Source organism: Plectropomus leopardus, chromosome 4, assembly GCF_008729295.1.
Source record: "Plectropomus leopardus isolate mb chromosome 4, YSFRI_Pleo_2.0, whole genome shotgun sequence".
NCBI classification, from domain to species: domain Eukaryota; kingdom Metazoa; phylum Chordata; class Actinopteri; order Perciformes; family Serranidae; genus Plectropomus; species Plectropomus leopardus.
Window position 1 is genome coordinate 13,437,407 of NC_056466.1, and position 61,444 is coordinate 13,498,850.

The window sequence follows — 61,444 nt, forward strand, 5'->3', positions numbered from 1 at the left end:
AGCAGCTTATCTTAAGTAAGGCTGAGAAGTGGTAACAATGTGCAAACACAATCATATGAAACATTTTTACCCTGCTTTTATTATATTTTTTTATTCAGAAAAAAGGCAAAAATATATATAGTATTGATATGAGGAACATTTGACTTAAATCATATATTTAGAACTAATGCGATTCGATTTAGTAAAGACTGTTTTGGTTTGGATTTTTGATGTATAAGCATGAAGTTATTAAAGACAATAGGAAACAAAAGCAAAATAGAAAAAATAGAAAACCAATAGAAAAATAGAAAGCAAAACCAAGGGTTGTTACTCAGTTCTTTAATTTGATATGATTACTTTTAATATCTTTGTGACCATCTAGCCTACTGAAAGACTGATTGTTTTTTGTTTGTTTAAACTTTAAAAAGTTAGTGTCCGAACCACTTTAAAATTTTCAGTTGACTGAATTTAACAGGTATGGCTGAATCTTTACAAAGTTACCTCAACTTGTCTTCTCAAATTCAATCAGCTAAAAATTGGCAAGTTGAGCTAATGTTGTCATGATTCAGCCTGTCAAATTCAGTCAACTTAAGATTTTAAGGCACCCCGGACACTAACTTTTTTTTTACGTTAAAACAAATAGTTTCACTTTACAGTGTGCTTATTCAAACATTTTTGACATAATTTTTCTACTTTTTTGGCGTGTTTTGTTGTTTCCTAACTAAATCCAATAACACACTGTCATCACTCAAGCTTGCTCACTTTGTCAAATCAGTTGTTTGTTTGTCTGAACGTTTGTTTTAGTCAGCATATTAAAATCCTTGGTCCATTTCCCCTTCTCTATATGAAACAGGGGAACAGGCTGCAATCTGCTTCGATGGAGGAAACAAACTTAGAGAAAGACACAGGAAATGTTGAAGAAAGAGGAAACACCCTTTTTATTCAGACAACAAGATGTTAGTTTTTAGCCTTTAGCGAGGAGCATTATTTTTCAAAATTCTAACTTACATTTTCTTGGTATGCACTTCAACCATTGTCAATGGAATAACTAGTACACTCTCATGTATTCAAAGACAAATGAGGGAAAAAAGTTGCATAAAAAGTTGGTCCAGAAGTTGCTGATTTTGTCAGATCATGTGCACAAAGAGAGAGCAGAGATGATCACTCTGTCCTCTGATCAAACATTTATTTCTTTGAATAAATGTTAATTACATGGATTACCTTTTGAATAAATCCAACACAGCACATATAGCTCTTATGATATCGCTCACAGTGTGGATTCTGCAAGTCCACATCCACAAACAAAAAAGAGACAAATAAACAAAGAGGCACTAAACAAGCACTAAACACTTCAAGTTGGAAAGTTTTGTTGGATTTTTTTCCAAGTGAATGAAAATGATATTTACGAAGTAGAGGAAATTAAAGGGTAAGAGAGGTATCCATCCATTTAAATAAACAGTAATTTAGAGCCCCTTTAATTCACCCAGTTGGATGTGAAACGTGCTGTTAGCTTTATACATGCTAAAATTGATGTTTATTTAAATGAAGTCTGGGAGAACAAAGAAAGGCGATTTTGAGTATTTTCCTGCTTATGCAAAAAAAGGCATCTTACTCTTTAACTAAGAGGTATCTCTTTAACGTCAGACACTTATAATAATAATAATATTAATAATGTGAACATGTCAGTTGCAAAAACACACTTTTAGTAGATGTAGAGTGATGATGCGCTAATGCCCTGAGTGGTTACATTGCAGCCTGTTTTGCTGCAGTCGGCTGCAGTGCTTTCACCCAATACAAGACCAATTTCAAAAATTGTTCTTTTCATTAGTCATTTAGACACAAAAACATGGTAACATAGAGTGTAGGATGAAAAATCCCGAACCCAGTCTTTAAGTAGAACTTTAAAGGGATAGTTCAACATTTTTTGTTGCTCATTTTCTTGCCAAGAGTTAGACAGGAAGATTAATGCCATTCTCATGCCTGTACAGGAAACAAAGCCGACAGACGGTTAGTTACCTAACCCCAGCTTAGCATAAACACTGGACTCCAGGAAGGAGTTTTGCTATTAAAAAAATACTGCAAGCATGCACATGGCCACAAGGTCCCCTATATTTCTTATTATCAATATCATCCACTAATTCTTCTACTAACTAAGGAAAGTAGCCTCCAAAAAGGGGTTGAAATAGATACAGCAAAGGGCAAAAAGATAAATGTTAAGTTTGAGTCGGTAGGAAGCAGACAAAGATAGACATGAAGAAGGAGGGGCAGGATAATAAATATATAGCTTCCTGCCTTACTTTTGGCCTGAAGAACAAAAAATGATGCATGATAATTACATTATTGTCCAGGCCCTTTGCTGTGTTTCATCCGGTGGTCATACAGTGAGGACATGAATGGGAGGTGAGCGATAACCCTCTGACCCGACCTGTGCACACATGGAGGTTATTTTAGAGGTCCAGGAAAAGGATGAGAAACCGACGCCTTGATGCAGCCATTCTATGACGTGCAGCTATTAATACTTCTTTCAATCTGGTGCAAACAACAGCTCTGAACCTTTAATAGCACATTTTACCCACTCACTACATGGCGTGATTTATTAGTTAAATAATGTTATTGGCATCTCTCTTTGGTGATATTATTCAGAAATGTCAATTGTCACGTTTTAGTTTATAATTTAAACACAGGTTAATACTGTACAAGCCTACTGTCCATTCTTAAAGCATGCAGTAAGGTTACTTTTGACACGTCATATCACGGCGTAGCGTAGGTGGTGGTTGTCTGTCTCAGTGTGTCAGCCCAGTGACAGTCTGGTGACCTGTCCAGGGTGCACCTCGCCGCTCACCCAATTTCACCTTGGATAGGCTCTAAGCTGGCACAAATTTTATAGCGTTATCATTTTAGTACTGCAGTTGGCCCGGGAGCCACTGGTGCAGTGAGAGTTCTCCTGTTGAGTTGTGGTGATATAATTTAAGGTTTGCTGTGGCACTGGTAGTAATTTGGGTGTTTTTGTTGGGTGTCTATTGGGGAGAAGGTGTTTTAGCCTGGAAAGACCATCCTGATGATGTAAGCCCAACACTTTGTTTCTCTCTCTGTATCAATGTGGAATTGCTGTCACCCCAAACACTTGGTGGGAGACATGTTCCTCATTAACAACAATCCCAATGAGGTTTTTGCGATACCTGGGTATTATCAGCATATTTTGCCATTTCTCATTCAGCATTCACCTTCCTCTGGACTGCAGAATACCGGTAGGCAGCGTTCTTGTTGTCTGTCCGAAGCATTGTGAACAACGACCAGCATGGCCGTGATCCCCAGCTTTGAAGCCTCTTGTATCGGATCCTCCATCAGCCAAACAATGAACACTGTATTTGTACCGGGGAACATCTTTCTCATCACCAACAGAGCCAGCTGATAAATCAAGCTTTTGCCAAATCCAGTCAGAGACACATCAAAAAAATGTCTTATCCTTTGAGAAAGTCCACATGTACATTATCTTGCTCTTGCTCAGTTGTTGTTATTGACTCTATTTCTGCAATAGCACTTGTTGCTTCAAGAGCCGCCGTTACTGTTTTGCAAGCTGCAGCCTGCATGTCATATCATCAGCTATAAAGTAGTCCCTGATTGGCTGCTTACGTTAACTACAGTGCAGATCCCAGATTGGCCCAAATGGATTGTCTGATATAGAGAAGAGAAACAAAATGTTGTGCTCACATCATCAGGAGGGTCTTACTGGGCTAAAGGGGTTTATCTTGTAGTTTGGTTTACTCACAAATAGTTTATTTCCAGTGCATCCGCCTGCTGATTAGTGCACCGTGCTCCTTCAGCAAGACACTTTAACTTTTAACTTGTTTTAATAATCTTGCCCCATAAAGGCCTGTTATTGCACTTTGACCCACACTGACTGTTGGCTTTGTTATTGAAGTTCATCTGTTGTTATATAAGCGTTTGGTCAGGTGTTGCACAAAAAGAAGTGCTGCCTCTCATGGTCATGAAAAACCTGAAAAAAACATGGCATTGGTTAAAGTTACTGAAAGTTTTGGAAAAGTCATGGAACTTTTTTGTGTGTAATGAAATTGTCACAGTAATCGTCCATTGATAACCTTCCATGTAATGTAACATAACAGAAAATGTTTTTTCTGTTAGTGTAATGTGGCTCTAACATGCCTCAGTCTGTGTCAGCTGTTATTATTACATACGTTTCTTAATTTTTTCCTTGCATTGTGTCTTTCCATGCATTTATACCAGCAAGTTAAAATTACAATTACGGGCAAGAAGGGCAAGAAAAAAAAAATATAATGGGTCCTTAAAAGGTCATGGAAAATTTTTGAAATTTTGCTCATAAAAATGTGCGGGAACCCTGTACAATAAATTTGCAAGAATTATCCCTTTTGCAAACTATGGCAACAGCTGTGCATTGCGGGCAGCAGCACTCCTCCATACTTTGCTCCATGTGAGGTCAGCAAACCCAGTCTTGTTTCCATCTCGCCTGTGTTTGTCACTGGATACGTTGCCTCGTCACAGGCGACTCTGCTATATGTGTCTCACTGGGAGAGCTGGGGGGAGTTATGTGACCGTGGACCTCTCTTGTTACAAAACATACTCGGCAGCTGCACAACCTTGCTGATTCTAAATGTCACATAGACTGCGGGAGATGCTGACTCTCACACATACATACAGGATGTTCTTCTAATATTCAAACCAGGATGGCAGTCCAACACTGAACACTGTCTTGTTCGTGGCTGATCTGTAACTAAAACCAGCAGGAGTTGATTTTTAGTGGAAAGAATGTGGACTCCTATGGGCCTCTTTGTCAAAGTTAGTCAGTAACCACAATAATCTTGTTAAAGTGATAAGAAACATTGACATGTTGCATTGCTAGAAGCTCGTTGAAAATAAGTAAATACAGCTAAACAGATTAAAAGCATGTATTGTGTGCAGCATCACTGGAATGATTCTACCATTGTTCTGATTCTACCACAGTTAAATGCCGTCAGTTAAGGTTAGCTGAGACCCGCCAGATGGCCATTGGGTTAAAATGATTTGGTTGTTTTTGCAAAATAGCTGATAGTCAATCAGGTCATCAATGAGCCACCAGTGGTAAAGCAGGAACAGCTTATAACTGATCAGCTGCTGCAAACATGACTGCAGAGTTCTAGCCTGAAGAAATTCTCTGTTAAAACAATATAATCCAGTGATGGGCTTATCCCTATACCTGGGAAACCTCAGGAAAATATAATTAAAAAGATCTAAAGCTGTAAACTTGCAGAAGACTTAGATGCCAAAAACGTGAGCATTTCAGACTTCAGGGTAGGTCTATAGGTTACCGCAAAAAAAAAAAAAAAAATTAAAAAATGTATGCCCAGTGATAGCAAACTGTCCAGGGTGCACCTCCACCCTTTTGCCCAGTGTCAGCTTGATTAGGCTCCAGCAGCTCCCCCACAGCTGTGAATAAATCAGAGGTTAGGGATAATGAATTAAATAATGTCATGCCATAAATTTGCAATGCAAGTTTATTTTTTAAAACCCATTTAAAGCAGCAGTGGGTAAGATTTAGGGGAATTTAGTGGCATCTGGTGGTGAGGATTGCAGCTGATTGCAACCAGCTTTAACTTCTCCCAGTATTCCTTCAGTGTTTATTGTTCAAGAGGTTTTTAGTGGGAGCTGAATTATCCTCAGGCCAGGTGACTACGATTCAGCACATCACAGATGGGCCATTAGCGAGGCACCTGTGTGCTTATTTATTTTCTCTGATAATGTGTGCTCATCTTGTTTCTGATCCAGATGTTTAAGGAGGTTTATACAAGGAGCCAAATAATACACAGAGGTATCATCCTCTCCAAAATAAAAAAAAAACCAAATGATATAAACTCCCTCTCGGCACTCCACCAGCTTGGTCTGCATTTCGGATATCCCAGCATGCTTTTTACAGCAAATCCAGTAAACCGGTAAAAACGCTTAAAAAATAAGCTTCACCTTGAGAAAGTGTTGTTCCAATGCTGCTCGTCTCGTAGGGGCTGCCAATTATGATAGCCAATACAAAAACACAAAAGGCAAATGGCCCTGTCCAGAGCCAGTGTTTAGTTTGTCTGTTCTGGGCTACTGTAAAAGCATGGCAGTGTAAAATGGAAAATTATAAATAAAGAAAACAGACTTATTATAATATAATATATTTGGTTTCTGCAAATATGTCCCCCTAAATCATATACACTAGACCTCTAAAACACAAGTGCAATTCAAAGCAAATATAAGTCAATAACCTGAAAATATGATCCAAAACACAATAAACTGAAAGAAAAGATACATCTGTAGTCCAATGATTTAAAGTTGAGCACCGTTCCAGTGCAGCTAAAAGTTGCAGAAATAAGTCTCAAAAGTTGAGCACTGAATGAATGTTTTGCTGTGATCATTTAAACAACTTTAAAGATGGTGCAGACTTGATATTTTCGGAAATTCAAGTATCTTGTTTAGAAACAAAAGACTCTCATAATGTTCCCTTTTAATTTTCTCCCATTATACAAGTCCCAGCCTGTGCGAGGTGTGGTGTGTTCAACATGCAAAAGCAGACCAGAAACCTGAAACATTGGGAGTTTTTGTAGAAAAGCAGGGACATTTCAAAATCAATCCTTCATCACTCAGCAGGTCAGTGAAGTGTAGTAATGTGCTCTGTTTTCTTTGCCTGATTAACAGCTCTAGCGGCAGTGTCCTGACTGAGCTACACTGTTTCAGTGCTATTTTGGAAAGACACAAAGTCCAGTACCTGTAACTTAATCATGACATCTGTAGTACAGTGAATGCTAAGGAGTAGATATCATTTTCAAGATGCTCCTAACATGCCCTCTACAGACCAGCTTAATTTAGCCCACAAGGCATGAAACCCCCTACAGCCTAAAAATAGAAATAATAATAATAAAAATAGACAATAAACATGAAAAACGTAAAATGTATGGAACTTATTGAAGAACATTATATAAAAATTAGTCTATTGGCATGCAGAGAACAAAATGTTTATAACAAATTTTAAATAGTAATAAATAGCTATGAATAGTTTCTTTAATTTTTTTTTTTTTACTGCCAAAAGCCATGCTTTACCAAGTGCTTAAAAACTGTCATTTTATGGTAAAAGATGTAATGATGTGAAGATATTAAGTTCACAATTTATATGAAATAAAAACAGGATGAATATTCACTGTTGATAATATCATATATTTTATATTATATATTTGCTGAAAAAAAATATCAGTGTAATTTTTCACCATTTTTGAGAGGTTTTTGTTTTTCAGTACTGTACTGGTAAGTATCCAGAATAAATATGTGGAAATAATACTTGTGGTGGTAATAGTACTAGTTCCATATCGATATATAATTATTATAACAGTAAATGATATGTAATATCGACTTTTTTATGGTTCTATTAAAAGGCACTCGCGCACACGCACACACACACACACACACACACCCACACACACACACACAAAGGCCTCATATAGCACCCCTGCTGTTAAGTTACATTTCTTAAGTGTCATCTGTTTGACATATTGTGTATATTTTACGTGTCTTTACATTGTCCTACTTTGCAATTCGAAGCAAATTCTTAAAATGTAATGCATGATGATTGCCACTAGAGGGTAGCAAATGGTGCCAAACTGTAGCTTTGCATTATTGCAAGTCAAACATCACACATTGACCCCTCAGGCGTCTCTCTCATGTTGAAACAGTGCACACAGTACAGTAAGTCTGTGACATATTTCTCTGGCCAACTTCTGGAAATAAAACAACCCAGCAGCTGATAAAACATTTGAAGAAACAACAGGATATTGTCACTAAAATATATAATGGTGTATAATCTTCTCTATTGATTTGTATTACATTAACTGCACTATGCTTATTTGATTGTGTCACAGTGCTTTTAGCATAAGTGCTCCCTACTTTGAACACAGTCATGCTGCTTTTGAGACTGAGTGCACTTTCATCTTAGTCTTCTTCCCATACGGACACATAAATCAGTCCCAACTGAACAAGATATCCTAAACCACTGTCCAGAAAAATTACTTTCCATAATGTCTAAAACTTCAATTTTTGCAGTATTCCTCCATCTCTGGTGTTATTTATATTTCAAGACATTTTAGCGGTCATTGTACTAATCAACTCTGTGATTAGATGCATATTAGTTTGTTATACTGGCAGAATTGTGTGTTGTTTTCTAAAATCCTGGACACAATATATGACTTAATAGACAGCCTAACAGGTTTGGCAGCATTCACAGAGTCATATCATGCTATTATTTGGACTGAAATCTTTGATAACGCATGTTTTTGAAAATCTAATATTGCTCTTTAAGCAAGTGTGAAAAGAAGGACTATTATGGTCTGTATTCAGTATGTTTGATCCCAATGGGAGACAGCTATTGTAAGCTATCATTACTTGTTCTGATGAAGCAACTGTCATTTTCGAGGTGCGAGATAACAGAAAACGTCACATTTTATTTTTGTCATCACTCTGCTTCTTTTGACCCTATTTTCTGTAATTGAATTAAATTACAGTATTTGCCTGACAGAGAACAGTTCTTACTTTGACCCATGTGGGACAGTTTGTCATCATGTCACCACGACTCTCATTTTGTGTCATTTTATGATGCTTTTGCGGTGCTGAAAACACAACAGCCTATTGTGAGCCGCATGATAAAGACATAGTGGTAAATGACACAAGACAGTGTATGTGCAGAAGTGGACATAATGGCCATCAACAGACTGAAGGAAGTGTAACACGGTGATAATAAACCTCCTCTCTCCAATTCTTCTGAAATAATCCCTCCATTCAGTCAGTACCAAGCAGCAGCCTCCTCCTGCCATCCCATGGAAGGGAAGGAGGACCAGTGCCAGTCTTGTACCTAGTCTGCAATCCCTCAATGGGCCATTGTGGATGCTGCCATCCTTCCCCCCCGGCCAACCCCCGGCAGCCCATTCAGGAGTGTCACATGGCACTCCCACTCTGCGCCCATCTCACAAAGCAGCCCTGTCATTCGCACCTCATTGACATGCGCTCGTAGTGATGCGCATTGGGGAATAGTCGTGCTCCTCCTTTACTTTCAAAGGAAATGAAGTGCCGGGCTGGGTGGCCAAAGCGTGGCTTCCTGGATACGGTATTCATATTTCTTAGGAGGAAGTGCTGAAACGTGTATGTGCGTGTGCTCGTGTGTTCTTGGGAACTGCCAGTGAGGTTTTGAAAATGTGTCATACCAACCTCCCACATACCAGTTACCCTGAAAAAATTGTGACAACTCTTGGTTTTATGCTTCAGTGTGAAGCATGACTGATTGAAAGTTACTTTGGAAGAAGTCATGAGTCAGTGCCAGGCTTTGACGAGGTAAGACTGCAAAGGATAAGTGAAACTGGTCAGGGATGACGTAAAGAAATCCTGACTTCTATATCACCACCCACATCTAATTCAGTCTGATTACCAGGCTATAGAAATTGATGATATTAATTAGATGTGATGTGGCCACTCCAGATAACAAGGGTTCCTCCGGCATTACACTCAGACGCAGTATTCGGATCAGTACTTTTAGAGAATGACGTGCAGGTCCAGACAAGTGCTTGCAGCTCAGCTTCCTGCCAGTTAGTGATAATCTTGTTACCCATGAGCTGATAAATAATGTTCAGCTTGCAAACAGAAGAGTTTACATCAGTTAGGTTGAGAATTTTATAGTCTTCCAAAGCTGACATAAATGCTCATGCTTAGGTGCTCAATCATTTTTTTACTCAATGGACAAATATTAATCTGTTACAAATAACCGAGAAACTGTACCCGAGGCTTAAGGACCCCCGGTGATCCTCTGCAGCCCAGTCAACAGAAGAAAATGTTGGCACTGTACATTTCTGCAAACCACGGATACATTACATTTCCATGTTTAACATCAACATTTCTAAAGTGACAATTGTCTAAACTGACTTTGTCATCTAGAGGTGGAGGGGATGGCAACACATTCTCATCAAAATTCATCACATCACTGCTTTTTCAGTGGAGTTTTGAGTCTACTTATTATGTTAAGGTGTCCTTCTGTGTCTGCTGTTTCAGTCTTGGATTTCACCACTACAATGTCAACAAATGTCCATGGTTGGATGATGCTGTATGTGGTTAAATAGTAAAAAAAAAAAGTATTTCCAAAACCTACCAACATGAAAACGAGCAAAATGCGGGGATGTTATAGCATTGCAATACACGTCTGAGATTACAAACGAATTAGTGGGTTCAGAAAAACATTGAAAAGCTTTTCCAAAGATCAAAACTGACTCCAGTCTGACTCGATTGATGATTTTAGATTCGACTTATCAAAATCAAGACTTACAACTCAACTTGGTTTTAAACACCAAAAACTTGTGAATTCACTTGGACTTGAGCCTTTTGAATTGAAGATACTTGATTCACTCAGGATCCCCAGCGGTGGTCAACAAAAAACGAATAGCAGAATGCAAAACATAAGGGTCAAAAATACAAATGAGAACACATTACATCAGATCAGGTGCCACATTCCAAGTTGCACTAAGAACAGTAAAAACATAATACAAAATTAAAAAAAAAAACAAAAAAAAAACATTTGTGTTTTTTTCTAATTTGAATATCTGCATTTATTTTACTGAATAACACATGAAATGTTCAGGACTCAAAACTTAAAGTCTATGACTTGGGAATTGACTCAGGACTTCCATTTCCTTCACTTGGAACATGACTTGGGACAAAGACTTAAGTCTCACTTGTGACATGTAAAACAATGACTTGGTCCGATCTCTACTCATACAAAATAGGCTGCATGAAACTGTCACCCAAACCAGAGAACAGATAAGTGTGCAAAAATACTGTAGTATTAGAATTTCACTGAGTTTAAATTGCCTTTTGAAAATTTTACATTGTTGCATATTCCCATACAGACATTGCACATATGTCTGAGCAAATCCAAACTGCCTTCATGATGAAGTAATTTGAGAAAATTTGATGAGGAAAAATAGCCGTATAAATAGTCCTGACGTTCAAAAACTTAGAATGAGGCAACTTTCAGGTATTACTGTCATGCATGTTTGACTGTGTTTCCCCAGCTGTCTCCACCCCATACTGTAAGAGACAAGAGTCAATTAACATCACAATCACGTTCATTGAGAAAGATCAACAGTTAACTACAGCAGGCAGACGTGAATAAACTTGCTGCTATTTCAACAACAACCCTTAAAACTAAAGGTTCAATGTAGAACCTGTAGTGGTTCCTTATGAGGAAGTTACTTTTACCCTTTTGTGTTTGGTGCTTAAAGAAAACAAGTAAGTGTTATAAAATAAGATGGTTATTACCAGTGTTTGATTTTTTGGACCAGTTTTTATTATCATCACAACACTTTCATTTTACACTAAGGGTTTGTGTGGTGTAGGTCAAACTAATGGATGAATGGATAGTTAATAATAATTTGTATTAGAAACAACTATTTTGGGTTGGTCATTTATGTTAAAAGTTCAATAAATAAAAAAAAAAAAATGTCTGATTTCACTAACCAGCATCATATAAAACACTGATATGTTCCACTTCAACCAGCTACTACAGTAAGATGCTACATGCACATGAATGCATCAGTCTTAATGAGTTATATATAACTCTGAAAAGGACCACTCTGCACAATGAGTACTCTTGATACTGTAATATATTGCATGCAGACCTTTTGCTTGCAATGGGGTATACTTACACTGTGGCTTAAACATCATAGCATTTCACTACCAAATTAAAGCAAAATACACATTAAGTTATTACCTATTCAAACCAACAAAAACAGATTGGTTTTCTTATTTCATTACTTTCGCTAACTTTTTCATTTAAAAAGTTAAAATTTAAAAAAAAAAAAGTAATACAAGGTAGTAGTCATTAGTGATTAAAATGCCACAATATGTGTCCTAAAAAGTTATTAAATAGTTAATGTGTGCACTTGTATTGTGTAGCAATGCTGGCCTCACGAAATGGAACTCAGTAATCAAAATTTAGAAAACCACAATCCAAGATTTTGTAAACTTAAAAAAAAATTGTCTGAATGAAATTGTCTCTTCAGCTATTGAGTTTCTCAATAGGTTTTCCAGAGGATAATTCTACCCAGCCTCCCTTGTGGGGTGCTTCCCACCCTACCCCCACTGTTATACAGTTGATTTCTTGAATTTTGTACTCACTAATCAGGCTTTTAAACCTTTAATCTGGACCAACATCAGTTTTCTTGTAGTTTTCAGACACCTTTAGCAAGTAGGCCTATTTAAACCTTTGAAACAGGATTTCTTTCAAAAATATGGAAAAAGAATATCAGCAACTTGACATGAAATGTCCTGTGCATTGCAAAAAATAAATAAAAATAATTAAAAGGTGACAAAAAAAGATCTTAAACTTAGCAATAAACTAATAAATAGAAAATAGAAAATTATCAAATGACTTAGGAAAAAATAATATATAAAAAAAACTCAAATCCACTTATAGTTATTATAATTGAATGTTTGAAAATTAGATTTCGGAAATTATCATTATTGTTGATGTATTTCAGGTAATTTTTTGCAACTTTTACCAAATTCCTCGCAAAATGTTGGCTCATTTGTTAAGTTTGCAATAACCAATTTGCTCGGGTTTCAATGGGTTAAAAACCTGACGTTTCCTCCAGCTCTGTCCCTCGGCATCACCATTGAGGAACCAGTGCTGGTTCTGATTTGAACCCTTAATTTTAAGAATCTCTTGCAATCGGCTACGTGACCATGTGCGGCATCCCCTCCCTCCCCCCCCTCCCTCTCTCCCATGCAAGCATCACTCCCCTCGTACACGCTGTCCTCAAAACCTCCAGCGGCATTACCCGCATCGGTCTGTGTGTGCTGAGCTGACGGACTGGGAGGAGGTGGGATCTAACTACTGGTGGTAGTGGGCTTAGCCGTACAGATCACCAACCACGACTGCCATTGCCAACGACGGATTTTTGTGGAAAATCACTTCGAGAAAGTCCCTCGCGGGATCCCTCCCCTCCCTGACATACATCCAATCGTCTTTATTTATCGTCGTTTATTTTGCCTGTGCTGCCGCTTCCCACTCATTCCCAGCGAGGCTCCTGTTAACCACAGCCGCCACCAGCGTCACCATCTCCGGCGGGGGCTGTGTGATGAGGTCGCCCTGCAGCAGGGGTTTCGCCACGCTAAGATAAGGATCTTCGCTTTCACTTTTGGGTCAAGTTGTCGCCTTTTAAAGCCTTCTAGCACCCCGAGTGTGTCAAGAAATACACAGCAGAAGAGCACAGCTACTGCTGGAGCTGAGGGAAACGCTGGTGAGTGTCCTTTATTTTTAACCCCTTACTGCTAGCTGCTAACTGTTATAATATATCGAACTTGGTACCAGGCACTGATGCGGTCATATTACGAGTTCAAGTCAAGTCAAACGTGTTGTGTACTAACACGTTTACCACCGCGAGTTATCATTAAACACATCACAGACTTTGCAGAGGGGTGTGTGGATGTTTTTGAGTTGGCATAACGTTATTTAACAGTATCATTTTTAGGTGCTGGCTGTTCTGAGATAACGTAAAGCAATGCGTTTGTAGCTACAGTTAGCAGTTAACGCTGCTAGCTAGCGCGAGCCTACGCCCAGCTGTCCTGCAATAAACAATAGCCACGCCAAGATTTGGTTAACCCCAGCTGCAGCATTAAGATGCACCGACGTAGATGATGTCAGGTGAAATCATTAGGCTCTCATAACGCCCAATGACGAGGTAAAAGTCAGCTCAGTTTAATGATGTCCTGTCACCGACACAATTTTCGCTCATCATAACGCAATCATGACAGTGCTTTACAGTGTCGTGCACAGATAGAGAAGCCACCATTACATCTAAAATCACTTTAAGCCAAACAGTGATGACCCTTGTTGATAGCAAAGGAACAGTAGGGCTTTCTCTGTGTTTCCGTCAACACTGACAGCATTGTGTGGGCTGCAGCACGCATGATCTATAACACGCTTCTACTCAGTGGGTGTAGCTTGCAGCAGTGCAAGACATTTAATATGTGTATACACAGTGTGTCATGCACTTTTTGTGTGGTAAGAAAAATGCACATGGAGCAGAAAATGTGTGCTAATGATCTCCAGTCTGATAAATGTTTCACTGAAATGCAAGCAAGGTTGTTTATGCACTTTGTAGACCTTATAGAGGCAGAAATCATATTCATATACAGCAGTCATGTCCACAGTCTGATCCCCAGTCCAATTTTAAACGGTCCTTTGCTTGTCCCTCAAAATATACAATATGACAATATTGATTCATCAAGCAAGATCACTTGCATTTATTTTCATGGCAGGACAATCATGACACAGACATGCACAAATAGGAACTAGGTAGGTGAAAATAATTTGTTTTCATAAATAGACAGCAAAGAAGCAAACAAATGGAACCTAATGCCAGATTTTCCCTGCGAAGTAGCAGACATGCCCATGTTAAAAAAGTCGACAGCGAGCATTGCAGCTTTCAGGAATGGTGTAAAGTAGCATACTTTTTCATCTTAAGAGGAAACAGTTGCGTTTTTTTTTTTTAATGACTCATGATGCAAGAAGCGGCGGAATATATGGTAACTGCATACTATGTCGTACAGCTGTCGAGTAAGGGCCCATGTCCTTCCTAAAATCAGCCACATTAATAGCATCTTTTGACAGAATATGCATCAAATATTAAATCAAAATACTGAACAACTGTCATTCAATATGAGGGAAAAAAAGTAATGCCTGCATACTTACTCTATGCCACACAAGTTTAATGAAGACAACATCCTACTTCAGTCTTTGTCAGGTCAAAATGTTTGAAAAGATGAAACCACACCTATATGTACACATAAAGCGCATCAGTAGATTGACAAGCTCTGTGGTGGCTGGTGTGGTTAACCACCTGAACCACTCAGGGTGGTTAAACAATTGATTATCAGCAATTCAGTAAATACATAGAAGAAGAATATATTGAGAATATATTCAAATTCATCATCAGTCGACATCACCTGTGTTCAAATGTTTGTTACATTAAGGTTAAGGGAGAACAGAAGTAATCTCCACTTTACACTCATACACACAAAAACCTTAAAAAAACAGATCAAATTTATTAAACTTGTGTGGCATGGAGTGAGCATGCCGGCACTTCTTTTTTCCCTTATGGACGCTGTTTTTTGATAGCCTTGCACCATTGTGATGTGTATATAAATACCCTCTTTCATCAGAGGATGCAGAGTGTCATGTTCAGATTGTAAAGCTCTCAGATGCAAATGTGCAAATAGTACTTTTGTGAAGAGGAGTTATATTGACTGGTCTTTCCCTCCCTATAAAAGTATGTGGTGCATAGCGCACTGCACCCAAAGTTCAAATTTGTTAAACTTGCGCTGACCTCTGAGGGTGATAACATCGACGTCTCTGTACACATGACTTCACATCTCATAACTGAATCTGCAGTGTCAGTAAACTCCTTGAAAAAGCTCCTTCAAAAGCACCTAATACTGTTCATGAACCACGTAGCCATGATGGTGCTATAAAATGAGTACATGCATTTCTGTGTAGTGACTTCTTACTGCGAATGTAGCTATCAAACAATGTTACAATGACCCAAAATACTGAAATCTTTCGAGCAGCTATGGACAGAATATAAGAGGACAAAATCTTTCTGCCCGTCATCTTGAATTCAGGTTATTTGACCGGCTGCAGCCCTGCATCAATGGAGAGCACCAAAAGTTCAACTAAGTTGAATGTTCTGTGCACTGACCTCTGAGAGCGATACCATTATTGATGTCTCTGCACACATGACTGAACCTTCTGTCCAAAATGAAGAAACAGATATGTAGTTACTCTGAATTTTAAGTAAAGCAAACTTAATTTTTAAAAAACAGAAATTTCAATAAAAGGCTGTCCTTACAACACACAGAGACTTTAGATGAAAACAGTCACTTTAGGTGTAACAGCAATGTCCCAAAGACCATATCTGAGACAGTATAGGTGAAGATCAGTGAGGGTTTCGTTAGTGAGCACTGCACTCACCGATCTCGAGATGGAGTGGTTAAACATTGCTCTGCACAGCCCTGTGTTGAGTGACCACTAGCAGTGTCTGCTCTCAGATACCTTAGAGTTTTTTTAGCAGCCTTGAAGCATTTGTGTTTGGAGACTATCATGCATGTTAGGCACTTAAGCAAGGTAGGAAACAGAAAACAAATTTTAGTGACCTGAGCACTGCAGATCATGTTGCAGTGCTTTTAAGGATGTATTATTTTACAGTTGTAGGGCTGAGGAGAAAGAACTATGTGAACACGTTATAATACAGAGCACTTCATCATCGAGCTTTCATTACATTTTCCTGCCAAAGAAGCATCAGGAATCCGCTGATTTGCTAAGTATTACATGGGCCATCTATCCAGCAATATTAATAAACCAATTCATATCTCCATGTTACTTTCCTAGAAGCCAGTACAGATAACAGTTTCATTTTTCATTGAGACGGCATAAAGCAAACTGAAATTACATCAATATTAAAATAGCTTACCTTCCTACGAATAGCTTGCGCAACCCAATCCTGATGAGATTTACTGTAAGAGAACGAGTGGAGACCATGCCTCTTTTCATTAAGTCATACAGAGTGAGTTTTGTTCCAAGGGATCATGTAGGTGAAACACTGGGCTTCTGTAACAGCAAGGTGCTGGTCTCTTTCTCTGACATCACCGTTGTAAATGGTTGTTCTGTTATTTACAGGGCGTCTGTGAAGGGTCTTTAGATGGTCTGAGGAAAAAATGGAGGTCAGCTATGTGTGTGTTGACACATAGTATTACTAAATATAAAAATGCATTGCTGTTATTAAAAGGATGCTGTCGATAGCCGTTTTTTTAGAAGGGGTCGACTGATATTGGTTTTTCAGGGCTGATACCGATTATTATTAGTTAATGAGACCGATAACCGATATTTGGAACCAATGTGCATTTACAATGAAAATGAAAATCTTTCTGTCAGTTTTTAGAATTTTGAATATAACAAACTCCAAAACAGAACTTTGTTTAAATGCCTTTGGCAAATGTTTAATCAAAACCAAGATTGTCAGCATCATATACAGCAAATTCACAGCAACTTTTTTTTTTTTAATAAAGTCAAGTGAAATTTTAAGTAAAAAAATGAATAAATGAAATAACTCCCTGAGGTTCTACAATGTAAAAGTTCCATACTGACACTTTCTTTGCACTTTTTGGTAAATTTATCGGCGATCATTAAAATCAAATGCCCATGCAGATAATAGGCAAAATGCCAAATATCGTCCCCACCCAAAAATCAGCAAGGCTGAAAATCAGCCGACCCGTAGTTTTCAGACATAACAGTTGTGGGGACTCCCTGGGGAACTGCCTACTGGGGAACTTCCCCCCAAAACTACATAACTTTGAGGGTTTTTTTGTTTGTTTTTTTGCATCCACTCCGCTGATAGGAACACTTAAGTGACGTACTGTAAGATGGGGGGGGGGTTAGAGTTGTGGAAAAGCACCTCCAGTCTGAATAGGCCTTATGTGTTAACACTAGTTATGTCATTTCCCAGTTAAGAGGAACTTACTTGAGGCCACTGGAGGGCAGAGGTTAAAGAGGTACTGCTCACTTAAACCTAACTTTTGAGCTGTAAACCAAATGATATGACTGCACTGTGATGAAGCACATCCACACTGGCGCAAATATGGACATTTCTCACCAAATTTATAAAAATCGACATCAAATTTCTGTTAAAAAAAATGGAAATTCTCTTTAATACCCCTCCTTCCTTATCCCCTTCTCGCCCCTCCTCTCAGCTTCTTGCACACTTTTCAGCATTTTTTCAAAATTATGCAGTGGGTGGAGTTAGGCTCAGACCTGAGGGTGAGGTTACACTTTGAATAGTCAAATACCACATTGCATAACAAATTTGTCTGACTAATGTCTCCTGCAACACGTTTAGCAGGTCCAACTCGTTCCAAATATGCATTGTTTCAACAAGAATGAATGAATGCTTGGAGAACTGATTGCATATTGAATTTATATTCAGAACCTAAAATTAGAGAACACAGCAAGTCCACTGCAAAGGTTGCTTTATCTGCCTGTTTGTGGGAAACAGTTATGTTTGGGCCAAATGCAGGCACAGAGTCATGCAGAAAGCCTGCATCTGCGTTGGTTGTTGGTCAATAAGTGGCCCGCTCCTGTGTCATCACGACACAGAGCAGTTGGCAGCTAACCCTTTTGACATACTTTATTCATTTATTGTGTTACTCTACAGTTTCATCCACTTACCATAATCATAATCATTGTTGATCTTGGCCTCAAGCACAAGGCTCTTAGCCAACGCAAACATATTTTTTTAAATAGACCGACTAAAGGAATGCATTACTGAAATTGAGAGTAGGTTCATTAGTAGACATATAGCATCTGTGTCTGTGAGAAAATAAACATTTGAATATTTTAGATTTAGTCATTGTTTGTGGACTTGAAACTTTGATATGCTTTGTTTTGTCTCAGATTATTTGTTTATTTCCTGTAGGTCAGTAGTGAATAACCCCAAGAAATGGCATGACTTGCGTTGGGTTGTGGTTGTTTTTATGCTTCAGTATGACTTACTCACCCTCACATGACTACAGGTGTTATTTATAGTGCCTGTGACCCTGCACTTTGCAAACTAAGGGTCCTGTTTCTCTAAAGTAGGTAGCTGTGAAAAGAAATATCATAGGATTACGTTTGTTACAATTTAAATATCATCTTGTTCTGAGACACTGTTTTAAAAAGATAATTTCCAGTTGAAATAACACAATACTCTTGATTTAAAGATGTGCGTGTGTGTGTGGCTACGAGACAACCGTAGACAAAAATAAAAATTAATCAAAATAGGGGGAAGTGAGTAAAACTTTGTCGGTCAAATGCTGACAGCTAATGAGGTGACATGGGGCGCTGATAGTAAAAAAAAAAAAAAAAAAAACCCACCAGGCAAATGTGACACTGTATAGGGAGAGACAAGAGTGCTATGAGACAGCTGTGTGTGTCAGTTCCTCTTGTTTGTGTCAGCTTGTGTTACTATCGGAGTCCACTGAGGAATGATGGGCTGTAAGGGGAGGGTGAGAGAGCAAAAGAGCAAATAAAGGAAAGGTCATAAACTTTTTGATTTTGTTCCCATTTGAACGATTTTCTTTATCTTCTCTTCCAGTCAAGGTCCCAGAAGTATGTCAAGAGCTTTGTCATATTTACAGATACTTGCATTAGATTGTCATACACCGTTCTAGGGATTCATTACTTGCCACATGTATACAGATATTTGTTTACTTAATTTATTTATCATACAAATCTATAACTGTTAATCTCACAAATGAAAAGTATGTTTTTACTTTGAATACATATACATATATATTTTTTTGGAAGTTGGTTTCTTCATAGACTATCACGTGTTTTATTTCATTATTTGAATTGATAAATCCTTTAGATACAGCTTATCTTCGAGTGTTAGATTACGATCAGCTACTGTTAGTGGTTTAGCATAGACATAGAAGTTGTTCTAAATATATAATTTGTTTTGATTAGATTTATAAGTTACATTTTTTAACACCTGTAGTAAAGTCAACTTGTATGGAATGACCGGTTACTGATATGATTAACACTCATTTACACGTACTTTAGCATGTCAATGAGCATTTGTTGCTCTAGAGAGGGAGCTTTAACAGCAGTGGGGGATTTGGAGAAAGCAAAATATCAGATTATTTTTGATCAAATAACTAAATATTGTGATGATATTGAATGTTTGCTATTGATGCTTTTAGAAAAAAAACACATTTTTTTCCCAATGCATTTTGTTTTTTAAAAGATAATCATCGGCAATTGCTAATTTGGTAAAGGCAAACAATAGAGCAGTTTGAACAGTCTGGTAAATTCAGAAAAGTACTTTACTGTAATGCATTCTTTATAACTAGAAAAAGACAACACTTTTGATATTACTATATCCAAATTCTAAGACAATATCCACTCTCATATCACAATATTTATACATTGCCCAGACATATTTAAAATTAATATATTAAATATCATGATAGCATCTTCCATTTAGCCCATTATGTGCCTGCCAAGGTGTTTAAATGTAAGTGTTTGACAGTACATAGAGATGATTTAGACGTAAATTTAGTAATTGGAATTATATCAGCAGCTGGCATTAGGTTGACCTTGTCAGCTCCACTCAAGTCCTGTGCCTCCCACAACTCCATAACTGGAGTTATAGTTACAGTGACCTACTTACTGTAGAACTTGGTCCAGCTTAAGAAAAACACGCTTTTTGTAATGCATATTTCAGAGCTTGAAGTGGAAACACTAATGGCTACTTTCATAAGTAATGCGGTGCGTGATAATCAATATCGACATCTTCATTCTCTCTGGAAACTGCTTTAAACAGAGAAAGGAGTTTTTAGAGCTTTCTACAGTCCTCGCTGACGGCTGTATCCAAGGCCTGCATTTTGTATGCTTTGAAACTGATCTGTTTTTCCTCCTCTGGCTGAAAGGATGATTTAACAAGCCGCTCTTGTCATAAAACATTTCAACTAGAAGCAATTATGCCTTGATTGACGGTCAGACATGTAAATGGCCAGTGCCTCCATAACATCCCCCACTCAAACTGCTGAAAATCTGATGTGCAAGTTCAGTATCGTATGAATGTGGGCATTTCACTTCCCACAGCCGGCACATTTTGAAGAGCCCTCTTGCTCTGCCTCTGAGGCCCTGGTGTTTGTTGCTGCCCTTTGGCATATTAAGTTTCAGATGTGCAAATCTCATGGCCGGCTGTAGCTGCTAGTGGAAATTTCCACTTCTCATTCGGACAGCATCCCATGAATGTGATGTTGTGGGCTGATTACAAGAAACTACTGAACAGAGCTAAGGTTTTAAGGGTTGTTTTTAAAGGGAATTTGTCATTTAAAAAATATGATTTTAAAAAAGCACCAAAGATGCATATAGAAAAGCTATTTTGGAAATTAAAAGTACATTTAATGAATCTGTTTTGGTCAAGTATTTGGATACATTCTTCTTGAAAAAAAAAAAAACAATGGCAGTTTTACTGAGCAACCTCATGAAACATACTTTATCACATGACAAACAAATACTAAATGTCATGGGTCCAGATGTCATCATTTGTCCATGTGATGTGTGTAATCATGGTTCAGCCCCTATTGATTACAAGTAGAGTGCAGAGGAGGGCTGGAGTGGTTGACGGGTGGGTGACTTGTGTGTTCATTATGTTTGATTAGGCTCCACAGTCATCACATTGTACGATGAATTAGTTACATAATGGCTGAGCAAGGACAAAGGGAGGGTTCTTTGGTCAGATGTTCAAGAATGATCTTGGGTTGTCGGAAAACATCAGAGGTCAGAGGCTTAGTTTCGTCAGGACAGGTCTATATATGGTTGTCTCACATGGTTTTATAGGTCTTTAAAACATACTAGTTTCTCTTTGCTCTACGTATTTGAGTGCTCATCTTGAACGAGATTCTAATCCATGTATTTTGATGTCAATCTGTGGACTGGTATCTCATGCACTGTAATGTATTTTTTAGTTGTTTTAAGAAAGTCTGCATACTTGTTTGACATAGCAAAGGTCGACATGAAACTGTTATGTGACTCTTAATACGTGACGACTCGTTGGCCTATGGTGTAAAAGGTCCTCCAATAAGTGTTTTCACTTAGTGTGGATTAAATGCTCAGAAGACTTTGTGTAATAGTGAAACTATTTACCAGCCAAAAGGGAAAAGTGTAATACTGAGGTGTTGTCTTTCTTTCACTTAGTTAGGGAGTGATGTTATCCTCATGAAGCCAAGAGTTCCCGATCATGAGGGACAGCAGCTCAGTAAATGGTTTAATTCTATCGAGGCTTCGCTTGAAATGAAAACATATTGCCGCTGAAATTCCCCCGACCTAAACAGAATGTAGCTTGTATGTCTGACAGTTTCTCTGTCTCTGGTGGGGGACTGGCCTATATTAAGTTCATAGAGTGAGTGCCCCTGCATGCATTAATGAGAGTTTGGCTTGTTTACATAGTGAGGTAGTGGCATGTATTTTTGTTTCACTTTCTTCATTGCTTCCCGGTTATGCACATTTTCTGTGTCAGTTCACGCTTAATTCATTAGGGAAGAATATTTGTCTTTGTTATTCTACTGTGTCTGAGTTTTTACCACCAAATATGGAAAATATGGTTCAGTCCTAATACACAAACTACAAATTATTTAGTTATATAATCTCAGATAGTTAAAAATATGTGTTGTGAGTAAGATCTTTTTTTGCCACTCTGTCCCAACTGCTACTTTTGAGGAGCAGTCCTAAAAATGTTATATGTGTGTATGTGGGTGAACTGACTTACACAAACTCTAAACTTACTGGGGTTTTCACATTCTCCTTTTTTTTTCCACAAAACAAAACACATCAGTTTGTTAATTATGTTTTACTTTTGCAAACTACATTGTTTTTTTTAGGGTGTTTGTAAAAAATGTTTTGTTAAGTTTTGGTAGGATATTAGTTTGATACCCATATCAGCTTTTCATATCACAGAAGTTAAAACCATACATTTTTCTTTTCTGTTACATCACGACACAGGAAAAGTGCAAATATATGCGAGGAGTGATTTGCCCACTCACGCTCATATCCTATGACTGTGATGTGATGTGATGTGCTGTGCGTGGCCTTGTTGCTGGTTATGTAACAGGGTGAGGCCATGTGAAAGCGTCACTGAGTGAGAGAAGCAGATGGTGGTAGAAATGGTGGGATGAGGAGAGCAGATGCAAATCACATCTGCCCTTTCCAACCAGAAGACACTGTTTGTTGCCAAGCCGTCACATTTCGCAGTGCTGTTTGGTCTTTCGCAGGATTACCCTTTATGTGAGATGCTTTCACATTTGTATCTGGGATCACTTCTACTTCAGTCGGACATTGTGCAGCAGAGATAGCTCTGTCAGCACTGCCTCACTGTACATTCACATTTTTTGGTAGTTTCATACCCAGTGAAGCATGCAAGTTTGGCTTTGGTCCTGAGTGGGCCCTTCCGTTTCAAAGAGGGACGGGGGCAACAAGATATTTTTAGATGCACAGGAAGTTATTTATTAGCAGGAAGCATCGAGGAGGGAATTTCGGACTAAGAGCAAAGTCTGGACTATGGTTAGTTTTTCATGTCATGGCAGATGTCTGCATTTTTCTACAGCTTGATTGTAAGATTTGTTAAATTCACACATGATTGATAAAATAAATCAAAACCCAACATTTATTTACTCAGTAAGCTTCCAGAGGAACTTTAATGGTTCTTGGCATAAACTTCAAGTCTGTTTAACTCTACTTAAAATACACCGTTCTTCCTAAAGGTATTCCCTCATTAAGTGTTTGTTATCTGTACAGAGGCATGTTTACATATTGAGTTTCTCCACTCTACTCAGATTTGTCCTTAAATGTGTCATCTGTCTGTGTATGTAATTTTATCTAATGATTTCTGATTGTTTCCCAGCAGTTACTACAGGGAAGAAATACTTTCACCGTGTTTCTGAATGTTTGGCTGCATTTTCACTTCTAATCAAACTATGGCGAAAAATGTATGTCAAGGACTTTGTTTGCCACGATGATGATGAGGACGAGACATTGACGTGCTAAAAAAAAGGTCTTAATTTTGAAAAAGAAAAGGAAAAACAATGATGAAAGCTAGGTTTCATTTTCATTGACAAGACAAGACAAAAATGTCGTGGGCTATCAAACATCCGAAATCAGATGAGATGGGAAGAGAATGGTAAATGATTTTATGAAATGTATTAAAAACATGTTTTAAAAACAGGAAGCCGAGCACAGATGTGCTTGCATTTTTTTTTCTCATGCCTTTATGAGCGGTATGAGATTTTAAATAACGTTATTTTTCTGCTTTGAGGGAATCTGTTGCTCTTCAGACCCTCTACATGTGAAAGTTGGTGATTACAGCAAACACTTCAATGGGCCACTGCATCTTTATCAGAGTCAAACACTTGATACAGATCGAAAAAGTTTAATAATCCACAAAGAACAATCTCACATTGGATAATCAGAGAGGGAAGTACTCAACCCATAGACCACAACAATGATAGCACTCAATAAAAAAGAAAATGACACATTTTGAAACAACAATAAAATATATGTTGCCTGTCACAGGCTATAATAGTAATAAATCCTCTTAAATGAGAGATGGATCATAAATAACATGCTAGGCTCAGTTCTTTATTAAGTCTGTGTTTAATGTGTACATCCAAAAGGCTTTTCTTTTTGGTAATTTGTTGATCATATCACCTCTTCTGTGGAAGGGAGAGGTTTTTTTCACAATGCCCCAGAATTATGTGATGCAGGTAAGCCATGGTTTGCCTGAACATAATGTCTCACTGTTGCATAGTCCATGTTGTGAATGCAAATAGCATTCTTGCGTTCAGCAATCTGTAACTTAAGGTGATGTTTGATCTGACCTACATACACGAACCTGCATGGACATTTCAACATGTAAGGATACTTTTGCAGTTTAACAAACTGCAGTACTACCCATGTTCTACATTTCAACTGCTGATATAACTTCTCACTTGATGTCAGTTTCTGATATCCGTATTAGTCCAATTAGATTAGTGCAAATGAAAAAAAAGACTAAAAGTAAAAAAATTCCTAAAATGTTTTTATCAACTAAATTGTTTTGAGATGTTATCGACTCAGTATAAACTCTAACTACGAAGGAAAAAAATGACTAACATGTGACTAAAACTAATGAGCATTTTCTTATTTAGATTAAGATAAACTCTAAAATAGCTGCCAAAATAAACACAGTTTCTAACAAACCTCTGTGTCTGACTATGTTGTAGCCCTGAAGTGTTGTAGTCGTATGTGGGTTGTTTACTCTGAAGGTATTGGATTTCTAGATTGCTTGATCTAGCCAAGAGCCTCTAGGTCAGCGAATCTTGATACTTTCGGGGTGTCGCACATGGTAAAGGGGACAGCCTAAGAGCAGATGTATTTGCAGGAGGACCTTCATTGAGTCTAACTTGCATTGAATGCTGCTATCTCCTAAACTCAGACCAGCTGAATGACCCACATGTCTGTGCCATAGCTTTCCACAGCACTGTATAGATTTATGCTTCCTCATTGGGTCTCCTGGCAGTCCCGTTATAGCTCACTCAAGTTTATAGTTCTGTGTAAGAGTTAACTTGTTCATAGCAGCACCGCAACATAAGAATGATGTGTAATACAGTAACAGGCAATGCCATGCATCCATAATAATACTGTATACAAAATAATTTTGTTTATATGCTTTAATTCACTTTGTGATATAGAGCAATGATTGCGAATCATACAGCCTGTTATTTCTATTTATTGGCACAGGGTACTTTCAGGGTTTCCCACACATAGATTTATTTGTGGCGGGCCGCCACAATTAAAGAGTCTGCCGCCACAAATAGATCTTTGGAGCTGGACCATTTATTGGGAGCACACTTTGGGACAGAGACAGCACAGTGGAACATCAGGCGCAGGGAAAGTAAAACTTAACCGTTGATTCTGCTGCGTCTGAAACTTTGCTTTCACTTACATGTCTGGTGTTGAACCACAGCTTACTATTTATTGCTGATCTGTTAACAAAAAGTGCTAAAATTGTCGAGTTATTTCCCACCTGCTCTTCAGAGGTCTCCCTGCTTACTTAATTATCTACTGTTTAGAGTGGTTTGTCAGTGTGTTGCTCAAAAATGTTGCTCCACAGCATGTTTGTGTGTTCAGATAGGCACGAAACTGTTGTGGTTATTTAGAGAGAGAGTCAGAGTGAAACCAGGCTTGAGATTGGCCTGGAGCCTTTATCATCAGGGCAAAGAAGGGCTAGGATTCAAATATGCCAGCAGGAGGCAACCCACTAACAAGGACTCAAGGTTAAGTTTTGTCACTTCTCAAGGGCCTGTGTTACTTACAGACAGACTTTTCTGCTCTTCAACATGAAGGCGCCACTCGGGTATGTGTGTAGCATGCTATATATCTGTGTGTGTCTGCATTACAAGATTTAGATATCATGATGCAGTTATTGGTTGTCTTGCAAAATTGACACCAATCCTTTTCTTTTTAAACTTGCCAAAAGGGAAGTCAGTTTTAAAGTAAATGTAGACAAGAGTGAATGTTAACAAGTAGTTGGCTAGTAATTTTTCACTGGTTTTAGCTATCTCTAGCGATGCTTGTAGTTTGTGTGAAAAGCATGTAGTGCTGCAGCATGTTGGTGTCTTCAGATAAGCAAGGGGAGGTTGTCTCTGCGGTGTTTAGAGGAAGACGGAAAGAGAAGCGGGGCCTGAGTTTGGCACAGAGCCCAAAATTTGGACAAAAAGGACTTTCAGAATGATAACACATGGGGGTGGCCTATTTCATTTGCTAACATATGGGCTCTCCTATAATTTTAGAGTCATTGTTTGGACTCTCTTGGTCCTATCCATAGTATCCTGAAGGCATCCATCCCCTTTGTCTTGATGTTTGCCACATCAAATGATTTGCATGGGGCAACTAACTAAAATTAAGCTTGGGCTTGTTCTCCTACAGTATCACAAGGTGCATTTACAGGGACCCAAATTTTGCCACTAATAATCAGAATAGTAGCCCAGCCAAAATAAAAATGAACCAACCATCTCACTCAGAAGAATAACCATGTAAACACTTGATCAGATTGTGTTTCTTTGGGTAGAATGAAAGCGTTCTTTCTGTGAAACATTTGTTGACATAGCTTGTGCATGTGCTGCATACGACATGACGCAGGAGCTGTTTCTTCGTGCCTCCTTCTGCTGATTTTGAAAAATAATTGTTCATATTTACAAATTTAGGGCTCTGCTAGTGCTGTGTTCTTATGTGAGTGCTCTGATTAATAACTATAACTAAGTTGAAAAAGCAGGCTTTTGTAACGTCGCTGTGACGGGCTGCAATGCAATGTGACGGCTGTGGCTCAGGAATTGGAGCGGATCGTTCGCTTATCAGAAGATTGGCGGTTTGATCCCCAGCTACACTAGTCTGCATGTCTATGTATGATTGGTGATCCTACAGGAAGATACTTTACCGCAAATTCCTCCCAATGGCTGTTCCATCAGTGTGTGAGTGCGTGAAATGTAGGGCGGCCTCAAACACCAGTGTATAAATGTGTGTAAATTGGTAAATGACACATGTAGTGTGAAGACACCTTAAGTGGTCGGAGGACTAGTTAAGGTGCAATATAAGTGCAGGTCCATTCACCATTGTGTGGCCACTAAACGTAACAATCGAATAGTAACTAGTAACGGCAGCCTGCAATGGGAGCGCGCTCCAGACGGCAGCATCCTGTTTACTTTTTGTCCCCAGTCAAAAATGTTGTATCAGGATTATCAACACATTGACCTTGTTTTTGTAGTCATTTAAATTTCTGCACTGCCGCAATCATCACACCGTGTGTAATTCAACAATGTTATTCAGCCGTTTTATATTCGCCATTTGCCTTAACGGCCGTGCACAAGTGAGGAAACAGCTTCAACTATGGCTATTAGGAGGTAGAAAGTAGACTTTTTTGTCATCTGTTTCTTAAACATAGTTTAAGAAAGAAAATTGTGCCTAAATCCTGCTGTATACATTACAGTGTCTGGCTGCTGTCACAGTCTGTAAATAGTTATGTTCTTGCCACATTAACTACTAAGTAATTAAGTACTAATTAATTAAGTAATAATAATAATAATAATAATAATAATAATAATAATAATAATAATAATAATAACAATTATTATTATTATTATTATTATTGCACAGCAGTGGTGTGGAAATTAGATTAACTTTTAAATATATATCGCAATTATCATAGTTTTTAGGAAATACAATTGAATAAAATTATTTAAATATTAATGAGACAAGTTTTTGACATTTATTTTTGGGTAAATTAATTTTTATATTAATCAAGTAATTAAAAAAATAATCTTTAGAATAATCAGTAAATTAGTCATTAGATTAGTTGACTTATCGAAAAAATAATAAGAAATGATTTCAGTCGGGTTAAATAAATATTGACCATGTAACCACAGCTTTTGGAACATACTGTATGCTGTAGAGACAGCTACATGTTATTAATCCTGTCATCCCTGTTCTCAGATATCATGAGCCAGGTGTCTTGCCAAGAACATGGTCCTTATGTAAAGCTAGATAGAGCTGAACATATCTCGAACAGCAAACGCCAAACCCTTTTTAAAGGGGGGACAAGAGGCTCTGCGTTAAGGCGTCAGTCAAGACTTCTAATACTGGCTGGAGTAATGTTATATATAGAGGGCTTGAGGGTAAAGCCGAGAGTGTTCCCCATACTGACACCATCATTATATAATAGAGAGCAAGTTCAACTGTACACGCGTGGTGTAATCATAAACGTGGCCTCAGCAAAACCTACAAAACTTTCCACTTTCCAGAGTGCAGAGGAATGAAGCTCTCGGTGTTCAGTGAAGGGGAGGGGCACAAGACAGAGTTCCCAAAGGACACAAAGTTATTCCTGTCCTCTCCTCCTCCTCCTCTCTGGGTTGGCATAGGCATGTCTGGTCTTGTCCCTTTGGTATTGAGTAAGAGCACTTGACCAATAGACCCTTGTCAGTATGCCTTGGCTTCTATGAATCCATTTCAGAAGGAATTTTTTATGTATGCTCATATAACGTTGTCAAATAAATGTTAACATACAACAAACACTGCTTTTTGCCTGTTTTGTAACAAGAAAAAGTGGCGTAGAGTAAACGTTTGTATTTTATATAACAAAAACAAAACAAAGAACTCTTTATCTCCAGATGGCAGATGAAAAATGGAGAGCTTCTGCTGCAGGAACAAAGCTTTAACTGTTTGTCAGTGTCACAGTGTGGTTTCTGGGTTTGCCTTTAGAACGAGAGTCATAAATTTGCTGAGTGGGAATGGCTATTAGCCTATTAGTTAAGGGAGGGAGGGGAAAAAGAGGCAAGAGCATATTTATTTATAACCTGCGGTGGATTTTTATTGGATTGCTCAAATGTTTTTAATTTGGGATGTGACGGTATATTTGTCCTGAACCGTTTGGCACAGGATGTTTTGTTCAGTATGCGACATCCTCAGTTCGGTATGCCCTGTGACACAGACTGTCAAAACAGTCTATTAATGTCTACTACTACTTGCACACGCAGAACAGATATTCTGAAGTGCAAGTGACACTCGCAACACTTTGGCAGTGCACTAGTTGCCGTCTATCAGCTGTAGCATGCTGTGGGGTTAGACGGTTATCCGGGTAAGTCAAGCTCAGTGGACACGCATTGTGCCAAACTGTATGCTGACAGTCTTCAACTGAAGTCAGGTATATCTGTGGATATATTTCAAACATTTCACTTTTGATGACATCATGTGTCAATTAGCTGCAAATTCACACCGCGCCAAAGCAGTAAATAAAGTGACATGTGACCACACCATTATTTACTGTAACTTACACCATGTGACCTCCAATGTTTATTTTATTCAGTCCGTTGTGCCTGCCATATATATATATATAGAGAGAGAGAGAGAGCAAGAGCAATCTGTAGTTTAGGAGTGAACAGGACAGATTCTTATGATGGAGCATTGCTGACATTTGTGTTATTTATTATGTTGTTATTGACAATATGACCATTTGAGTGTGTTACAGTGAGAATTATGGCCAATATGGCATCGATAAATGTTTACATTCTAAAAATAAATGGAAAAAACTGTATTTTTTCCCCCCTGCTGTACCAAAAACATACCAAACTGTGACTCAAAATCGGGGCGCATAGGAAACAGGAACTCTGATTTGTTTTACAGCTATAGATTTTAGTGTCAGTGTATTTCTGGGAACTAAAGCACTTTTTCTTTTTGCGTAATTTGAACCACTTGAGTCAGAACAGGTTCATCAGCTGCCATGCCTCTCCTCAAATGTATTACAAATTAGAGTTTCTGAACGTTGTGGAATAATTGTATGGATTAAGTATCTGGAGGCACTGCACATAGAGGATAATCAGGGCTATAGTTCATCTTCACTGTAGCTGAAGGGTGTCTTTTGCGTCATGTGGTGTGACAGTTTGCATGTTAAATAATACATTATCATGCTCCAATATAGACGCTATTTTTTTGGATAGGATTATGTGTTGAGATGCTGGTAATGTTTTTGTGTTCATCCAATATTCCTATCACTGTGCTGTGCTGTCATTTGAAAAAGATCTGTTGAATATAATTGGGCATATAAACACACACATGATCCGCACTTTGTAGGTTGTTCTCTCTAATGCCACTCTGGGCAGTTGCTTTTTTGCCGATATATTTTAGGCTTCAGAAAAAGATGTGAAAAAATGCTAATAAGTTATGGTAGTATCTTAACCCTGAAAACGCAAGCTAATAATGTTTTGGGAATAATGCCAAGAGATCTGATATCCAAACGCCTTTGGCTCCTGCAGTTGAAGAAAACTGTGTAAGACTGATAAAGCTAAATTTGGCATTTACAGTAAAATTAAACTGAAATTAAACCAAATTGTGGAATATGTCCCTGTAATACTGAAAATAAAACTAATTTAGAAGTGGAACTAAATTACCTTTCCTTTCAGTTTTACTTTGTGTCATTCAGTGCTGTGTCAGTATTGTTTATATATAGGGAATATTGGTGGACTTATACTGTGTGTCATTTGTCTCCCTGTGCAGAATATCCATGAGCTCCGATTTCCCACACTACAGTTTCAGGATGCCAAATATAGGGTTCCAGAATCTTCCCCTTAATATCTACATTGTGGTGTTTGGGACTGCCATCTTTGTCTTCATCCTCAGCCTCCTCTTCTGCTGCTACCTAATAAGGTAAGATCCACGCACCGTTTAGCTTTGAACTATAGCTTTGCTTAGAATTTGTTTTGTGTTTGATGTGACTTTGCTGTGGGAGTTTTGCAGCAGTAAGTGTCATACAGGGGTCTCCTTAGTGAGGCAACATCGTCGATTTACTGGGTGCAATTATAAAATTTGGTGGTTAGGGGTTACATGAACAGAAAATGCCCGGATGATAAATTAAAATATATCTCTTTGAAGAGACAAATTTTTGGCTTTTTCGGTGCAGTCAACCAGAGAAAGTTAAAACTCAGCTGCACATGTTGAAAACTCAACTATAATGGCAGCAGTTTTTTTTTTTTATTTATGTGCTTGTCTTTTGAATTTACATGTGAATTTACCATTCACATAGCTTTGTTCACAAAAGGCTTCAGGCTGCGTGACTTAAAAGCTTTGATCATAATGCACCAATAAGCAAATTGTCTGTATCTCTACATATGTCAGACTTTTAAAATGATAGTAAGATCTGAATGCTGATTCTCTCTGACTGACATTATGCAACATATGACATTGTACGTTTCAGATCACATTGGCTCATGAATTATTTGTTCAGAAGTGTCCACATGTACTACTTTACTGTAGCTGTATTCAAATCTATTCCTAAACAAGACACATTAATATATATGGATGTTTCTTAATGCAGTGGCTTAATACTATTAATTTAAAATCTAGTAACCCAGAAAAGAAGAAACACAATCGTGAAGGTCAGTGCAAAACTTGTGTGCACCCTGAGCTGGATATATTATTGATTTTTTTCAAAACAATTAATTTAAATATCTAATAATCATGTAGTTTCTATTCAACAAACTGTATGGCACTTGTCTCTATGGCTCTTAGCTGAGGTTGAATCTATTTTTATTTCTTTTCAGAAATGTGTGTTTTTGCATCTGTCTTGCTAATAGTTATTTTACAAAAAGGCAAAAATGTTTCAACAGCACAGTTTGGAGAACGTAGCTATGACACAATTGGTGACTTAATCTGAAAAAACAAGAAAAACAGTAATTTTATGCTGAGATCCAAAGCTGCTTGTCTACATTATTATGATCATGGCACTTGGCGTCAAAGAAACTAGTTATAACCTGGCGACCCTTTTTCAAAGAGTCACTTAACCTCCTTAATGTCCTCACCATATTCCTACGTTAATGACATTAACATGTGGCTTGTCATTAAATTTGCATTTGTTCATTTCTCTTGTTTGTAACATTAACTTCTTGTTAAGGCTCCTTTTTAAGCATTTAGTCTTGAGAGTAATCCAGTAATTATTTCCCATGATGATAAAGTGGTCTGGAGGTGGTTACTAGTTATTCCCCTGCCCCTCTTTTTAACCCCACTGGTCTAATCAAATGGCTGCTGTTGCTGCAGGAATTTTCTCCTGGCAGCAACAGTTTGAAAAGAAATAATGTCCAGCATCTTTTATCTAAGACAGTGAGAAGCAGCAGTCCCCAACAAAATTCACCCCTGCCACCCTGCCATATCCTATCTTGCAGGGCAAATGGTAAGTAGTTTAACGACTACTGTTTTCCTCCAATTTCTCCTCTAACTGTTAAAAGACACGTTATGACTTTGATGCAGTACCATGATTCAATACTGAATGTCAAGATTGCCAGATTTAGTCATGAAAGGCAAAAAGAGCGATTTTGCTCCATAAAAGGCGTCTAAAGATGCAGTCTCCCAAAGGACTGGCCCAAAATTATATGCACCATCATGCATGATGAATGCACACTTCAAATCCTCCTCACTGCTACATTTTAAGCAAATTTCTTTTTTTTTTTTTTAAATTGGACACAGCTTTGTCAAACCACCTTTTCAAATGTCATTGTTCTTGTTTACATTAACAAGTAGATGATGGGACCAAGGAATTAACGTTAGAGTTGATGTGTGACGGGTCATTAGTCCAACAAAGACAAACACTCACACATAGTTTAACACAAGGCAAACTCTCACAGAAATACTCAACCACCTCTATCAGTGAGTCTTCAGTTCACACACACATGAGAAATATGCGGTGCAGTATACATGACAAGGACAGACAAGTATATCTTCAGTTTGGGGTGTTCCTGAAAGTAAGGCTGTGTTCAGACTGCAGGCAAATCAGATCCATTTGTCAAATCAGATCGTAATGAAAGACTGTTTGTAATGTTATTTACAAGTGTGTCCAGGCATTATCAGCTTATTTGCATGGGTTTGCAGCAACGAAGGTGTGAGCTGGTGACACAGCTTTCAAATGCAGAGGCAAGAGAAATGAAGGTCCGTCATTTCATCTTCCAAAAAAAAAAAATGTGCCGTAAAGTCACGCTTAATTATTTCTATTTATTTTGGCGTTTTTCCATGGACTGTACTTCTTCATGTTGTCCTTTATAGCAGTCTGCTAAAACGTGTGCCGTGTGACACTTTGAAATCTCATTTTGACTTTCCAAAACATAGACTGTATAACAAAAATGGACGACATGACAGCTCCCCAAAAGTGAAGCAAAAATGTTTCAATCACAAAAACCCCGCCCCTCCCCGTTGGTGGCCAGGACATGAGTCAAACTAAAATATCAAAGTTCATGTCAAGTAAAATTTTCCCAAAGATGTTTTTGTCATTTTAGGCAGGTCTTGTTACATTGATGTATGTTCAAGGGTTCATTTTTCGGATGTTTGTTTTTTATCATTTATTTAAGGCTATAAAATGGGGGTTTTCATGTCATGGTCGACAGCTGTGTGAGCTGCTTGGTGTGCTCATGATCAATAGCACTGCTTGTGATTGATCAGACGCATGTATTAGTAGAATTTCAATTCCACACAGATTGCTACTGTGCAGACTCTGGCTCTTAGTCAGCAGTGCAAGATGGCAGCAGCTTTATCCGGGATATTTTGGTTTCATTTTTGCATAATGAGAGGAAGTGGAGACGCGTGGTCCATCTTTATATACAGTCTGTGGGCCAAACTTAGACGCATCTGTGGAAATCTTTTTTGAATGGCATTTTGCACTTTTTTCAAATGTGTTTTGGATCTGATTTGCAAACAAATCTGCATTTCATGTGTTTTTTTTTGTTTGTTTTGTTTTGTTGTTTTTTTTTTTGGAGTGCAAACTTAAAAAAAAAAAATCAATCCGGATATGCCAACAAACAGATTTGGGCTGGCAGTCTGAACAAGGCCTAAGAGACAGGACACCTTGGAAGCTGAATTCACGAGCATGGCCTAAATGTTTGTGAATGTGCAATTAAAATAATAAGCATTTCTAATAGTAAGTTTGGTAACATTTATGTCGTGCTCATGAATTTTCAGTAAAGTGGCTTACTACAAAGTAGACAAAACCATTTGTACATTCTTCACTATGATGAAGGCTGTTAGTTTACATTTTGAGTTGCCCGTTGTCCTCAAACAAATTATGATAATAATAGCTTTGAGAGCAAGGTCAATTTGGACACCTGTTTTTCATTTTTCAGCTGGTTGCTCTCCTTGCCCACTTTGACATTCCACTCACGGGTCACTGAGCAACCCCCATCAGTCACCCACAAGCCGCGTCACCCAATGACCAGTTGTCCCCCTACCCTTGGGAGTCTCTGCACCTTTTCCTGCTGACCTCTTTCCAAATGTCAGTTTCTCTCCTAGACTGTGCTGCTTGTTTTACAGATCCCTCTCACTCTGCTGCGAGAGGTTAAGGTTACTTGTAATGGAGGTAAATCTTACAAACCTACGAATTTCTCCTATCTCTCTTGCTCTTGTTTTCTTTGCCTTTTTTCTACATATTTTCTCCTCATTCTCAGTACCTAGATTCTCTTCTCATCCAGTGCTCTTTATGTTCTCTCTTTGTTTCGTTTTTCATTTACAAGGGCAATGTTTATCAAGAGTAACACCAGGAGTTTGATGAAAACATAAAACATTGGTTGTATCTGTGGGTACTCTGCTTTTAACATGCTGTTTGCAAGAGTGTCTAAACAATCTGTAGGAATGCTTTTAATGTCTGATCCAATGTATTTTGGAGGACATTGTGAGTTGATATTTTACTTTATGTCTGGTGCTTGCTTTGACTAGAAACAAGGGCCTGAGGTCCTCTCAGTATATCTGCTAATAAGTAACCTGGCCTACTCTTGTATTACTATGAAAAACAAATGTTTAACTGAGTTCAGTGAAGTTTTATTGCTCTTTTCTCACTCCTTCCTGTAATTGGTTAATCTAATTAATATTTATTCAGTCGGCAGTCTCATTATGGTTTCACCTGACATGTGCCTGAAGCAAAATCCTCTTCTCCATAACACTCATGCAGAACATGAACATTTTTATCTCAAGATAAAAATCTGTTCTGAAACCTATGGTAAAACCATGGTACTATGACATGTATGCCAAATTTTTACTATATTCTCTTTTGATTGACAATTGCTTTTATGCCTATTTGGAACCAAAGTGATACACTAGAACAGACTGGTGTCAGAAGGCAAGTATTTATAAGGAAATTTCATCTATTTTTGTAAAATTTCTCTCCTTTTCCAGGATGTATGAATACTTGGTCTCTACTTGACACAGTCAGTTGAAGGCTGCTTACTAATCAAAAAGATGTTTTGTCCTTACGTCTCCCCAGGTTACGGCACCAGGCACACAAAGAGCTATATGCATACAAACAAGTAAGTGAGCCAGTGTCGCGCATACACACACACACACACACATGCTGCTACAATTCAGAAATTTAAAATCATGCACAATCTCATGCCAAGAAAAAGTAAAGTGTCAGTATGTGTACTTAAGCGGTGAAAATCATGAAGATCCCCTCTGGTCCTTAAATGTCAGTTCAGCTGGTGCATAAATTCATTTGCCGACTCTTGTCGCAGCTGCAGGTGTTTGGAGGGTTATGCTCTCAATGGATCTAGCCCATTTGAAAATATTTACAGGTTTTAGGCCAGCACAAGTGTACTCCAAAAATCCTGAATTGCACTCAAGCTGGAGGGAAGCAAGTGGCTCAGCCGGAAAAATCAGGTTCTCAGTTATCTGTGGCCGAGCATTCCAGAAAAGTATAGCCTGCAAAGCACATAAGAAGGAGTGATGGACGGCATAAACATGACTCATGTCCCTCAGTCATATAATACGAACATGCAAAAGCAGTCAAACATGTTAAAGTTAAACACATGTACACACTGGCATAGTGACCATCTACTCTGCAGTTTTTCTCCTCATTACCTGCCAACTAAAAACATAAACATGTCCAGCTTCCCTGTTGGTTATATAAGACTACCAAGCTCATATAGTACACATAAAACAGGCACCCACACTGACCCACACACACATTTGTGCAAATGCATTTGGTGTGAAACAGCAACTATATTATAGTACTTCTTATCTCTGTGCCCCTTATCTAGCCTGATTGTTTTTTTTTTTCATCACACACTCATTATCAGATGTTAAGTCTTTTATTGTATTTTCAGAAGAACTGGTTTTTTATAATCTTGTTTCTGTTAGCAGTGACTTATCTTTTCTTATCTCTTATGATTCCTCTTAGGTCATTCAGAAGGAAAAAGTCAAAGAGCTAAATTTGCATGAGGTAAGCATTTGTCATCTTTGTTCAGTCATATCTGTTAATGACACTTTAATACCAAAAAAATGCTCTCTTTAAAAACTCAGCCTATCAACTGCACAGAATATTTGTAATGTAACCTGATTAGCACACACCATACTGTCATATCAGCTAATTTGGACTAACCAGTAATGTGCTTCTTAAATTTAACAATGTTTTAGTCACAGTGTTGTCCAATTACTTAGGTCATACTTTCTGACTTTGACCGTCTTGGTTGTGCAGTTAAGATGGTTGTGTCATGGAGTACTGTGATTTCCACTCGCCTAAAATAAAGAACTAACGCTGCGTTTATCAGGCAAACAGTAGATGGCAAACCAGATATTGTTTTAGTAGTCAAGAGCAGAACGGTAAAGTTAGGTTAGGCTGGTGACGGTTATCGTAGACAGCAAAGTTATCCAGAGTTAAAATATTTACAACTTTTTGCCGTCCTTTGTGATGGAATTTACGATCCAACGCTACACAGCTCCCTTTCCACTGGATCAAAACCCCACCAACACTCCCTTACATCATGCTTTTTTATTAAATGGGAAAGATTATGGTCGGCATTTTCAACCCCGGGCTCTGATCGCCAGTCATGGAAATACGACACCTGGGTTTACACCTGGGTTTATAAGCCCCTTTGCCGTGCAATGCAATGGCAGGCTGTCAGAAAATACCATCCGTCTCCACCAAAGCAGCATTGAAACATTGTTGAAAATTACTTAGTACAAAGTTTGAGAGAGAGACTGAAAGATTATGAGATATGAAAAAGTAGTGACCATTGTAACATTTTCACTGGCTTCCATGTTGCTTTCTCCTGTTTACTAATCTGTTTTCTGGCCTGTCTGTGACGACGAACTTGACACACAACTAAAGGGAGAAAAAACAGTTTTCCCATGTTTGTCCCATGTTAAAATAATTGCATAAAATGTCATAATTTTATGTAATATATTATACATACAATTATTATTGTTGCATGTGAATGCAACATTAGGCCTGGGACTCCAAAGAAATAATTCAAGCTATCTTTATAGACACAAACATACTCAGCTTTGAGATGGACAATAAAAGGTTCCAATATGGTGCAAACTCCTGTTATGTAATGTGCATCAGGAGCAGACATATGCTACTGTCTGAACATTTCAGGACACATGGTAATGTTTGGGCTATCTGTGCAGCTGTACTGTATACCTCTGGGGTTTATATGTCTGTGTTTCTGTTTTTGAGAATTTTCTGGGGGTTTTTTTCTAGAGTTTGGCAAGAGGGCGGACATGTACATGGTTTTAATATCATCTGTCTTGACACACTGTCATGTGAAAACTAACATCTTATGGTTAAGTGATGAGTGTTCTTCCATTATTACATAATGCTGTGTGTCAGCTCAGCTTGGTTGAAAGATTGGAGGCAGCGGCCAGTGTGTAAAACAGAATGACTGGATCTGCAGTGGAAAAATGGTAGACTCCAGCCAGGAACACTATCCCTTTAACACTGTAGTGCAAATGAAATGTTAACAATAGCATCTTCATGTGTGCTTTGACACGTGGCTAAACACAGCTTCTTATCATCGGCGTTGGAATTTCCCATCAGCTCTCGGCTTATATTGTTTATGTTGTTAGAAACTGAGAGAAAGTATTCGAAGTGTCATGTGAGTGAAAACTGTGACAGAAAAACCAAGCTGTATTTGTTTAAGGACAGTAATACACACACATACACACTAGCCTGGGTGGATGACCTAGATTTAAAGTCTCCCACGCCAAAGAGTCACCCTGGAGACACGGTTACAGACTGAGCTGCACGGATTCAGTCTCAGCATTTTGATGGAATATCTAGAATATAGGTGTAATATGGGATCAGTTTACTGGTCAAGTCATGTTCAAGTTTGTTTGATGTGTAACCTGATCAGTTTTCCTTTTTGTAGCATAACATGAGCCCTCTCTCCATTTAACGGTGTCATATGTTGTGTGTTCCCCTCATGTAAGGATTCGTGTAGTACAATGTGGTATAAAGTTACAATGCTGTATGCCACTGATCTTATGAAAAAACACCAACTTACTCTCTCTCAGCCTTTTTTGGTGATGTGCATGAATTCATTTTGCGCCCACAATCTGTGAGTAATTAGTGTCTGTTTTACTAAGGCAGCAAATCATTATATAATCGGCTGCTGGGACTAACTTCTGTAGTAGAGAGAGAATAGAGAGCTTAACACTGCCGAGTGCAATGTTGCTCTGAAAATCTTTTAACACTACAGAGAAGTAAATGAGAGAGTGATGAAAAATTTAAATATTGTTATAATGATACAATCAGCACTCATAGAAGTACATTGCAGTCGACACAAATTTTGTTAAAATAATGTGCTGGAAACAAACATTTCCAATGTAGAGTCTGTCATGGCAGCAGTTTGGTTTCAGTGAAAGTGACTACATACGGGGTGCAAGTGACGGAAATTTACTTTGCATAGTTACATTAAGTACTTGTAACTGCACAAAGTATTTTGCATAGTTACTTTAAGTCCATAAAAACGGGGTGCCCAGTAGCTCATTTGGTAGAGCAGGTGCCCCATGTACAGAGGCTATGTCCTCACTGCAGTAGCCGTGGGTTCGATTTCGGCCTCTGCCGTTTGCTGCATGTCATCTCCTCTCTCTCCGTCTTTCACACTTTGGCTGTCCTATCTCAAATAAAGGCAACAAAGCCAAAAAATAAGCAATAACAATAATAAATCAATTAAATTAAATTAAATTAAAAAGGTCAGTGAAGTCATGTAACTAAACTGACTTTTGGTTTCACACGGGACACAAACAATGATCTACAACACAACGACCAGCAAAGCTGAGGTTTGGTTGGCCTATCCACCACTCGTCCTGCCCACCATGCAAGGAATTATTTACGCTTCATACTGAATTTGTGTGTCCATCACGAAAGAAGATCTGCCTTGACTTTAATGTGGAATTGTTTGTATGTTGCCAGCACATAAATGTAACACATGTTGTGCCCACCATCATGTAATGCTTTGTTAGCAGTTTATATCCATTTCTATGCTTTGATACCAGTCTCATACAATACATCACAGTATAAATATGCTTAGGAAACCCAAGAGTCTGTAATTAATCACACTTACTATATATATTCTACCAGTTTTGCAGTCTTATTTTAGTGGATATACACGAAGCATAGAATGGCACTTTACTGGTTAGACACAAGGTGTTAATAATGATAAAACATTTTACTGACTTTTCAAAATGCAGTAGGGTCTTTGGCACATTTTAGACAAAGTGCAGCTATTTTTCATGGACTTGTGTATCCAGTACATTCTGTAAAAGGATGGCGGTATCTATAGTTTGCAACAGTCGTCTTGGTATATTATTCTCTGATAAGCCTCAGATTTTCTTTGCTGTGGGATTTGCAGTGTTGTGGTTTCACGAAACTATTAGAGTTTTACACCTCCACATTAAATTCCCACCTTAGTTTAACATCAGGATTGTCTCCCATTGTTTTATTTCTCCTTCCATAGAGGTAATTACTTTAAATTATTCTCACAGTAATCCTATCTGGCTTTAGAGAGTAAACTTTGCTGTTTTCATTTTGATAATGTAACTGGTTTCATATTTACAGTGCTAGATTAGACTGAAGGCCTTTTAATATTTGTGCCATGATATGGTTAGGAAATAGCCGTCACCTATACCTGGTGTGGTGTATATTGACATTAGCTTGTACTTTATATCTTTATTTTCAGATTAACGACTTGTGAAGAGTTTATTGCAAGGCTTTTATTCTGTTCATGTGCATTTAGTAGTCAAGTATGGCATTTATTATCACTAGTATTGTTTTTGTTGTTAAAAGGGTTTTTTTGGTCAATAGTGTGTCCATGTTTCAACACCACAGACAACAGAACTAATATTATTTTCTGTGTAGAGCATTGTGTAAGGTGTCACTGGGATTTAAATGCTTTTTTATGGCAAGTGCAAATTATTGACCACTTTTTGCAGATACATTTATACACCATTACACAGTTTTAATGAGTTTTTAGAGAGACAAAAATGGAAGAAAGTAGGTGCAGATCTGCAGAGGTGATGCCAAAGATTTAAAAAAACATGGCAACATGTTATTGTCACAAGAGATTCAGAAAGAAGTAGGGGGTTGGTCTGAATACCCACTTAGGTGAACTGGTGCCTATTCTGGTCACAAATGGCTTTTGAGGATTATTCTGCCTTGGCTCTTCTCTTTTCACTAACTCGTGTTGCTTGGTTCTCTTGGACCAAGCTTTTTTGTAAACTGAACATTTTTTTGTACCATATATTTGCACAACATTTGTTAAGTAAGTCATTTGTACCACATATTTCCCCCCTCTCATTAAATCCATGATCTTGTAAAGTTTTTCCACAAAATTAAATCCGTGTGTTTTGCATGGGATTTGTAACCAAGCTCACCAAACTCACAGGGTTTGTTCGGTTAATGGGGAGAAAGGGATTCTGTCAAAAGTTGGTGAAAGTTGCCAGATCCCAGCTGTGAGTGTGACACCATAGACAAGGCAGTGAAAGAAACAAAAACATTGATCTATTCAAAAATAAAGAGAGTAAAGCAGACATTTTAACAGAGGATTGTTCTGTGTCCAAAAATCATCAGGAGAGAAAGCTAAGAGCCCCCATGCTGTTCTTTTCATCCGTCCTTGTCCATCCACCCCTATAAAGCAGAGCGGAGAAAAAGAGAATCTGTGTGGCTAAAGGAGTAATAGTTTCAGGGTTAGAGTGCCAAAAAACAGTGTGCCAAATTAGAACCCTTTTTTATGGAAATGTTACCCACTTATTGGAAGAATGTTTGTGATGGGAATGCTGGACTTTATTCATATATTGCAGTTTTTTTCCCATTTTATCACAATTTAAAACTCCCACTTCTTTGCAGCTATTAGTTTGCCAGTCGCCTATATTCATTTAATTTATTTCAGACCTGTCCTATGGTCATTAGCAGAGATTGTATTAGTTGCCACCACTATAAACCTGTTTTATCTATAATGACAGAAGCTAACAGCACTGAGATCATAAACTCATCTAATCAGCTAGAATGTCATGAGCTGGACAGCCATTAAAAACGTGTGTTTTTCTTTATTGTATAGGTTTTAATATACACTAATTGTCTGTCTGCTGTGATGTGACTACTTTCACGGCTGTGGCTATCTTTCAAATCTTTTAAATCTTTCTAACTGAACAAGTCCCCAGTGTGTGTGAAGTCAGAGTTATATAAGAGAACACAGTTGGTCAGTTACTGCTCTGTTGTTTGTGTCAATTTTTTGCAGATGTTGGCCGCAGTTGTTTTTTTCCATGGGTGTTTGACCTTGGTTGTTTGGATAGACTCTTTCCAATCTACCAACATAGCGTTCAAATTAAGCCTGAAAGAACGAAACACCAGAGAACAACCAACAAATTCCAAATTTTCATTGCCCTCCGCAGAAAATATCTCTTAACTCCCCCTCTCCCTTTCAGATTTGTGCGGTGTGCTTGGAGGAGTTCAAACAGAAGGACGAGCTGGGGATTTGTCCGTGCAAACATGCCTTTCATAGAAAGTAAGTATGAGGTTTTGTTGACATTCATGGACACACACAAGCGCAAACACACAGTCAAGGGCATGTGGATCAGTGCAGATTTTTGTTAACAAAGTAGTACATTTTCATGCATCTGCACCTGCTTTTAGGCATATTAAGTGTGACACAATGAGTGAGTATATGTTTAAAAAGAAACATTTTAAAAAGAAGAGAAATTTTCAGAGACCAGAGCGAAGTTATTGCCATGTCACTGCATTGATGGATAACACGTTGACTACGAGAGAAAAAAAAGTTAATAAGTATATGGTTTTGTACATGAAACTAAAGCCGAGTGTGTATAAAGTGCAGAACCACACAGGACATGATGGATTGCTTGAGCCAACTTTATCCCACACACCTCCCCCCCGTGCCCTGACCATTTCAACTGAGTTGTTTATATCAGCACGACACCTCCCTTGGCCTAGATTTTCCCCCCAGTTGCAGCAAGAGTGGTCACCACTCACTGAATCCACTGTATAAACAGTCCGTTTAGTGTGTGTGCAAGTAAAGCCATGCTGTTCAGCAGAGAAAACACATTCCAAGCAGACCATTACCAAAACACGCAGTGGTAAAGAGCATGCTATCTTCTTATTATTGATTAATTCTTCTATCTTTTTTCAGTTGCTGTATCAATCATTCACTCTGTCACAACATTTTTAAAAACACCCATTAAAATTCCTCAGAGACCATGACGATCTTCAAACAGCTTTTTTGTCTCGTCAGCAGTTCAAATCCCAAAGATGTTCAGTTAAAAATTATATAAAACAGACTAAGGGTGCAAATCCTCACAAAAAAATGTTAAACACGTTGGCTGGGTTCATTTAATCAGATGCTTGACAGTCTCAGCAAAAGAGGTGTGACGAGCATGACTTAAACACAACAGTGTCAGATTCTAGTGTGACATGTTGGCAGCTCTTTATAAACAATAACAATGGCATATCATGGCAACAACAGTTGCAACAGTCAACCGGCGTCCTCTCCTTGGAGGGCAAGGAGCTTGCGGACCCCAATTTAGGGACATTTTTGGCTGCTGTTCTTCTTCTATCTGCTAACTGCTATCACCTGCTTTTTATTTTGCTTGGCCATGAGTGGCACACATAACACGTCGTCAAAACATCACACCCCATCCCGTCCTGCCGGCTGTCCCTTTTACTCAGACGTCCATTCTGGGCTGTTACTACCTCCGCTGCCAGCTTAAAGGAGAGACAGACAACTCTGTCCCCTGTTCTGATATTGTACCTTTTTACTGAGGTGGAATAACAGCACGAAATTCCCGTCTTAAACAGGCAGTGTAAAATGAGCTAGTGATTGACAAAATAGTATTATAATATAAGTCATTAGTTCAAGGTCCAAACATTATATATAATATACTGACTGCTTCAATATATTTACAGCAGTGTTTCTCAGCAGTGTTTTTTTTTTTTTGGTGTCTCCTAAATGCTTTTGTTCCTTTGTACCATTTCTCTCTAAATCCAAACATTTTTGCAGGTCCAGTGTGCGTCACAGCTGGCACTGCTCATTTTTAGCTTGAATATTGCCTCAGCAGGCGATGGCCACTCGCTCCTGTGACTTTGCCCTCATATGTTGTATCATTGCAAAATATTCCCTCTCAGCCTTGAAGCACAAGCCTACCAAGCTCTTGAGCAAGTGTTGATCCATTAAAAGGTGAAGATTGTGAATATAAAGGCTAAAACTTTGAATAAAATTTGTGAGTCAAGCTAACCAAAGTTTATATTTCTGTACCCCTTCACATATCTCTGTCTGTCTCGCTTTATTTAATTATTTATTTAATGTTTATTTAAAATGGACATAGCATATTAATGACCATCAGTATTAAATACAAATGTAAATATGCCAGAGTTAGCAGGACCACTAATTTACATCTGTAGTCCCTTGGCAGGTAACAGATGAAAGAAAGAAAGAAAGAAAAACAACAATTCAAACAGAGGATGAAAAGGCATTAACAGTAGCAATGTAAACTGTATAACTATATGCTGACTGCTCTTCTTTCCTCCAGGTGCCTCATTAAGTGGTTGGAGGTGAGGAAGGTGTGCCCGCTGTGCAACATGCCCGTCTTGCAGCTCGCCCAGCAGGCCGGCAGCACGGAGCCCCCTGTCCCAATACAGCAGCCTCTACCCGGCATTGAGAACCTGGTGTAGCAGACTCAGACCCTCTCTCATAGTACACTACAGACACACACAAACACACATCCCATCACTCATACACTCACCTGTACAGGTACACCTTTGCTATGGGTCTGTGGACAGAGCGGAGAAACTGGAGTTCATGCGCAGACTGTCACAAAACCTGTGACTCTGCAGCCATCGTCACCTCTTGTATCCTTGCATTGGTTCACAAAAGGATTTCCTGTTATCAGTTCTGACTGATAATCAACTGCGTTCATGTTTTTTTTCTTTTCACGGACAATGAAGAAGAGATGATCTAGAAGTTTCCTTCTTGGCCGAGACGTGATCGATAACTTTTTCTCAACCAAAGCACTTTTCTGGGGACACCAGCTAAAGAGAATTACCAGGAGGAAAACAACAACACAAAAGCCAAGAACTACAATACACTAAAATATAAATTGTTAAAAAATATTAACAAGCACTTTACGAGAAGGCAAACCTTAATTGCTTGTGATGCTAGTAGCAAGGTTATGTTTTATATTTTAGTATTAACTATAATTTCTGTGTTCAGTACAAAGCCACATGGGTTTTCATTTGCAGTTGGTAAATTTTGATTTTTAAACAAACAAAAAAATATCTCAAAGGGACAACAAAACCTGTGTCGGCAGATAGATGTCAGGTAATTGCACACACACATACACATACACACACACAATCAAAAAATTAAGCTCAAAGCAACCTTGAGACTTTATGTCTGACTAAATGTGAAAGGTTTGAATGTGTTGAAACCCACCATTTTTCACACTAAGCCTATAGACTTCGTGCTCTCATCGCCTGTTTGTTATTCATCACAATGCGACAGTTGTTATGATTATTATTTTTATTATTGTGTCAATACAGGAAGGTGATTCAGTGAACAAATTATACTCTCATTAAAGGAATTTACTGGGTACAATCCTCCATATACGAACCCTGTCAGGCAAGCACAGCCTATATTCAGACACCCAAGGCATTACTCACAAAAAAAACAGAAAACAAAATCAAAATAATGACTGTGATTATCTAAACCAGTATTAGTCTGTAAAACATGGTGCTTTATTTTTAAAACACTTTTACAGAACAAACACCAGTAAGGAGGCAATATTAAACAAAAGACTATAACATGTTACATATAAATGTTCCAGTTTTACTTTGCTCTGCTGCTGCTGCTTCATTTGATTTTGTTGAAGCTGAGCTGTGTAATTGTTACAGTGGACTGCTTCGGATTGAGACTGAAACACGCCACAAAACAACAAATTAGGGATGCACGATATGTATACATCGGGCTTGTCAATTATCAGCCGATAATGGGAAATTTATATTTTTATATTAAAGACAGACTGTTTTCAAGGGCAGCATCAACACACCCTGTTACAGTAGGTGGTGGCACAACTTTAAAGTTGATTTGCAAGCGGCCAGTAAACACAGAGAAGAAGAAGCACAGTACGTTGACAAGAGAGCCAAACATTTCTTTGCTGGACATCTTTCACAGTTTCCGAGGAAAACAACCCAATTGCACAGAGGGTCTGATCACAGGCCGCCTGACTCCCAGGCGCCCAGAAAGTGCACCAGGCTTTGAAGCCCATTTTCATAGTGGCCAAAGAGTGTAACTACACCATCAAGTGATGCCCCGCGGCCCAAAAAGGCATTTACCCATTGACTTACATGGCGAAAGAGACACATCTAAGTCAGTGGACACTTCAAAATAAGAGCTCTGTGCCGAATTTTTTTTGCAGATTTGACACATTCATGGGTCATTTTGTGGTCTATTCAGAATGGGCCTGCGACCCATCAGTTGGGAACCTGGTCTACAAGAACGGCAAGATTAAATAATTTTATCCCCATTCAAGTTAGCGTTGCGCTAAAATGGAAGATAACCGCTTGGTCGCACATGTCCACGCGTTGCTAGTGCGCTTACTCTATGGACCACACAGTGTAGAAGGTAGTGCTGATCATCCCCAGATGATTCAGGTAATTTTATACATTGCAGTTTTAACCATTTTGGCTTCATACTCCACTGAGCAACTCTTAGAGGAATGAATGGGGACCCACGGTCCAATACTGTATCCAGCTCTCTTTCTCATTGTGCTTGAACAGCAAGTTATAAACTACTTTTTAAAATACAAAAAAGTGAAATAATCAGTTATCTTATCAGTATTGGCCATGAGAAGCAGGTAATAAACAGTTATTGGTATTGGCTGAAAAACAAATTCATATCGTGCATCCCTTCAACAAATTTCTAACAGTCATGTTTTCTCAAACTAGAATCACATATGCTGTTAGAAAACAAATCGCTAATTCATTTCAGGAAGAGACCAGAATGAAGCAGGCTTTTGCCTCCTTTGCTGCTCAGCTCTGACTTAAAATATGCTGCGTACACAGTTGCAGTTATTTTTGCATCTATCCCAATAGATAATTTGTATTTATTTTTTTTAATTTATTATAATTTCTTGGTACAGCTGCATAAAGTGAACAAGTTAGTGGACTGACACCTGCATCAGAATTACTTCCCTCAGCAGATCATCAGCATATCTGTCGATATATACTACTTTATAAAACACACATGCACACAGCTGCCCCCCCCGCACGAGCGCACACACACACGCACGCACGCACGCACACACACACACACTGTGCCTGGGCTGCCAGAGAGTCAGTGGTCAGCAGGTTGTAATGAAGCAGCATTTTCATTCATGCACACACACATGCATAAAAGGTAGTTCTGCTCTTCAGGCTGCAGTATTCTGGTGCTTTCGCCTCTCTCCCTCTTTCTGTACGGTACAGAGTGCTTTTTGTTTTGTGCCACACATACAGTAACTCTAAGCCCCTGCCAGCTTTTGTGTTTTTTTTTTTTGTCCTCATCCCTTGTGAGCTGCATTTGGTAAATGGCTTGTGGGTAAATGTGCTGATCTAAAAGGATAGCAAAAAAAGGCTGTGTGTCAGAGTGATGGACCTAAGATAGGTTGGAGATTGTCTTGCTACCTGTGATATGTATGGTCAAACGACAATCATACATTCTCATTATACGTAGACACAATCCGTGATCCAAACGTAAACAAAAGAGTAGTCCTACTATAGAAAATGAACAGAATGAAAGACATTCAACAACATTTAGATCTACTGTTATAATGTGTCCTGGTGCTATAAAAGGTTTGTGTACATGTTGATAAAGGTTTATTAACATTACTTTTGGACAAATAACAAACTAAACTGGCTTATTGAATCAATTCAGATTTGTTTAGAAGCACGCCAAAACAAAGTTCCCAAGCAGACTTTTTTCTCTAACACTAAACGCTGTAACAGACAGTTTCACAAGTTCCCAACACATTGATGGTTCAAAAAGTGACAGTGTTTCCCCTTTTATGGCAGAAAAGCATTGTTACTCTGCCCGCTATGGTTTGCCTGTTTCATCTCTGCTGGATGTCTGCTCACACCCCACAGTGACCTTTGTGGTAGGGTCAGAGCATGCAGCAAGGTGAAAATGTCAACTGCTAGACGACAGCAAAAGCATGATTTCTGTGTCCCGTATGAAAAATATAAGTTGGTGACTTCATGCCCTCCTTGAAGTCCAACAGTAGTGAAGCACGATGCCACCACTGATGAGAAACTATCTTAAAGCAATTCAAATTCAAGGAAACATGTTATCCATTTCAGCCATATCTGAACAAAAACTGCCACAATTACGAAATAAATGACCAGGGCTGTGTTATTTGGTAATATCAACCTCTTGACTCTACTTTTTGTGTAAAGAAAATTATTTTAAATGCCTTGTAGTGAAGAGTTAATGGCTTTATGTTGAAGAAAAAAAGCAGCATAGGCTTCAGTATGGTGTGTGATGTACAGTATTTGGTACCTTTTTGAGCCTTATGCTGTGTTCACATTACAAGTGACAATGCAACCGTGTTACCAGCAACATCATTGCTCAGTCACTGCTGAAGTGTTGTTCAAGAGCTTTCGTCATCACTGTCTTGTGTTTCGGTTACTTGCCACAGAGCACCTTTACCTGAGCCCCATATCATTGCCTTATTGTGTTTCTGTGTTAACTGCAAGACACATGAAGCTAATTTAGCCAAATAACACAGTACCACAGCTAAACACAAAAACATATGATTTATTGATGCTTAGAGGCGTCACTGGAGCGCTGAAAAAAGTTGAGATCACATCAGCTTTTATTAATAGCGCTTCATGTTCGTCTGTAGCAACAAGTGTCAAGTGTCAGCTTGTTGCTTCCACTGAAAATGACCAGTAGCCTGTTGCTGTGTCGCTCTTAGTGTGAACACCGTTATGAAGACTGATTCACTGAACTTGTATCTCACTACAAATTATCCCCTAAGAGAGCCAACCTTCGCCTTCATGCCATTATACCCCAAAGTCACTGAATAAACTAAACATCAGCAAGTATTCCTGCCACTGTCCCTGAAAGACGCCATATTTTGTAGCTCAGTGTGAATAACACAAGTCTTAAGGCTTCGTTCCTGCTAACAATTTTATCTTAGAATGTAAGGTTCACGAGAGACAGACGAGGATGTGAGGAGATTTAATGTGAAAGCATGCTATTTTGCATAGTGAAGTTGCCACTGATATCACCATTGTTAAATGTATGTAGACAGTAGTATCAGTAGTAGTGTATTTATACATGAGGTGCACAGAAAATTGCTCCTTCATATAATCTAAATGGCAGCTGAATACTTCCTGCCATTTGGCCATCTTAAGTGTTGTGTTTGATTGTAAACACTTTTAGCCTTTCCACCTGAAATTCCCCGTTTCCTTCCTGTGTGCCGTCCTGATCCCACTGAAAACAAAGTGCCAACCCCAGAATGAACTGTTATGAATCAACGTCCCAGCCGATGAGAAAGAGAGAGGAAACCGCGTGAGAGTCTCATTCAGTCACATTATGGCCAAAAAGAAAGAACACTGAGCCAGCCATGAATAAAGTAATAAATGGCTTCCCGCCTCTGAAATCACCGCTGGCGTCAGTGCTGCTTCTGAGTAAACTCCATTATAAATAGACGAGACACAATCAGATGAAATACGACAGCCAGGAACACCGCTTCGCATCAAAACATTTACTGATACTCAGAGTAGAAAGCGTCAGAATGATGGCGTCAGAAGGATGGCGTCAGAAAGACGGCGTCAGATAGACGTTAATGTGATGGTCCCTTCAGGGCACGATGTTTGATGGCAGACACTGTTCTGACATAAAAACTCTACTGTTTTATTTTTAAAAAATACATAAAAAAGATAAATGAGGTCCTAGAGTCCTCCATTGATGAGGGGCTTCATTATATTTCCATGGTTGGTTTTAGCCAACCATTTTAGGATTTTTAATCTCTAGCACTGCCTCATTAAAGTGAACTTTCCTCTTGTCTTTTTGGTGTGTTATTTATTCCTCTGTAGTGCCCTCCCAACTCACAAATAACTCCCCCCTCTTTGTCCAAACAAACCCTCCCACCTTTACCAGGGTACCCTCACTCCACCCTCCCTGCACCCCTCTTTTTGTTAACACTGATTATGTTTGTGGACTCTCACAGACATTGTTTGTAAAACTAAGAATTCTGCAGCAGAATATTTTTGGAGACAATTGCTGTACAGTATTTGTAAGCTCTATTTTTGTATATTGCTATTTTGGAGAAAATAATATGCATTTTTTTTTCTTTTCTTGTTTTTGCTAATTTCATGTTTATTCATTTAAAGAAAAAATGTTGCATGTGACTGACTTGAACTGTAAATAAAATTTCCAAGTTTTGGAAAGGTATGAGTGTTCTTTGTGCCATATGAAAGCGTGTAACAGAAAAAAACCCTGAATATGACCTGAAGTTACATACAGGGTTCCCACAGTCATGAAATTCCAGGAAGAATTATGAAAAAATGAAACACTATTTTTTAGGCCTGAAAATGGTTTGAAAAAGTTTTGAAAAACTTTTTTTTAAAATGTTCAGAAGAAAATAGTGCTATTACTATTATTATTATTATTTTTTTAATCTACCACAGAGGGTTTCACACATAACACGCTGTCAAAACTCCACTCTACCCATGATCCTGTGCTGCCAGCTGTCCTGTTCATACAGAGACTGTTTCAATGCTGTTATGCTGCGTTCCATTGGAAGTCAATAAAAATAATTTTATAGCACATTTCAAAGCACAAACACCACATAAAAGCAAAAATTGACAGTGCACCTGGTGGCTCAGTGGATAGGGTGGCACTCCATATATAGAGGTTGTATCCTCCCCGGTTCGATTCTGGCCTCAACCCTCTGCTGCATGTTGCCTGCTGTTTATCTCCCCCTTTCAGGCTTAAACTGTCCTGTCTATTAAAGGCAATAAAAGCCCATTAAAATAATCTTTAAATTTTGTTTTTTTTAAAAAAGTAAAAATTGACGAACAGGTAATTCTACATACCATTCACCGTGTGTGCCAACATACTGCTTTGACGTAATTTCGACCAACTCGATGTACATTGATCTTGTCCGAGTTTCTGAATTGGAATCCCGGCTTAAATGGCCTTTCCATTGCACTTTTTGGAGTCTGAGGTTGTTTTTCAGAGTACAGTGGAGCACAGCATTACTTCTTCCCATGGCAGCTTAAATGTGAGACCGCTCTGTTTCCCCATTCTGCGATAGTACGCTATCAACAGAACAGCAAGGCTGTGTAATGGCGTGCTATTCCCGCTTTGAACAGGCGGTGTAAACGTGGCTAGAGAGACAAACAACCAAATTTACAGGCAATTCAAAGTCATCAATTAACCTGACCTGCGCGTTTGGATTGTGTGAGGAAGCTAGAGAACCCAGAGAACGACACTGACACATGGAGAACATGGAAACACAGAATGGCCCCAGCAGGCCAAGGGTGTGAACCCCTAACCCTCTGGCTTTGAAACAACATTGCTAACCCCTACACCACTGTGTTTCAATTTTCCTATGTATGCATACCTATAGAAATTACGTAAAAATCCATAGATTATACCTAGATATTCACAGAGTAATTTAGCTGACTTTGACTGATAAATTCAAGTTCATCTGAGAATACGTAGGTGCGTTCATGAACTGTCCCACATACTTGCGAAAATCATTTAAACATCTGCAGACAAAACACTTGATTCTCAGCTAATCAGCCGTTAAAATGATGCAAAAACTCTATCAACTATATCTATGCAGACTATCCAAAAAACAGTGCAAACTGACTCATTGACTGATTACCAATGTGTTCAGAACTGTAGTGAAGTTGAGCAGAAAACATCTTTAAATGTTGCATAATACCACCACCTGGTGGTTTAAAGGCATCAGTCCAAATTATCTGCAGAACTGGTCTATATGATGACCATATCTTCCTCATTGGTTTCACTACTGTTGATACTGAAATATTAAATGTTCTGCACTGAATATATTTGTCTTTAAAAGGCTGTCTTTGGAGGGGTGATATAACCTCCAATAAGAGAGTAATGACACATCAGAGACATCTAGTGGAGAATGTTAATTCATCTGTTCCTACACACTTAAGCCTCGAAGGCTTATGAATTTATTGCTGAGAGATAACCTAACTATTACATGTACACCTATAGTGTAGTTGAGTTCATGATGGAGATATATATATTAATATATCAAAATCAGTGCAGAACACACAACTGCCTTTCCTGATCGTTACTCCGCATCCCCCTTACTTTGCCTTTTTTCTGATTTACACCTGTTATTTTTTGCTTCTTTTTTGTAATTATTATTATTATTATTATTACTACTATTAATAATACCAGTAATAATACAAATATATAATTTATTAAATTTTATTCTATTATTTTAAATTGTGTATGGGCTATGTGGATGCAGCGGAGAAAACCTAAAAATAAATAAATAAACTAATATATTTTTAAAAAGGTGGGTAAGATTGTGAATATAACTGATTTTTTTTTTTTTGCAACAGAAGTAAAATCAAAGTTTTAAAACAATTCCGCAGCAGATCCAGAGATATCGTCCTCTCCCCCCATGCAGTCTTTTTCCTAGTCCAAACCTGGGACTACATTACCCACAGTGCAACTCGACCGTTGACAGGTGTGTTTTATTAGCAGCGGCTAATGTAGCCTTTAGCGGTTAGCCTCAAGCAGAGATGAGGACTGGGGCTACTGAGGGTCGGTAAGTTCACTTCTTTCTAACTCCACACCCGCAGAGTCATTTTTAGAGTTAACCGACGAATCACTGGAGCCACTAACGGTTTCATATAACTTTTACCACATATGCATTAACATACTAAACTCCTGTAAACGGGCTACTATGCGAAATAGGAGTATCCGTTTAAGGTAAAGCAGCCTTTCAATTTCTGATGGCGGTTCATATGATGTCACGAGCATCATCGCCACTGACATGTTGTTCTGTGTGAAACAGTGTGGTGTTTCTGTGCAGGTGGTTTAAACCCATCATGTGACCTCGTTTACTCTGGCCTGCAGTAGATTTAATGCTCAGCCTGTCTGTTTAAACGGATTTACTCCGTTTGAACTTATTCTTCAGCTCATCTTGTGTGTGGTGAGACACCTTAGGTGACAAAAAGGCCTAGCTTTTTCATACATTGGTCAATTTTAAGACTTTTGGCTATTTTTCTTCCATGATGTGATTTTTTTAGACTAGTGGAGAGAAAACTTCCAAAATTTAAAATTTAATTTAAAATTTATAAATATTTAGGTGTTTTTTATTTCAGATTTCCATTCCATATTTAATTCATTGCCTGATTTATAAAACATTTAACTCCTAAAAATATGGTGATAAATTATGAATTTTTATTGATAAAAACAGTATTGTTTACTGTTTGACAAAAAGATTTTTTTTTAAAAAAGACATTAATAATATGTAAACAAAATATAACAAGAATTTTAACCTGACTTTATCCCATTTTCAGATTTCTCTTCTAGATCTGTCAGTGCATATTTTATTAGATAATACCTTATTTGCATATTTAAACAGAAAATATCTGAATTTGTAATATGAAAAAAAGATTAATGTAAGTAACATATCTGGGAACTACTGATTAAAGTTACAGTCTTACTTGTGGTCTAAAATTGTATAGAATTTTAATGCCATATTTTCAAAATGATTTTTTTCTAAGACTGTGAACCTAAAATCTCCTCTTCAGCAGCATTAATTATCCCTGTCTATATTCTGAAGGTTTTACTGCAGGGGTTGTTCATATATATCATTACAGACTGATTTGTATAAGATACTATTTCTAAAAACAAGGTGAAATTTGATTTTAAAAGTGTTGACAGTATTTTTTTGATTTATAAAGTGATAAAACGAGATAATCAGAATTACCTCCTTAATTCTAATATGTCTTCAAAATGAAATAGGAAATTTTGAACCTGCCTGTCTGAACAGTGGATAACACTTTGGATTTCTGTTCTAGAAATATATGCAAATTGGACATATTTCATTAGATCATGAATCATTCTTTTTAATTAAAATATAACATTTCAGAAAACTTTTAACACAAAAAATAATGGTATTATTGTAAGTAATTAACAGGGGAATTATTATGGTGAAATATTTTCGTACATTTTTTTTTTTTACCCTATTCACCTTTATTAATCCCCTTAAGTTATTTATTTTTGTTTCTCTTTAATTTTATCAAACCGCCTGTACTTTTGAATTTTGTTTTACTTTTTAAAAATCTTTTTATTTTTCCTATCTTTTGTCTGTAAAGAACTTTGAAAAATATGACATCAGAGTATGATGAGGTGCTTTATAAAATAAATTATAAATGAAATGATAAATTAATTCAAATAAACTTGCCTCATGTTGCCCATATTTAAAGGGCCCATCGCAGTTTTGACCCCAGATCCACAGTGGGTTAGTCATCTGCTAATGTTGCCATGACCTGTCCTTGATCATAACATACTTAACATTTCTTATGTAGACAAGGTACATCTGTTTCATTTGCTGTCAGAGGAAACATTTTCATTCTTTTCACTTGTTTCGTGTGGGTGAGGCCCATGTTAATGACACAGTGTCACTTTAACAAATAGACCAGTCTCAACAGGTGACTTTGATATATGGTGATGCACCCAGCATACATTTAAGATCATTAATCAGAATCCCTTTTCACTGCCTTGAAAAAAGACATCAGTAAGGAAGGATGTTGTGGAAAATAAAGTTTTACTGTGAAAGGATGAAATATAAGTTTGCTGATGACAACTTGTTCGTTGACAGAAAACAGGTATGGTAAGGTCATCTATTTTTCAAATGTCAAATGGTGCCCAGTCCGGGCTTACAAGACACTACAGACATAACAAAAACAAAAGCAATGTTATAATAACAGCAAAAGAACAAATATATTAGACTACACCTCTATGCAAGTCAAACAAAATCATACTGTGTGAAAGCATATACAAATATCATCCTGCTCCTTAGACATTACTGTTATAAAACATAACTTAGGCTCATCTGAGGTACACATTTAAACATCAAACATAAAGCGCCTGGCTGTGCTATTGGGTAGGCATTTAACCCTTTGAAACCTAGTTAACATGAAATTGGTAAGAAATTTGTCAAGAAAAAAAAAAAGTTGCAAGAAATTATCTGAATATAAGCCAAACAAGGGGGGAAGCACAAGAAGAAAATGAACTTTAAAAAAAAAAAAAGTTATATTTTTTTCTTTCCCCTAAACTAATTTTCAGGTTATTTTCCATTCACTGTTTTCTCATTTCTTGCAAAATCAGGAAACAGACCTTAGTGTCTTGTGAGGAACCTCTTGCTTATTGCCTTTTTCCCCAAGTTTTTAAAGAAACCAAAGACATTTTCTGAGGTTTCAACACATTTAATGCTTGTGGAAAGTGTCTGAAAACAGCACAAGAAAACTGATGTCAATCCAACATTCAAAGGGTTAACACAAAGTGAGCCAGGTGAAACACAGCTACTAAAGTCAACATTTAACATAGAAAACAAAATCATTCCACAGAAAAGCCTTTATAAGTGCATTTGTTTTTCGACCTTTCTCAGATCTACTTTCCTCTGGAACTGAGTAGAAGCAACCATTTTTCCACAGACACACGCAAGATGCCACATCTGGACTAAGCACCGACAGACCTCTGTGCTCTGCCAAGTAAGTAGTAAAAGAGAGTATTCCCACACACTATCCTATGACTTGTCGTAAATTTTATTTAAATGCACAATTTTTCAGTTTTCAGACCTACATCAGGTAAAGTGAAAGAAACAAAAAGCATTTATAAACAGAGATGACACCTTCGCAGATGAGGCCAATCAGAGACCATTTCTTTCATTAACATGTGGAGAAGGCAACAGGCACCAAGACTTGACCCAAAAAATCAGCGAGAAATTACAAAAACAAAAGTGAAAAGAAAATGACCTAAATTTAGCACAAAAAAAAAACACTAATAAGAAAATGTCATAGAAAGTGCTGAAGATTTACAAAAAGTTTTTACATTATATATATATATATATATATATATATCTGTATGATCATTCTAAATATAAACTTATAATAATATTATAGTTTTCCAGACATTTTCCCTATTTTTAAAAATGTATTTTCTAATTATCCAGCACTCTTTTTTAAAACTTACTTTGTTACATTACACAAGTTTCTTGCAGTTTGTGGGACATTTCCTGCCAAGTTGCTCATTGCCTTTATCCCATGTTCTAGAAATGAATCAAACCGATATGCTCAAGTTTCATGGAGTCAAATAGCTTGTAAAAGGCATCTGAACAAAGAAAACTAATTTTGATTAAGGGTTAACGATGGATATTATGGGCAACAACTAGATGCATGCGCCTCCACCTTCTAACGCGAATTTCTAGCAAAAAACATCCCTGTTAACCAGGCAGGAGAGGCTTTGAAAAATTGAGCAACTGTTCGTGGTGACAATAAAAGACACAAATCCAAATGTTCGGAGCTCCACCAAACTTTTATTCTAATCATTTATTAATATTTTGACTCACTGAATCATCTAGATTTACTAAACCTATCAACACGAGAGCTTCATGATGTCATTTTTAAGATTAGATATTTTGACATAAATTACGTGGTACATTTCTGTGTTACACTGTTTTGATTTTTAGAAAATAGACATCACGCCTTAGTTACTGTGTGAAAAGGAACTTATAGAGAACAACACTGAAGTGACACACAACCAAACTGGCCACCCAGGGGACCCCAGCATGTGCAGCAGCACCAGTGTTAGTGGTGTTTGTTGAGTTTGTTGTCATTAATGGGGCTGCTGTGGCTGCGGCGCTTGTGGCTGCGGGAGTTGTGGCTGCAGCACTTGTGGCTGCAGGGGTTGTGGCTGCAGCAGTTGTGGCTGCAGCAGTTGTGGCTGCAGCGGTTGTGGCTGCAGGGGTTGTGGCTGCAGCAGTTGTGGCTGCAGCAGTTGTGGCTGCAGCAGTTGTGGCTGCAGGTGTTGCAGTCTGACCATTTGCCGAAGCTATTAATCAAAAATTAAACATCAATATAAGAAAGAACTCTGTCCCTTTTATAAAAAATTGCAATTCAATGTAACAAGAAAAACAATTACTCACCAATAATCAGGAGCTGTATCAGAATTGTCAGAAGCATTTTAAATCTCTGTTGCATCTAAAAGAAAAAATGAAAATCCTGATCAAACAAAACAGTTCCTTACACTTTACATGCAAGTTAAAGATAAATCAGAAATAAAACAAAATACTAAAAACCAATAAATCTGAACAGCGCTTTATCCAGTTTCTTCAGTCAAAAAGACTACTTACAAACTTCTCCGGATTTATCTTGATCCTGAACTGTGATGCTGCTCTCTGTCCTCTCGCTCTTTAATCAGTTCACCGTCAGATGTGCACCTTTAAGTCAGCTTCTGAGATTGTCACTGCTTATATAGGTTGAATGACAGCAGCAGTGGAAAATGACACCCAGTTTTAAACGTGTTTGAAGGATGATCATTCCTTTCACATCGGTCACCTTCGTCTATTTGTGCATTTCAAAAAGGATGCAACATTATTCAACTGCAACTGTGAGGATTTACAAAGCAAACAGGTTGATGATGAACTGAAGGAGTTGTCTCAGCGTATGACACAAAGAGAGTAGTGTGTACCTTCAGCATGAATGTCATGTTAGGTCTTTGGAATGAGAATAAAGGTGAAGAGAGAAGCAGGGTGTCTGCGAGCACAACCTGTTCTTCAAATTTACTCTGCTATTGTGGGTGAACATACAATATTGTTTCTCACTGAAACCAGTGTCTTGTGATGCATTCATTTACGTAGATGCTGTGTTTTAAAGTTGTGTGTCACAGTCAGTGTGCACACTCATGTCCTCATGTGATAGTTTCAGTCAGCCTCACGTGTTTCTTTGGCGCCCAGTAGCTCACCGGTGAAGTGGGCGACCCATGTGTTTAGGCTGTGTTTTTGCCGCGGTTGCCGTGGGTTCGACTCCAGCCTGTGGCGCTTTTCTGCGTGTCATCCCTTCTATCTCCCACTATCATACGTATGCTGTTTCATACAATAAAGGAAAAAGCCCCCAAATTATGTGTTTCTGAGCAACTTTGATCATAATGGCCATTAGCCACTGCTAAAATGTCATTCAGTACTGTACTTAAATACAAATTTTAGGTTATTGTACTTGAGATGTGATTGAGACTTTTTTCATGACATTTTATACTTCTTTACATTTAAGATGGAAACATTGTACTTTTCACTTCACTGCAATTATACGGCTGCTTTTGGTACTCAGCTTTGGTCATTATACAGATTTTTGCACACAAAACATATGAAGAGTTTGTAAAATGTGTTTTGTTGTTAATTAGGCCACCCAGACAGCTCAGGAGGTAGAGCGGGGCGTCCACTAATCAGAGCATTAGAGATTCGATCCCTTGCTCCTGTCATCAGTGTGTGTGTGTGTGTGTGTGTGTGTGTGTGTGTGTGTGTGTGTACACGTGTGTGAGAAAGAGAATGGTTACTGAGTAGCAGGTTGCATCCATGGATGTATTAAGCAACATTTACCCAACAGATAAAAATATATCACTGTATGAATATATGATAGATAATAATATCATTGATGTTGTCTTGTGCGATATATCATTTTTGGCTTCACAGTAAACCAACATTATGGCTTTATGAGTTTACTTTAAATCAGTGGTTCCAAACTGGTCCAGCCACATATTAACAAGAATTAAATAGTTACTGTTCTTGGGGAAAAAAAAACTCTTATTCTACAGCAGAAAGCCACACTTCAAAATGAAATCTCTGTGATAGAAATTTACTGTACTTCAAAATAAAATGTGTTTTCACAACAAACAAAGGAGTCACTTGAGATCTATTCAGAATGGACCTCTGACCCACCAGTTGGGAACCACTGCTCGAAACTGAATCAAATATCAACAGTAAGATATAAAATTTTATTCAATATTAAATCATTTTAGTGAGACAAAGTTGGTTATATATGATGTCCCACGGAAACCAAGGCTTGTTAAGAGAATTTTAAAATCTTAAATCTTGTTGATCTAGTTATGATTACCTTAGTGCCTCACAGTGGTGGAACCAAGTTATTGTTTTGCAAGTTACAAGTACAGTAATACATCTTTCCCACCAAAGTTAGCATGTGCGTGCGGATTTGTCAAAAACTGGTAAACCCGCTAAATATGGTCCATAGCCTGCATTCCCACTGCCAGTGAACACACAGCTGCAGCACACGAGTCTGCCTTTCTGTCAACTGGTGTGTGTGTGCTTGTGTGCGTCGGTTGTTTTGTTGGTGTGACTGTGCGACGTCACGGGCAGGCAGGAGAACAGGTAACAGTAGACAAAAGCAGCAACAGAGGCCTTTGAAAACTTTTCAGTGGGTTTTTCTTTTTATTTCTCCTACGTGTTCAGTCTGTCTTTCAAACCCGGTATTGTATGTATGTATTTGAATCTAAGCAGTTTTAGCGCTGCTTAGAAGGAGACCGGCAGTAATTAGTGGTGGCGTATTATAGCGCCTCGCCGGTTTAAGGAGCTGAAATTAGCATGCTCACCTGGGTATTGTGTTCCCATGAATGCCTATCAGAGCTGGAGGCCATTAAAAACCTGCGTCTACTGCAAAGTCATTTGACTGGGATGTGAATGCTGATCCAACGCATCCCAATTGATTAAAAAAGCCAGATGTTTGCGGGGTTTTTGTGCAGTGGGAATGAGACTCACAAGTCTCACATTTTTCAACATTAAGTCCAAAGTCAAGACTGGCAAGTCCCAGACTTTCAGTTTCATGCCCCGAGCAAGTGGTAATACACTCTTCACCAAATGTAATTACATCTTAACAACAGAGTTAATGTTTGCTAAAAAAAAGTTTGTTAAAAAAAAAAAAAAAGCAACTGAACTTAATCTAACCAAAGTAGTGCTGACTTTGCACTTTTATCTAGCACTTTTTACAACAGAATGACTTTTATAGGTTTCTTCCGGTCGTGTTGAATTTAACTCATTCGAAAAATGTTTTACTTTCCCTTCCTAAATTGGCTTCTGAGAAAAGGCTCAACTCGTGAAGTAATTTGAGTTACAGTCCAAGGATAGTTGCAAATCTTACATGACTGTCAAGTACAGTGTCATTTAATATGTGACTCGATGCTGACTCCAGACTAAGTCATGTGATTCGCAGCAATCAATCACACCTCCTATGTGCAACATTTATTTATTTTTAACATACCAGTATGTTAAAAAAAAACCTTTGGTAAATACATCCTCCCATAGAAGTATGTTTGTTGTGTCTAAGACACCCAAATATAAGACACATGGGTTAAGTTTTGAACTGGTGCATGTTTATTATCTCTGTCTTTAGGTCAAATTTTGGTCAATCTTGTGACTTTTTTGCCCTTTGGCTTTTACACTCTGCTTCTGTGACTTCTGCAGCAGAGCTAGAGTGTCTCTCTTCTCAATTTTTCTGAGTTGTTTCTTTTTCATCCTCTTGATCTTTGTCGTGTTCTTGATCTGTGACAAGAAAGAGACAAGGAAATTATAAACAAAAGTTAAAATTAGTGACTGAAAGGTTTTGTGTGCTTGTGTTGTTAATTAGAGGCTTTTGCCTGTTAAGCTCTTTTTATTACACAAATCAAATTCAGAAAAAGTTTCAAACTATCTCCAGAATTTTAATATGACAAATGCAATTGAATACCATATTTAACATAGAAGCTAAATCATTTTATCTGAACAACAGTTGACATACCACTTGCACAATCTCTGCTTTGCGTTCATTCTCTGCACGACGTTTCAAGTTTTCTTCTCTCCTTTTTCTCTTTTCCTGTAAAGCCAGAAAATATAGAATAAATGAAAAAAAATGTGCAAATATTTTAGCTTTACAGGGGATTAATTCTTCCACAGCTTTAGCTGACCTCTTTCTGTCTGGATTTCTCCTCTTTAAGCTGCAAAGAATACTGTTTCACCAGCTGCTTCTCACGCTTGGCCTCCATCTTCTTCTCCCAGGATGAGCACAGCTGTTTATCTCTGACCAGTGCAGAAAACCTAAAATACAAAATCAGAGCAGGTTATTATATAACACAAGATGCTTTGTATCAGTGCCTTGTATTCAGTTTGCATCTTGTGTAAAGAAAGGATGCACTGATCCATCGTTTTTCTCCCTAAGAAAAAAAATCTGTATCTAATCTTTTCAGTATCCTACAGTGTAAGGCAAATAAATGTTATATATCGAATTATACTTCTAAATACTTTTTAATGCCACCGGAATTGATATTTGAGATCAACTTCGTAAACAGTTATAGGTTAAAAGAAAAAAAAAACATGTACCAACCTTTTTTTTTACAGTGTTAATTTTGCTCAAACATTTACTGTTACATGAAACATTTTTGGCCAAGTGAAAAATGTCAGATTTGGTCAGACCTGTGGAAATAGCCAGCATTTAGTGGTGATTTCTTATTAGTGATTTTGTGCCCTCAATCTGTGCCCTTATCACAATACTTAAGTCACAATGCCCCATAATATTTTATGTTGTATCGTGGGGCCTCTGGTGATTCCCACTTCTTCTACACTGTAAAATCTGACAAGCCGATTTGACTTTAAAAATAAGATCTGGGAAACATATTGCCTTAAAAAATTTAAGTAAATATAACTATTTATCTTACTTTATATGTATTATTAAAGTTACTTAAAATTGAGTTATATTTACTTAATCTTATGAAGTTGTTGCAACAGAAAAATCAACAAGTTTAATTAAATCAATCTTTCTATGTTATAGTAACTTCAATAAACCAAGTATATTGCATTCTACATTGGCTAAATCAATTTTTGTCACAATCAAGTAAGTCAGACTAAGTTTTTTTTATATTTTATTTTACTTATACTTAAAGAACAAGGTAATTTCACTTGTAATGTTCAACTTGCAACAAC

At 37.9% G+C, this 61,444-nt stretch overlaps 2 protein-coding genes across 2 annotated transcripts; one reads left to right on the forward strand and one right to left on the reverse strand.

Annotated features, from left to right (window-relative positions):
* Positions 1-12,816: 12,816 nt before the first annotated feature.
* On the forward strand, positions 12,817-46,718 carry rnf24 (ring finger protein 24). Its single transcript, XM_042484520.1, has 6 exons — positions 12,817-13,298; positions 30,677-30,826; positions 35,415-35,457; positions 36,327-36,368; positions 41,855-41,934; positions 43,970-46,718. The coding sequence occupies exons 2-6, from the start codon at positions 30,684-30,686 to the stop codon at positions 44,109-44,111; spliced, it is 450 nt and encodes a 149-aa protein (XP_042340454.1). The 5' UTR covers positions 12,817-13,298; positions 30,677-30,683; the 3' UTR covers positions 44,112-46,718.
* A 13,001-nt stretch (positions 46,719-59,719) lies between these two features.
* Positions 59,720-60,558, reverse strand: LOC121942541 (coiled-coil domain-containing protein 86-like). The gene is made up of 3 exons (XM_042485776.1): positions 60,433-60,558; positions 60,267-60,341; positions 59,720-60,031 (listed from the first exon to the last, which is right to left on the reverse strand). The coding sequence occupies exons 1-3, from the start codon at positions 60,508-60,510 to the stop codon at positions 59,879-59,881; spliced, it is 306 nt and encodes a 101-aa protein (XP_042341710.1). The 5' UTR covers positions 60,511-60,558; the 3' UTR covers positions 59,720-59,878.
* Positions 60,559-61,444: the final 886 nt, after the last annotated feature.

Coding starts and splice junctions, on each gene's coding strand:
- rnf24 (XM_042484520.1), top strand. CDS start 30,684: ATGAGCTCCGATTTCCCACACTACAGTTTCAGGATGCCAAATATAGGG. Junction 30,827..35,414: donor TTCTGCTGCTACCTAATAAG/GTAAGATCCACG, acceptor ACGTCTCCCCAG/GTTACGGCACCAGGCACACA. Junction 41,935..43,969: donor AAACATGCCTTTCATAGAAA/GTAAGTATGAGG, acceptor TCTTTCCTCCAG/GTGCCTCATTAAGTGGTTGG.
- LOC121942541 (XM_042485776.1), bottom strand. CDS start 60,510: ATGGAGGCCAAGCGTGAGAAGCAGCTGGTGAAACAGTATTCTTTGCAG. Junction 60,342..60,432: donor AGAAATCCAGACAGAAAGAG/GTCAGCTAAAGC, acceptor CTGGCTTTACAG/GAAAAGAGAAAAAGGAGAGA. Junction 60,032..60,266: donor AAGCAGAGATTGTGCAAGTG/GTATGTCAACTG, acceptor TTCTTGTCACAG/ATCAAGAACACGACAAAGAT.